Genomic DNA, 72,089 nt, shown 5'->3' with positions numbered 1-72,089 from the left:
CTTTTCAGACCAAGGGGTCCAACGTACCGTTCCTGAATAATATACTCTACTTGACGGTCTCTAACTCTGATTACTACTGGTCCACCATGATGAGCTCAAGAGATTGTGGCTTTCCTTCAAAGCACTGGCATAACTGTGGATAAAATCCCTTTCTCCTTAACACAGGCACAACATAATGAAAGTGCCAAAAGACTTGCTAAATGTTAAAGGAGAATAGTTGGAAAATAAATTCAGTGAGCAAAAAAATGCCAAACCACCGCATGTGCGCACGTGAATATGGAGAACGTGGGTGTGGGTGAGTAGGGTATGCAGGCATGTATTTTCTTAAATAGAACTGAGAGATTCTTCTATAGCTGGCCCGTTGTCTTAATATAGCCCCAGTGCAGCCCAACAGCTGGCCCCATCTCAGCCATCTGTCTTTGTCCCTTTCTTCCCTGCTCCGAACTTATGAGGAAGATGCTTTGTTTTTAGACGCTTCTTTCCTTGAGGTCTTTTATATCTTCCACAACAAAGGCCAGAAAGGCACACTCCCAGGCTTCAGCTACCTTTCAGTTTTTATTACAGGTCTCAGAAGTATAGCCCAATGCATTTCTGAAACCCAATATACCCACTTCTGCTACTAATTAACTGTGTACTCTTGAGCAAATTACTTAATTTCTCTTAAATCTCATTTTTTTCATCTGTTAAATTGGGTTTACAGTATTATCTAGCTCCAAGAGTCGCTGTAAGAATTAAATGATCCTTAGAACAATATATAGCACATAGCAAACAGTAGCTATTATTAATTATTCCTATAATAATTATAGAAATAAAGATATTCCTATAATAATAACTATTATTATTCAAATTATGATATCTTCAAATGACCTATCCTTTTGTATGAGATTTCATACCAATATCATGACATAATAACACAATTAGAATACTCATATGTCTGTGTATCATAGGAATAAGAAAATTATTTCCTGAAATCTAAATTTAATGTATTCTTAGAGTAAATATTACCAGGCTTCTACTACAATTTTCTCACCTTCCTTCTGTGAAGTACCTGATTTTTTTAAATCTTAAATTTTCTACTTTCGTGTTCTTTTTTATAAATTGCTTCATAGTTTTTAAATTTAAAACATCATATACTTACAATAAAAGTAGATAAAACTGATTGTAGATTTCCTTACCCCGACTCTAACCCCCTCCCAGAGTTAAACCAGTGTGGCTGAAGTAGCTTTTTAAAAGTTTCAACGCCCAAGATGCATCAGTTAAGTCAGAATCAGAGTCTCTGGGAATGGGAACAAAGTACTGGGATCTGCTAAAGCTCTGAAGGTTAATTCCAGTATGCAACCAAGTTTGGGAACTCTGCCTTAAACCAGCATTACCTTCCTTTCTTACTTAATACAGAGGAAATTCATCAGGCTCTAATTTAATAGATAAGGTTCTGGGACTTCCCTGGTGGCACAGTGGTTAAGAATCCGCCTGCCAGTGCAGGGCACACAGGTTCGAGCCCTGGTCCGGGAAGACCCCACATGCGGTGGAGCAACTAAGCCCGTGTGCCACAACTACTGAGCTTGCGCTCTAGAGCCCGCAAGCCACAACTACTGAAGCCCGCACGCCTAGAGCCCGTGCTCCACAACAAGAGAAGCCACTGCAATGAGTAGCCCGCGCATCGCAAGTAGAGAAAGCTTGTGTGCGGCAACGAAGACCCAACGCAGCCAAAAATGAAAAATACATATTTATTTCTAAAAATATATAAGGTTCTTTCATCTTTATTGGAGTATAATTGCTTTACAATGTTGTATTAGTTTCTGCTGTACAACAAAGTGAATCAGCTATATGTATACATATATCCCAATATCCCTTCCCTCGTGAACCTCCCTCCCACCTTCCCTATCCAACCACTCTAGGTCATCACAGAGCACCGAGCTGATCACCCTGAATAGATAAGGCTCTAAATTGGCAACTATGTTTTAGTACTCTCTCTTTCTCTCTCTTTGGCCAAATATTATCATTCCCCTGTGTGGTTTTTTTTTTTTTTTTTTCTTTTGTGGTACGCGGGCCTCTCACTGTTGTGGCCTCTCCCGTTGCGGAGCACAGGCTCCAGACGCGCAGGCTCAGCGGCCATGGCTCACGGGCCCAGCCGCTCCGCGGCATGTGGGATCTTCCCAGACCGGGGCACGAACCCTCGTCACCTGCATCGGCAGGTGGGCTCTCAACCACTGCGCCACCAGGGAAGCCCTCCTCTGTGTTTTAATTCCTAATCTATAACATAATATATTGTCATCCTTACCTAACCAAAGACATTCTGACAAATGACATAAAACATATGAGAGGACACTTACAGTTTTAGAATAAAAGGATTTCAGAATCATGTTCCACCCTCCCACACCCAACACACACACACACACACACACACACACACACACACACCCACAGGTAAAGCTTTCCTACAGTAATAACTTGGGGATCCGTTAAGCTTTGTTAAGGTATTCCAGAGAACTTCAAGCCAACTCTGCTCATTGCCCTATCATTTATTAGTCATACTTTTTCTCATATATCACTACTAATAATCTTTAGGGAGACAAAGGTTAATGCATCTTTAAAAAGGTGATATGAGATTCACCTAGGAGAAAAATCTGATATCGAATGAATTTTAAATAACGCTATATCTGTACCAGCGTGGATGCCAGTATAATGAGGCCCTGGCATTAATCTTCAGACTTCGGCTGCCTTCTGCCCTGGAATTCACCATATTTTCCTCACCCTGATTATTTCTCAATAGAAAGTTCTAGGAGAAATGTACAGTAAAAGGGAAGAAACCTCTCCTAATACAGGCAAAGGAGTCACGAGATCTAAGTAATGATTCTGGGTCAGCAAGTTCTTGTGTGTGACCTTAAACAAGTCAATTAACATCTCTTTGTCAAAGGGTTGTATGTAAAGCACCAAGAAATAATATGTAAAGAGTAAAAATACAAAGCATTATAATTATTTATTGATATCCAATGGAGAATATTCAAGAAAGCAGAACTATGATGAAACCAAGTATGTATAAAATATATTTACATAGTAGAAGAGAATTCAGAAGTGTAAAACCAGAGAAAGGTAGACAACAGGGTTTTTCTCTATCCTTCTAAGTAGGGAATTTAATACCTTATATCATTCCCTCAAAATGGGTACGCAATCCAGTCCTTCTGCTAGAATCTCTATTTGGTGTCTGTCAACAGATTGAGATCCACAGAAAAATCAATAACTGTAAATGCACCCCTACAAAGATGCAGAAAGCATCTTTGCAAATATTGCCTGAAATGTCCGCCACCCTCCTGGGTTCTTGATTTGTCCTGGGAATAAAAATGTGGCAGGGACATGAACTTTAAAGGTCTGCTTGATCTTACATTTTGAAACGAAAGAGCAAAAAAGATCCCAACAAAGACAGGACAAGAGAACACAGATCATGAGGTTAGTGTCTAAATTCCAGAGGAAAACCCTCAGAATTGTTGCCTAACACATTCAACTGAACAACAAAAATATATGAAGTACTGTTCACCATCCCTTGCTCTGTTTTTTTCTCTATATATCTCTCCTAACATATTTTGGACCTTCTTCCAGGACCCAGGTAGCAAGGTTAAATTCAGGTATTGTATCCTTGGACCCACAGTATCTTTCCCTCCTTTTCCACTAAACCCAGGCTCTTTTCACGAGTGAGCAATGAGCAGAGTTCAAACAAAAAAGCAAGTGAAGCAACCTGCTGTGGACGCCACCACCCTTAACTGATATTTGTGCTCAGCACCACTTCCTCGATACTGGTGTTTGCTTCCCGATACTGCCTAGTCCATTTCATGGCATATAGTTAAAATGACAAACACTTATACAGTGCTCACCATGTGTTTGGTACTGTTCTAAGCACTTTACATATCAAGAAACTGTGTCACAGAGAGGTTAAGTAACTTGCTCTAGATCACACAGCTAGTAAGCAGGGATTTGGAACCTCAGCCCAGGTTGTGTGGTTTTAGAATCTGTGTTTTTACATTATACTATATACTGCTTCCATAGCAGATTCTCAAAAAACTTTTTTTTTTAAATTAAAATTACCTTTAGGGATTTCCCTGGTGGCGCAGTGGTTAAGAATCTGCCTGCCAATGCAGGGGACACGGGTTCAAGCCCTGGTCCGGGAAGATCCCACCTGCTGCGGAGCAACTAAGCCTGTGCCACAACGACTGAGCCTGTGCTGTAGAGCCCTGAGCCACAACTACTGAGCCTGCATGCTACAACTACTGAAGCTCGCGCGCCTAGAACCCACGCTTTGCAACAAGAGAAGCCACCGCAATGAGAAGCCCGCGCACTGCAACGAAGAGTAGCCCCGCTCGCTGCAAGTAGAGAAAGCCTGCATGCAGCAACGAAGACCCAATGCAGCCAAAAATAAATAAGTTTATATTTTTAAAAATGACCTTTAATATTGCTTTGGGTTTTTTTAAAAATTGAGATATAATTCACATACCATAAAATTCACCCTTTTAAAGTATACCATTCAGTGCTTTTTAGCATTTTCAGAAGGTTGTGCAACCACACTGCTAGACTATTTTAATCCCCCACCCCAAAAAGACAACCCTGTACTGGTAGCAGTCACTCCCCAGTGCCCACCTCCCCGCTCCAAGTCCCTAGGCAATCACTAATCTATTTTCCGTCTTTAAAGGTTCGTCTATTTGGGATATTTCATATAAATTGAATCATACAATTTGTGACCTTCTTTCACTTAGCAAGTTTTCAAGTTTCATCCATTGTATTAGTGAGGGTTCTCTGAGAAACAGAACCAACAGCATATATAGAGAAAGACATACATAAGAGGAGATTTATTATAGGAATTGGCTCACAAGGCTATGGAGGCCAAGACGTCCCACAGTCTGCCATCTGCAAGCTGGGGAACCAGGAAATCTGGGGCTATAATTCAATCCGAGGCTGGAGGCCTGAAAACAGGGGTCCAGGAGTCTGAAGTCCATATTTCTCCTTATGCCAATAACGCATGTCCTAATTACTGCAGCTGTGTAGTATGTTTTAAAATGATTAAGTCTGGAGAATTCCCTGGCGGTCCAGTGGTTAGGATTCAGCGCTTTCACTTCTGAGGACCTGGGTTCAATTCAATCCCTGGTCGAGGAACTAAGATCCCACAAGCCGTGCAGTGTGGCCAAAAAAAAAAAAAAAAAAAAAAAAAATTAAAATTATGAAGTCTGAGTCCTACTACTTTGTTCTCTTTTTGAAGATTGTTTGGGATACCCAAAGTCCCTTGTGTTCCCTCTTATATGAATTTTAGAATCAGCTTGACCATTTCTGAACAAAAAATCTGGAATTTCGGCAGAGACTGCATTGACTGTGTCCATCAACTTGGGAGGACTGCTGTCTTAACAATATTAAGTCTTCCTACTCCTACAGGATGTCTTTCTGCTGATTCAGTTTTTTCATTTCTTTCAATGACATTTTGTAGTTTTCAGTATACAAGTCTCATTTATTGTTAGCATTTGCAGGTCCATGGCCTCTAAAGGTTAAATCAGAATTTGTGTATGGCTTGGTGATAACACAGAATGTTCTGTGTCTGAGAAAATCAGTTCTAAAACAGGTTGCACAGTACATGTCTCCTAGAAGCTGACCAGACATGCCTTATATAAGATAACAGAAGACCACTGCTTATCTTTCTCATATCTGGGTAAGTACACAGACTATAGAGCGCCACATTCTGTAGCTCTCAGTGTCAGAAACCAGTTTCTTTTCTTTGACCTCCTGAGTTGGTCTCAGTTTCTTAGGTTGCCATGAATTGGCGGGACTAGAGACTGTAACAAAAGAGTCACATCTCTAAATTGTTAGCAACATAAATGTTTCTATAAACCTAACCTGCAAAAAAATCTGTTCCCTGGGCACCCAAAATTTGTTTGATTAAGGTTGAAATAAAAGCCACAGAGGTGCAGGCTCCAATATAGCTGTTAAACTCAGGTATGAAGATATGGGGATTTCCATCTAGCACAGAGTTCTATCCCAAGGTTCAGTGAACTTTGTCTGAGAGATTGATCTCACACACTATCTAGCTCTCTATAAGCCCACAACCTGTGGTCTTGCTGATACTATCAAGTTTTTATTGCCCATCTGTTTGTAGATAACCTAAGCTCATACTTTTATTTGTAAGTCAGTTTGCCTCTAGTTCCCAGTGCATTAACTCAGTGAATTAAAAATAATCAATTTTAATATCAGCCCAAGAAAAGGAGACCTAGAAAGATAAAGGTGGTGGTGATGAAGGGGAGGTGCTTTACAGATAATTACAAAATAGCGTTTGGTTAATCTACATTTCTTTTTTCCCCAATCCTAAAAACTTGGAGTGTTCTTCAAAGTTATTTATTTATTTATTTTTGGCCATGCAGCATGTAGGATCTTAGTTCCCTGACCAGGGATTGAATGCGCACCCCTTGCAGTGGAAGCATGGAATTTTAACCACTGGACCGCCAGGGAAGTCCCTTAAGTTATCTTCATTTTTACGATAGCAAGCCATTCAGAATAATCCATGGCTGTTTTAAGAACTTCATACTGCATGTGGAAACTAAGATCCAAGTGAAAAGGTGACTCGCCTAGGGTCAGAAAATAAATCAGAGATCTAATCAGATGTGGGACCTTCTGATCATGAATCCATTATTAGACCATCTTAAGAGTGGAACATGGGTGAGGACAAGAAAGACAGGGCATGAAATCGAGGTCACTTGGTGTTAAGGGAGCTATTTGGGCTTCAAGAAGGGACGCAAACACAGCAGGTTCAACTTTCAGTGTCAAAAAGCCATTCTACTCCCATACCATAAACCACCACTGTATCTCCTGTGCCACTGCAGACACAGCTCCCTGCTAAAGAAACTATAAAAATAGAAACCCTGTCTTCCAGTTCTTATACTGCTTTACAGGTACACTGTGAGATGCAACATGAACTCCACAAATGCATTCTAAACATGTACAACAAGAAGAGCCCTTTGAAGGCAACCAAAAAAGCCCTAACCTCCATAAGTAGCTGATGAGGAAACTGAGGCACAGGATTTAGGTGTCTTCCAACAGCTAATTAGAACTTAAGCTAAGACTAGCCTTGTGTGCCTTGAATGTCCATCTGGTGTTCTTTTACTGTAATTTTTCACCCTTCCAAAGGCTGACTGGACATTTGATCTCTTCTTTAAGTTAAGTTTTGTACAGATGAGGATAAGGAGGAAGATCCTAGCTCTTAGAATTCATAACATGCTTACAGTTTCATAGTTTCTTCTGCCTGCCAGGCCTTTGGGTTGTGTATGTATCTGGATTAACCTCTGGAAATCTACCCCATACGTTTCCAAGGTTTGAGAGACTTTACATTCCAGTTGTATTTTCCTTGCTGGCACTGCAGGGCTTTAAGAATATTCTTGTGAATATTCTGCTTATTTATCCCTCCCCCAAAACTCATTTTTTTTTTTTTTTTCAAAACTCATTTTGATTCATACTAAGATATCAGCCCCAAGGAACACTCAAGGGGTGAGGCATTGGGACCTACCGGGAAAGACCACGGAGGTAGGAGGCAGGGCAGCTTTAGACCAGACTGGTTGGATTTGTGGAAACTGCTTTCAAATCCCGTAGAAAACAAGGCAGTCAAGACAGATTTTCAGCATTCCCTCAGCTCCCCTCCCCCTTCCTTGAACCACAAGCCAAGCTTGTCACTTCTACTCAGATAAACAAATCCTTTCCTGCTGCTGTAGCCTCTAACTAGCCAGAGGCAGCACTGACTTTGGGTCTCAGCTGGAGGGGCATCGTACAGCACGTAGGCAAGGGTCAGCAGGCGACTTCCTTGTCTGGGCTAAGCTAACCCCACCTGACTTAAAAGGGACTTCGGAGAAGTTGATCCTAATGACACAAACTAGGGGTGGCTGGGTCTACAATTGGTCTTGAAAACTGATTATTGTCAGAAAAAAAAATGTTTAAGATCATCTTCTCTAAGCTCCAAATTATCATCTTTGGCAAGTATTTTTCATCATTCAGGTGATAGCATAATATGGATATAACATAAATGGTGTCTCCCAGAGTTGTTCAACCCAACACCCCACACTTATCCAACAAAACAGTACATTTGGTTAAATCATTCAAAACGATGATCAGATGAAAACTAATAATTTTGAAGTCTTCTCCAGGAAGCTAACTGGCTTAACATATGAGTCTTATATATGTATTATTGAGATTTTTCTATGGCTACAACGTACACTTGGAAACACATTTTTTTCTTAAACTTTAGCATCTGCTACAATTTGTTCTTAGTAGAATTCTAACATAGCCTAGAATTATATACATATAATAATTTTAATTTAGATCAATGTTCTAGAAACAGCACCATATTTCTATGTATTTTGTCACCTGACAATTTTAAGAACCACTGTTAACTATACAAAGATGGGGCAGTTTACTATGACGGAAGGTATAAGATGTTAACAGCTGTACAAGAAAAAAACTGAAGCAGATTTCCCTTTCATTTATCATTCTTGCCAGTAATTTAGTCCATGAAAGTATAAAAGTGTAGGTCCAAAAAATTCAATCACTATCTTCAAGTTGCTATGATCATGCAGTTGTCAAGAATTGGTTTTATTGAGGTGGAGTGGTCAAGAGGATGGAGTAAAAGACCCTGAGCTCGCCTCTGCTCACCAGCACACCAAAATTACAACTATTTACAGAGCAACTATAGATGAAAATGACCTGATGACTAGAAGAGAGGATTTTTCACAATCAAAGATACAGAGAAGGAACCACAATGAGATAAGTAGGAGGCGAAGAGAATGAGGAGAATGGTCTAGTCAAGCCCCATACCTGCAGCTGGGTGACCCACAGACTGGAGGTTAATAACAGCTGCAGAGGTTCTCACCAACGAGTGAGGTTCTGAGTCCCACATTGGGCTCCCAAGCCTGGGGTTCCGGCACCAGGAAGTTGAGCCCGTAGAATGCCTGGCTTTGCAGGTCAGTAGGGCTTGCATAGGGCGAGTTGCATAGGGAGAGCTGTCTTGGAAAAAGAGACTCACTCTTAAAGGGCTCACACAAAATCTCACATGCTCCAAGACCCAGTGAAGAGGCAGTAATTTTAAAGGAGCTTGGGTTAAGCTCATGTGCTGATCTTGGAGAGCCTCCCAGAGAGGCAGGAAGCAACTGGGGTTCCCTCTGGGGACATAGATGCTGACAGAAGCCATTTTGGGAACTCATTCTACTACAAGAACACTGGTGCTGGTGAAACCTAGTGGGGCAGGCACGGAGGCCTCCTTTTGTCCACCACTTCTTATAAGCAAGACTCCAGCCTCCATGACCTTCCCTGAGTTCCAAAGGGCAGATTTGAACAGTTGCTAATCTAGGGAGGAGCAGCCACGAAACCACCTGAGGAAAGATTAAAGGGACCAGAGAAGCTCATCAAGATTAGGAGACCAGAGATGAGATTAAGGGAGAGCAGCCCTGCTCACACCCTAATCTTGTCAGAGGCCCCACCTTTGAACCACTGCTGTAAAACCCTTCATCAAATCCTCTGGGGTTGAGACACACAGTTTTTCAAGGCAGAAGCCCAGTGTGTCTCCCTTTGCCTGGCAGAGTATTGAATAATAAAGCTATCCTTTTCTACTTCACCCAACACTCTGTCTCCAGGATTTGATTTGGCACCCGTGTACAGAGAGGCCGAGCTTTCGGTAACACTGGCAAGCACCGTTTTGGAATCGTTCCTCTAGCCTATTAGCACCAGGGGCTTACCTGCCCACCAGCCAGTAGGCACCAGTCCTAGGACCCCACAGGCCAAGAAACCAGCCACATGGGGGGAACCAGCCCTGGGAACCCCCCCAGCTCAAGCCCCACAAGCAGTCACCCAAGGACCCAGTTCCACCCTCCAGTGGGCCAGCATCCTTCACATGAGGCAGGGCCTGAGAGCCACTGGCCGGGGGCAAGCGCCACCTACCAGCACACCTACAGTAGTCAGCTCACCACAACAGAAGGGTCCATGCCGTCCACATAGGGGGTACCCTTAGAGCATACGGCTCTGGTGGCCAGAGGAGAGTGTGATGATGGGCCCTATAGGATGTCTCCTACAGAAGCCACTTCTCCAAGATCGGGATGTATAACCAACCATATATATATATATATATATATATATATATATATATATAGAGAGAGAGAGAGAGAGAGAGAGAGAGAGAGAGAGAGAGAGAGTGAGAGAGAGAGACAGAGAGAGAGAGAGAGAGAATTAGGCAAAATGAGGTGACAGAGGAATACACTCCAAATAAAGGAACAAGGTAAAACCCCAGAAGAAGAATTGAGCTAAGTGGAGATAAGCAACATACCCAATAAAGAGTTTAGGGTAATGATCATAAAGATGCTCAATGAACTAAGGAGAAGAATGGATGAACAGTGAGAAGTTTAACAAACAGAAAATTAAAAGAAGATCCAAAAAGAACTGAAAAATACAATAACAAAAATTAAAAATATACACTAGAAAGAATAATAGGAGATTAAATTATACAGGGAACAGATCAGCGAACTAGAAGACAGACTAGTGGAAATCACCCAAGCCGAACAGAAAAAGGAAAAAATAATTCTTCAAAATGAGGATAATTTAAGAGGCCTTCTGGACAACTTCAAGTGTACTAACATTCACATTTTATGGGTCCCAGAAAGAGAAAAGAGGGTAAGGGGCAGAGAAGTTACTTGAAGAAAAAGAAGCTGAAAACTTCTGTAATATGGAAAAAAAAAGGCATCCAGGTCCAGGAATCACAGAGCATCCTAAACAAAACGAACCCATAGAGTTTCACACCATGATACATTGTAATGAAAATGGTAATACTTAAAGATAAAGAGATAATCTTAAAAGAAGCAAAGGAAAAGCAACTACTATGTACAAGAGAACTCTGATGAGACTATCAGCTAACTTTTCAGCAGAAACTTTGCAGGCCAGATGGGAGTGGCAACATATATTTAAAGTGATGAAAGAAAATAATCTACAACCAAGAATACTCTTCCTGACAAGACTATCATTCAGATCTGAAAAGGAGATAAAGAGGTTTACAGACAAACAAAATCTAAAAGAGTTCAGCACCACTAAACCAGCTTTTCAAGAAATGTTAAAGGGACTTCTCTAAGCAGAACAGAAAAAACCACAACTAGAAATATAAAAATTATGAAAGGAAAATTCTCATTGGTAAAGGCAAATATACAGTAAAGATAGTAGATCAACCACTTACAAACCTAGTAGAAAGCTTAAAAGATGAAATTAGTCAAAGCATCTATATCCACAAAAATAGTTAAGAAATATACAAAACAAAAAGATGTAAAATATGGTGTAAATAACATGCAGTGTGTGTGGGGGGAGGGTGTTAAATGCAGGATTGTTAGAATACATTTGAACTTGAGATCATCAACTTAAATAATCATGTAAATATTTAGGTTGCTCTATTTAAACTTCATGGTAACCACAAATCAAAAATCTAAAATAGATAGACACACACACACAAAAGAAAGAAATCCAAATATAGCACTAAAGATAGTCATCAAATCACAAGGGAAGAGAGCAAATGAAGAAGAAAGGAACAAAAAAGGACAAAAACAATGAACAAAATGGCAAAAAGTACATACCTATCGATAATTACTTTAAATGTAAATGGACTAAATGCTCCAATCAAAGGACAACGAGTGGCTGAATGGATTAAAAAAAAAACAAGACCAATATATATGCTGTCTACGAGAGACTCACTTCAGATCTAGAGACACATACAGACTGAAAGCAAGGGGATGGAAAAAGGAATTCCATGAAAATTAAAACCAAAAGAAAGCTGGGGTAGCAATACTTATATCAGACAAAATAGACTTTAAAACAAAGACTGTAACAAGAGACAAAGAAGGAAATTACATAATGATCAAGAGATCAATCCAACAAGAATATATAACAGTTGTATATATAGATGCACCTAACATAGGAGCACCTAAATGCACAAAGCAAATGTTAACAATCATAAAGGGAGAAGTTGACAATAACACAATAATAGTAGGGGAAATTTAACACCCTGCTTACATCAATGGATAGATCATCCAGACAGAAAATCAATAAGGAAACACTGGCTTAAATGATAGATTGCATCAGATAGATTTTATATATACAGAACATTCCATTCAAAAGCAGAAGAATATACATTCTTTTCAAGTGCATGTGGAACACTCTCCAGGAGAGATCACATGGCAGGATAAAAAACAAGTCTCAATAAATGTTTGAGGATTGAATCATATCAAGCATCTTTTCCAACTACAACAGTATGAGACTAGAAGTCAACTACAAGAAAAAAAAACTGCACAAACCACAACACATGGAGGCTACAAAACATGCTATTAAACAACCAATGGGTCACTGAGGAAATCAAAGAGGAAATCAAAAAATACCTAAGAATAAATTAAAATGGAAACACAATGATCCAAAATCAATGGGAAACAGAAAAAATAGTTCTATGAGGGAAGTTTATAGCAATATAAGCCTACCTCAGGAAACAAGAAAAATCTCAAATAAACATCCTAACCTTGCAACTAATGGAACTGGGAAAGAAAGAACAAACAAAAATCCAAAGTTAGTAGAAGGAAAAAATTATAAAGATCAAAAAAGAGATGAAGTGGGACTTCCCTGTGGTCTGGTGGTTAAGACTCCACTCTTCCACTGCAGAGGGTGTGGGTTTGATCCCTGGTCAGAGAACTAAGATCCCACATGCTGCATGGCATGGCAAAAAAGAAAGAAAGAAAGAAAATAGAGACAAAAAGGGAAAAGAGCAATGAAACTAAGAGCTGGTTCTTTGAAAAAAATAGACAAAATTCATAAACCTTCATCCAGACTCATCAAGAAAAAAAGAGAGGGCCAAAATAAATAAAATAAAAAACGAAAGGGGAGAAGTTACAACCAAAAGCACAGAGATACAAAGGGTCATAAGACGCTATGAACAATTATACACCAATGAAATGTAAAATCTAGAAGAAATGAATAAATTTCTAAAAACATATAGAGTCCCAAGAATGAACCAGGAAGAATTAGAAAATATGAGCAGACCAATTACTGGTAATGAAATTGAATCAGTAATCAAAAAACTCCCAAAAAAAGAAAGTCTAGGATCAGACAGATTTACAGGTGAATTCTACCAAACATTTAATGAAGAATTAACGCTGTCCTTACCAAACTATTCCAAAAAATGAAGATAAAGGAATGTTTCCAAACCCATTCTACAAAGCAGGCATTACCCTAATATCAAAACCAAGCAAAGACACCACAAAAAAAGAAAACCAGAGGCCAGTATCACTAATGAACATAGATGCAAAAATCCTCAACAAAATATTAGCAAACCAAATTTAACAATACGTTAAAAGGATCATATACCATGAACAAGTGGGATTAATCCCAAGGATACAAGGATGGTTCAATATCCTCAAATCAATCAATGTGATACACCACATTAACAAATTGAAGGATAAAAACTATATGATCATCTCAATAGATGCAGAAAAATCTTCCAACAAAACTCAACATCCACTTATGACAAAAACTCTCAACAAAGTATATATAGAGGGAACATACCTCAACATAATAGAGGCCATATATGTAAGTCCACAGCTAACATCTTACTCAAAAGTGAAAAGCTGAAAGCATTTCCTCTAAGATCAGGAACAGGACAAGAATGCCCATCCTCACCACTTTTATTCAACATAGTATTGGAATTCCTGGCCATGGCAATCAAGCAAGAAAAAGAAAAAAAGGAATCCAAATTTAAAAGGAAGAAGTAAAACTCTGTTTGCAGATGATGTAATATTATACAGAAAATCCTAAAGAAACCACCACAAAAACTATCAGAACTAACAAATAAAGTTTAGGATACAAAATTAAAATATAGAAATAAGTTCTGTTTCTGTACACTAACAATGAACTATCAGAAAAATAAATTAAGAAAACAATCCTATTTACAATTGCATCAACAGAATATAACACCTCAGAATAAATCTAGCCAAGGAGGTAAAAGACCTATACTCAGAAAACTATAAGTCACTGATGAAAGAAATTGAAAAGGAAACAAACAGATGAAAATATATACAATGTTCATGGATTGGAAGAATTAACACTATTAAAATGAACATACTCTTCAAGGCAATCTACAGATTCAATGTAATCCCTATCAAAATACCAATAGTATTTTTCACAGAACAAGAACAAATAATTCTAAATTTGTATGGAAGCACAAAAGACCTCAAATAGCCAAAACTATCTTGAGAAAGAACAAAGGTGGAAGTATCACACTCCCTGATTTCCATCTATACTCTAAAGCTACAGTAATCAAAACATATGGTACTGGCACAAACACAATAGGTTACTGGAACAGAATAGAGAGCCCAGAAATGAACCCATGCTTATACAGTCAATTAATCCATGATAAAGGAGGAAAAAATATACAATGGGGAAAAGACTGCCTTTTCAATAAGTGTTGTTGAGAAAACTGGACAGCACTATGCAAAAGAATCAAACTGGACTCCTTTCTTACACCATATACAAAAAAAATTCAAACTGGATTAAAGACTGAACTGTAAGAACTGAAACCATAAATTCCTAGAATAAAACATAGGTAATATATACATTTTGACAAAGAAATATTTTTTGAATATGTCTCCTCAGGCAAGGGAAACAAAAGCAAAAAAGAAAACAAAACAAATGGGGCTACATCAAACTAAAACATTTTTGCACAGTGAAGGAAACTCTTAACAAAATGAAAAGGCCACCTACTAAATTGAAGAAGATATTTGCAAATGATATATCTGACAAGGGCTTAATATCCAAAATATATAAAAAACACACACTCATCAAAAAAAAAATTAACAAATGGGCAGAGAGCCTGAATAGAATTTTTCCAAAGAAGACATACAGGTGGCCAACATACACATGAAAAGATGCTCTTCACTAATCATCATGAAAATGTAAATCAAAACCACAGTGAGATATCAACTCACACCTATCAGAATGGTTATTCTCAAAATAACAACAAATAAACAAGTGTTGGCACAAATGTGGAGAAAAGGGAACCCTAATATACTGTTGATGAGAATGTGAGGTACAGCCGCTATGGAGAAAAGTATGGAGGTTCCTCAAAAAATTAAAACAGAACTAACATACGAGCCAGCAATTACTCTTCAGGATATTTTTCTGAAGAAAAAAATACTAATTCAAAAAGATATATGCTCATTGCCCTATTATTCATTGGTCATATTTTTTCTCCTCTCATATATCACTAATAATAATCTTTAGGGAGACAAAGGGTAATGCATGTAAAAAGAGGTGATATGAATACTGAGTGAAATAAGTCAGACAGAGAAAGACAAATATCCTATGATATCACTTATATGTGGAATCTATGTATATGTGGAATCTGGTACAAATGAACTTATTTACAAAACAGAAATAGAGTCACAGATGTAGAAAACAAACTTATGGTTACCAAGGGGGAAAGGGGAGGAAGGATAAATTGGGAGATTGGGACTGACATATACACAAAACCATATATAAAATAGATAACTAATAAAGACCTACTGAACTCTACTCAATACTCTGTAATGACCTATGTGGGAAAGGAATCTAAAAAAGTGTGGATATATGTATATGTATAACTGATTCACTTTGCTGTATAGCAGAAACTAACACAACATTGTAGATCAATTATACTCCAATAAAAATACTAAAAAAAAGATATATGCATCCCCACATTCATTGCAGCATTATTCATAAGAGAAAATGTATGGAAGTAACCTAACTGTCCATCAATAGATGAATGGATAAAGAATATGTGAGATAGATAGATAGATATACAATGGAATATTACACAGTCATAAAAAAGAATGGTATCTTGCCATTTTTGACATTAATGGACCTAGAGGGCATTATGCTAAATGAAATAAGTCAGACAGAGAAAGACAAATATCGTATGATCTCACTTATATGCGAGATCTAAAAAAACAAAGCAAATGAACAAACACAGCAAAAGAGAAATAGACTCATAGATACAGACAACAAACAGGTGGCAGCCATAGGGGAGGAGGGGGGGACAACCAGTGAAGTAGGTGAGGGAGATTAAGAGGTACAAACTTCTAGTTACAAAATAAATGAGTCACTTGGATGAAATATAGAACCCGGGGAAGGTAGTCAATAACATTGTAATAACTTTGTATGGTAACAGATGGTAACTAGACTTATTGTGTTGATCATTTTGTAATGTAAAGAGATACTGAATTACTATTTTGTCCACCTGGAACTAACAAAGTGCCATAAGCCAATTACTCTTTAATTAAAAAGAAAAAGAATCGGCTGTACTGGCAATTGGCTACATCAAGGCCAAGAACGATTATCATTATAAGTAAGAAAGCATATTAAGTGCAGGGGCAGACAATGCTTAAAAGCTGAGATAGAACCTAGACTGATGAGGGTTAAAGAAAGCATGAGCATCAGGAAATCCTTCTGTTCCCTGAAATCTCTCGCTTAGGAAGGGGCCTTCACGGCGTTATATAGCTGGAGTCTACACCGCCCAGTTCAGCTAGCGTTGTAGGCAGGGGAACGTTGTGGAGAAGGCCACCTGAGCTGAGGGGGGTAAGACTAACTTTAGGAAATGAGGTTGAAGCTAAGGCATGGATAGGAACCCTTTCACTTCATCCCCATCTTCCTTTCCTTATCCAGAGTTGACTGTCTCCTCAGCTAAATTCTAACCTATCTCCTCATGATCATTCTGGTTAGGAAACTGAGAGAAATTATGAGAAATTCCACAATAAAAGACCCAGTTTTTTAATCTGGAAGAATTCCCAAGATTTGCCAGTCTACCTCAACCCTTTATTTTCTAAGACAGAAAGAAAAAAAATAATAAAACAACTAAGCACACTGAAGTAAGTACCTTGTTCTTTGCTCACAAAAAGTACCAGAGCTTAAAACAGATTTCAGATCCTTGGACTCAGGACAGGACTCTTTCCACTTTACACTATGTATATAATATCTCCTTTTTCTTTGTGTACATTTATTCCCTTCTACTTGTACTTTCCCCAGTTAGAAACTGTATCCAAGAAATGATATGCTAATATAGAGCATTGAATACCCAACTTACTTATTCAGTACTTAATCAGTTTGCCTATGATTATCTGTTTCTTTCTAACCAGATAGTAATTTCCTTGAGGGCACACTCAGTTTCTTTACGTCCTTTTATTAGCACAGCCGAGAAGCAGACACAGAGCAGTAGCCTGGTGGGGAGTTAGAAGAGAAAGCATGAAAGCCTTCACGAGAACAAGAAGTTGGGGACTTTGGCTATTTTCTTCCTGGCTGTACCCCTAGCACTTGGTAACAGGGCTTTTTCCGGGTGCTTTTCAGTGTGGGTGTGTTACACATTACAGTAGCTTAATGCCTTTATCACCATAACTACCGATGGCTGCAAGTAAGTAGTGGGAAGAAAGCTTGGTCTGAAATGTAGAACAACTCAGATGGGAAGAGGATTCATATCAGAAGGAGTCCACAATCACAGAAATAACAGGGAAAGATAGGAGACAACATGGGAATGAGGTTGAGGGATTGATAGAAAGGAAAAACAAATGAAGAAAAAGAGAAGACAGAGATGGGATCAATCAAGATGGTGGCGTAGGAGGAAGCGGAGCTCACTTCTCCCCCACGAACACATCAAAAATACATCTACATATGGAAGAATTCTCACTGAAAACTAACTAGAGTCTGGCAGAAAGACTCCTGTACAAACAAGGCTATAGGAAAGATCCACACATAACTGGATAAGAAGGGAAGAGAAGTGATCAGGTTAGGACCTGTGCCCCTGGAAGGCGACTCAGGGGAAAAGGAAGATTACACAGGTGAAGACCCATGTTGGGGAGTGAGCAGTTCAAGCCACATATTGGGCATCCCCCTACACAGGGGAGATGAGCTCCCTTGGCTTGTGGGAAGACCACTGGGGCTAACAGGAGAGCTGTGGGGAGCCTGGACTCACTCATGAGGAGCGCACATGTGCTGGCTTGCCCCTGAGGCAAAGTGGAGAGGACGGAGTGAGGACTACTCCAGTGGCTGCCAGCTTTCCCGAGACAGCCTCGGCATGTGCCCCAGCCCAAGCAGAGAGAACTCTCCAGCCCCACTTACTCTGGGTCTTAGTGTGACACTGGATCTGGGGTGGCCACAGCCAGGAAGAAAGCTCAGCTGTTCAATGCAGAGGTGACCTCGGTGGGGCAGTGATCAGCTGTGAGGGGCAAAAGGGACTTGGACCCACGGCTACTTCTGAGCAGAGCGAGGGAAGCAATTGCAGGCATCTGCACGTGCAGCACATCAGAGACAATTCAGACAAGGGTCCCGGAACAGACGGAGGGGAAAACACACGCTTAAAGGAAACAGAGCCAGCTTGGCCCAACCCTCAGGGCTTCTGCTCCAGCAACTTGGGGTCATACCCCACCACCAATAGGGCAGCGATGGCCACTGAGAAGAGGGGAAGTCCCGCCTCACACCAGCTCCAGCTCCAGCCCCTCCATGTCCAGCCCCACCTCCTACCAAAATGATAGCTGCCAGCACACCCTGAGGAAAGACATGATTGCAGACACAGTAAATCCAGCTCTCCCACCAAAGGCACTGGGCACACATAGTCTGTATAGGGATGCTCCCACACAAGAACACCCCTTCAAGACAACTGTTCATAGAGTCAATACAGTCAGAGAAAGTTAAGCCAAAAAATAATAATAAATGCTGAAAAAATAAATAACAAACAGAAATAAACAATTACCAGGTAAAGAATTCAAAGCATCAGTAATAAGGATGTTAACTAAATTAAGGAAAAGAATAGATGAACACCATGGGAATTTTAACACAGAACTAGAATATATTTTTAAAAACTCAATCAAAAATGATGAACTCAATAACAAATAAAAAACACACTAGAAAGAATGAATAGCAGACTAAGTGATACAGAAGAACACGTACGCAATCTGGAAGATAGAATAATGGAAATCACCCAATCATAACAGCAAAAAGAAAAGCAAATTTTGGGCTTCCCTGATGGCACAGTGGTTGAGAGTCTGCCTGCCGATGCAGGGGACACGGGTTCGTGCCCCGGTCCGGGAAGATCCCACATGCCGTGGAGCGGCTGCACCCGTGAGCCACGGCCGCTGAGCCTGCGCGTCCGGAGCCTGTGCTCCGCAACGGGAGAGGCCACAGCAGTGAGAGGCCCGCGTACCGCAAAAAAAAAAAAAAAAAAAAAAAGAAGAAAGAAAAGCAAATTTTAATAAATGAAATCAATCTAAGAGATCTCTGGGATAACATTAAGTACACCAATATTTTCATTAAAGGGGTTATCAAAGGAGAAGACAGAGGGAAGGGGATCAAAACTCATTTATAATCACTTCAAAAAGAATAAAATACCTTAGGGATAAACCTACCTAAGGAGGCAGAAGAACTGTACTCTGAAAACTATAAGACACTGAAGACGACACAGACAGATGGAGAGATATATCCTGCTCCTGGATTGGAAGAATTAATATTGTTAAAATGACCGTGCTGCCCAAGGCAACCTACACATTCAATGCAGTCTCTATTAAAATGTCAATGGTATTTTTCACAGAACCAGAACAAATACTTAAGAAAGTTGTACGGAAACACAAAAGACTCCAAATAACCAAAACCATCTTGAGAAAGAAGAGCACAGCTAGAGGAATCACTCTCCCTGACTTCAGACTAGACTACAAAGCTACAGTAATCAAAATAGCACAGTACTGGCATAAAACCATACACATAGATCAATAGAACAGAATAGAAAGCAGAAATAAACCCACGCATTTATGGTCGATTAATCTACAACAGAGGAAGCAAGAATATGCAACAGAGAAAAGACAGTCTCTTCAACAAGTGGTGCTGGGAAAACTGGACAGCTACATAAAGCAATGAGATTAGAACATTTCTTTACACCATATACAAGAATAAACTCAAAATGGTTAAAGGACCTAAATGTAAGACCTAAAACCATAAAATTCCTAAAAAAGAACATAGGCAGAACACTCTTTGACATAAATCATAGCAATATTTTCTTGGATCAGTCTCCTAAGGCAAAAGAAATAAAAGCAAAAGTAACCAAATGGGACCTAATTAAACTTAAATGCTTTTGCACAGCAAAGGAAACCACCAACAAAACAAAAAGACAACCTATGGAATAGGAGAAAGTGTTGGCAAATGACACAACCAACAAGGGCTTAATATACAAAATATACAAACAGCTCATCCAATTCAATATTAAAAAAAACCAAACAACCCAATCAAAAAAATGGTCAGAAGACCTGAATAGACATTTTTCCAAAGAAGACATACAGATGGCTAACAGGCAAATGAAAGGTTGCTCAACATCACTAATCAGCAAGGAAATGCAAATCAAAACCACAATGAGATATCATCTCACACCTGTGAGAATAGCTTTAAATAACAAATGTTGTAAGGGATGTAGAGATCAGGGAACTCTCGTACACTAATGGTGAGAATGTAAATTGGTGCAGTTGCTATGGAAAACAGGATGGATGTTCCTCAAAAAATTAAACATAGGATTACCATGACCCAGCAAATCCACCCCTGGGTATATATCCGGAAACATGAAAACACTTATTTGAAAAGATACATGCACACCAATGTTCAAAACAGCATTATTTATAATAGCCAAAATATGGAAGCAACCCGAGTGGCCATCAACAGACAAATGGATAAAAAAGGACATATATACATTATATATGCATATATAATGGAATATTACTCAGCCATAAAAAAGAATGAAATTCTGCCATTTGCAGCAACATGGATGGACCTAGAGAACAGCATGCATAGTAAAATAAGTCAGACAAAGACAAATATTGTATTCACACTTACTTGTGGAATATAAAAAATAAAACAAATGAATGTATATAGCAAAACAGAAGAGACCCACAGATATAGAAAACAAAGTAGTAGTTACCAGTGGGGAGAGGGAAGGGGGAAGGAGCAAGATAGGGGTATGGGATTAAGAGATACAAACTACTTTGTATAAAATACATAAGCAACAAGGATATATTGCACAACACAGGGGATAATAGCCATTATTTTGTAATAACTTTTAACAGAGTAAAATCTATAAAAATACTGAATCACTATGCTGTACACCTGAAACTAATAATATTGTAAATCAACTATACTTCAATAAAAAAGAAAAAGAAGACAAATTAAGAAGGAAACTGAAATTCGGTAAACGAAGAACAGCATTATCAGACTGCACGATTTTTAAGCGTGATTATAGATATTATCTCATCTCATTTAAATATCACAACAACCCCGTGAGGTAATTACGTTCTTCATTATGCATAAGAGATGAGGAATTGAAGCTGACAGCAGGGAGCCCAAGGCGGCACGTCTGAACGACTGTATTGTCCTGTGACAAGTACTGTAATTCCTGTACCTGCTTGTTTCTATATATCTCCCCTTTCCTGATGGCCTCCTCTCCAGTAATACACAGAGACCCCTCATCACTTCGCTTTCTGGCTGCCTCTGTCCTTACCAAAATTGCTGAGGCAAGTTTAGCCTCTCCTTAAAAAAAGACAGAAGCCAAAACCCACGAGATGCTTGTTCCAAAGAAATACAGATTCATTCACCTGGTGATTGCTGTTCACATAAAATAGAAACAGCCACTCGCAACCACCCCATTTTCGGCCGCCTCCCTTTTTTTCTTCCCAAACATCAAAGTCCACCCAGAGCTGCATCACTGCCATCCCCCTCCCACCCTTAGTACCCCCAAACCCTTTTTACTACCGTGTCCTTCCTCCGGTCACTCTGTATTTCAGATGAAACGGGCCCAGCCGGAAAAAAAAAAAAAAAAAAAAAAGACTGTTTTGGGTAGGGCAAGCTGTGCCGTCCTCAGGGAAATGCTTTTCAGTCCCTCCTTCCCACTGTGGGGCGTGGCTGCCAGCAAAGGATGGAGTTTGGGCGGGGTTCCCACAAAGGAAAGTCTGCGGGCACTGAGGTTTCCGGGACTCACCACACACGAACCAGCAGGAAACCTCTGCCGAAACTGTAAAAGCTGGACTTGCCGCTGATCAACTTATTCAATTCCTTCACTATTGATTGCTAGACCGGTATAAAGGAGACGCCTGTCCAGGTGAAATTATAGTCATGATAAAGCGCAACAGCGCCACCTCCTGTGCGACCCAATAACAGCTGCCTTCATTGGTGCTCAGAATGGTCAGGATTTGACTTTAGCTCCAGGGACAATCGCAGCCCCAAGTCTTTACTGGGTGCACCAGATTATATTGACCACTGCTATGACATGAGGCAATAGATATGGGACAAGTGAAAATAAAGATCCCAGGAGTAGGTAATCAATCATTCACAAATGCTTTTTACATAATCTGTGTGCTCGGTTCTCCTCTAGGGATACAGTGATGAACAACTAGTTAGGTTACTGGCCCATGTGGAATTCATGTTAACTTTTTAAAAAACTTATTTATTTATCTATCTATCTATTTATTTATGGCTGCGTTGGGTCTTTGTTGCTGCGCCTGGGCTTTCTCTAGTTGCAGCGAGCAGGGGCTGTTCTTCGTTTCCGTGCGTGAGCTTCTCATTGTAGTGGCTTCTCTTGCTGCGGAGCACGGGCTCTAGGCACACGGGCTCCAGTACTATTTGTGGAATGCGGGCTCAGTAGTTGTGGCCCATGCGCTTAGCTGCTCTGCGGCATGTGGGATCTTTCCAGGTCTCGAACCCGTGTCCCCTGCATTGGCAGGCGGATTCTTAACCATTGTGCCACCAGGGAAGTCCCCCCACATGGATTTTACAATCATAGGAGACACTGAAGAAAATACACAGCTGGGAGAATTCCAAATTAGATACTAACACCTAATACACGTTCTATTCAAGAAATATAGGTCATAGATTGAATAGATGACCAGTCTGCTCAGCATTGTTAACAAACTAAGCAGAAATTGGGCATCATTAGAACAGAAAGAATTTGGGTGCAATGTGACGTGACACATTTAGAGACTGAGGTACTTCAGTTCTCTAGTCTTTGCTATTGACAGTTTTATTTCCTTCAGATCTCTTTTAAAATAGGATGAACTGTACTGAATGCCACTGATAAGAATGGTTGATGGTTAATTCTGTTATGGGAATTTTACCTCAATTTTAAAAAAGAATGCATGAAGTCTCATCACTCAAATTTTCTTCCCATCCTTTATGTCATAATTGATGAATAAAAGACACATGAACTCATCTGAGCTTTATATTATGTAATCTCCTACTCTACTTCCCCAAGAACCCTGATCTCCTTGAAGGCAGAGACCATGGCTTACTCATTTTTGTAATTCCTGCAGCATCCAACATACTGCTAGATACCCATTCTGATACACAGAGTTGTGTTTAAAAATCTAGTTTTTGTAAAGGACCCACTACAGTCACAGAAGTAATAACCTCTAGGACCTAGAAATTTAAAAAAATATATACAGATAGAACAAAGGGGGATTCAAAAGTTTATTCTCTAATTTTAATAAACAATTCAAATAAATTATGAATTTTTAAAATTTCTGAGATAGGGAAAACTCTGGAAATAACTGCACAGACACAGAAACACCTACATACCTGCTAGATAGAGAATCTTAAACAGAAGATGTAAACAGGAGGCATATATGTATCACTGGTCCCACACATATATGCATGAATAAGGTGTCTAGATATCCCTTATTTCTCTTTTCTCTCCAAGTGTTCATTCCCTTATTATTTCAATTATTACCTCTGTCCCTCCTACTCATTTTCAGCAACGCATCAGTCCATCCTTCCCTGCCAGACAGCTGTTTCTGCCTTGTCATTCGTTCAATCAGCATTTACTGAATGCCCATTTTCCGCTCTGCCAATGTTAAGTACTGAACAGCAAGAGGTCACTCTGAAATATATACTGGGGACCTCTTCATTCTGCAGTTTAGTCCATACACACCTCTACCAGATCCTCTAAATTCCTACAACAACACTCGTTCCTGTGTTATTTAGTGTATTCTGTTGGGTTCTACAAATGTGAGGAGGAATTCCAGCTTGAAGACTGGTGGGGTGGACCCTCCTGAAATCTGTTTACGTGAGGCATGGAGAAAGCCCTAGAAAATTGTTAATTATAAGGAAAGAGTCGGAGCGAGAAGGCTTTGCCCAATGACAAGAATAGAATGATGTTCAGCGTTGTGTCTGTCTCTTAAAGTCCTTTGGCCTAGACCCTATAACATAACTGAGCCTCAGGAAAGGCGACCGTAAGTACAACTGGGAGAGTTATTTCACAAAACAGAAAAACAAAACAAAGCCAAAAAACTATGATAGGGCTTCCCTGGTGGCGCAGTGGTTGAGAGTCCGCCTGCCGATGCAGGGGACACGGGTTCGTGCCCCGGTCCGGGAAGATCCCACATGCCGCAGAGCGGCTGGGCCCGTGAGCCATGGCCGCTGAGCCTGCGCGTCTGGAGCCTGTGCTCCGCAACGGGAGAGGCCACAGCAGTGGGAGGCCCGCGTACCGCAAAAAAAAAAAAAAAAAAGAAGAAGGAAGAGGAGCGGAAGAACTAAGCAAAGGAAAAGTGGAGGAAAAAGAAAAGTTCAGAGTCCATCAAGAAAATGACTTCAGTAGTTCTTAATCATCACTAGTACATTTTAACTATAGCAACTTTAGAGTTATCTCAAACTATACTTGTCAAAAATGGTCTCATATCACAGTTTAAACACACTTCTTTTTTTCCTTTTTTTAAAAATGAATTAATTTTATTTATTTATTTTTGGCTGTGTTGGGTCTTCGTTGCTGAGCGTGGGCTCCCTCTAGCTGTGGCGAGCAGGGGCTACCCTTCGTTGCGGTGTGCGGGCTTCTCACTGTGGTGTCTTCTCTTGTTGCAGAGAATGGGCTCTATGTGCGTGGGCTTCAGTAGTTGTGGCACGCGGGCTCAGTAGTTGTGGTGCACAGGCTTAGTTGCTCTGGGGCATGTGGGATCTTCCCAGACCAGGGCTCGAACCCGTGTCCCCTGCATTGGCAGGCAGATTTTTAACCACTGCGCCACCAGGAAAGTTCCTAAACACACTTCTAAACAGACACTAAGTGAGCAAATTGTCCAATCCTCATTCAGCTTCTCCGTTGCCTGTTCCTGTGTGTTGCCACATGCTTGGAACACTCTACATTGGCTGTAACCTCTGCTATCATTTCCCCTACAATTATGTGCAGACACAGATTATGGATATCAGCCAGTGAAATATAGTTCTTTGGTGCCACCCCTAGAAGTGGTCTTGACAGAGGCACTTACAAAAGGATAATGGCATACTAAAGTTGAGAGAGAGCTGGGGAAAATTCTGCAATTACTTCACCCTGACCCCCAGTTGAAAACCACTGATCCACACAACGTTTTTTCTTTCAGCCAGACATGAAAACCCCACTGCTGTGTGAGTGGCTTGAGATTAAAGATGATGAAAACTTTGGATCTGAACCCAGATCTTCTGATTCCCAGACTCTTCCTGTCTCCTCCATTTCCGTGGGCTTGAGCCTCCTACTGAATCTGTGTGACCTGGAACCACAACTTTCTCATTTCCTAAACGGCAACAAAAGCTACTAGCCAGGATTGGTGTGAAGGTTTAAAACAATGCTGAGAACACTGGCACTTAATGTATTTTTCATTTATGCAAGAAACCTTAAAGATTAAAAAGTCCCTAAGTTAATAATACCGTATTTCTTTACTTTTTTTCCATACAATTTTTATCATCTTTAATTTGCCTGACCCAGTTTCTTAAATTTTTGAAGGAGTTAAGGTAGGTTTAGCTTAGGTCTACATGAGTTCACAAGACAAGTTTCAAAGTGGGGAAGGTGCTAAGATCTTGCCCCTTCTTCACTCAGTCTGGCTGAAACCACATCTTTTTTTTTTTTTAATTTCTGAATTTTATTTTATTTTTTTATACAACAGGTTCTTATTAGTTATCTATTTTATACATATTAGTGTATATATGTCAATCCCAATCTCCCAATTTGAAACCATACCTTTGGATAAACTCTGTATATAGCTTTGAAGATTTCCTTTGTCTCCCCCAAAACTCAGCACTGCATGTTGATGGAGGAGAAACCAGTGGGTCTAGATGGATAGATGGTCTGTTGGTGCAAGAATATAGGAAAAGTTGACAACAACATCAATCAACAGAATCTTCTTGACATTCATAGAACAGTCCACCCAACAAGAGCAGAAATATTTGTAAGAGCTCATAGAACATGCTATATGATAGACCATACCATGAGCCATAAAACCAAAATGACTCAACAAAATTTTTTAACGTCTTTATTGGAGTATAATTGCTTTACAATAATGTGTTAGTTTCTGCTATACAACAAAACGAATCAGTTATATATATACATATGTTCCCATATCTCTTCCCTCTTGCATCTCCCTCCCTCCCACCCTCCCGATCCCACCCCTCCAGGCGATGACAAGACACCGAGCTGATCTCCCTGTGCTATGCGGCTGCTTCCCACTAGCTAATCTACCTTACGTTTGGTAGTGTATATATGCCCATGACTCTCTCTCGCTTTGTCACAGCTTACCCTTCCCCCTCCCCATATGCTCAAGTCCATTCTTTAGTAGGTCTGTGTCTTTATTCATGTCTTACCCCTAGGCTCTTCATGACATTTATTTTTTCTTAAATTCCATATATATCTGTTAGCATATGGTATTTGTCTCTCTCTTTCTGACTTACTTCACTCTGTATGACAGACTCTAGGTCTATCCACCTCATTACAAATAGCTCAATTTCGTTTCTTTTTATGGCTGAGGAATATTCCATTGTATATATGTGCCACATCTTCTTTATCCATTCATCCGATGATGGGCACTTAGGTTGTTTCCATCTCCGGGCTATTGTAAATAGAGCTGCAATGAACATTTTGGTACATGACTCTTTTTGAATTATGGTTTTCTCAGGGTATATGCCCAGTAGTGGGATTGCTGGGTCATATGGCAGTTCTATTTGTAGTTTTTTAAGGAACCTCCATACTATTCTCCACAGTGGCTGTATCAATTTACATTCCCACCAACAGTGTAACAGAGTTCCCTTTTCTCCACACCCTCTCCAGCATTTATTGTTTCTAGATTTTTTGATGATGGCCATTCTGACTGGTGTGAGATGATATCTCATTGTAGTTTTGATTTGCATTTCTCTAATGATTAATGATGTTGAGCATTCTTTCATGTGTTTGTTGGCAGTCCGTATATCTTCTTTGGAGAAATGTCTATTTAGGTCTTCTGCCCATTTTTGGACTGGGTTGTTTGTTTTTTTGTTATTAAGCTGCATGAGCTGCTTATAAATTTTGGAGATTAATCCTTTGTCAGTTGCTTCATTTGCAAATATTTTCTCCCATTCTGAGGGTTGTCTTTTGGTGTTGTTTATGGTTTCCTTTGCTGTGCAAAAGCTTTGAAGTTTCATTAGGTCCCATTTGTTTATTTTTGTTTTTATTTCCATTTCTCTAGGAGGTGGGTCAAAAAGGATCTTGCTGTGATTTATGTCATAGAGTGTCCTGTCTATGTTTTCCTCTACCAGTTTGATAGTTTCTGGCCTTACATTTAGGTCTTTAATCTATTTTGAGTTTATTTTTCTGTATGGTGTTAGGAAGTGATCTAATCTCATACTTGGACATGTACCTGACCAGTTTTCCCAGCACCACTTATTGAAGAGGCTGTCCTTTCTCCACTGTATATTCCTGCCTCCTTTATCAAAGATAAGGTGACCATATGTGTGTGGGTTTATCTCTGGGCTTTCTATCCTGTTCCATTGATCTATCTTTCTGTTTTTGTGCCAGTACCATACTGTCTTGATTACTGTAGCTTTGTAGTATAGTCTGAAGTCAGGGAGCCTGATTCCTCCAGCTCCGTTTTTCTTTCTCAAGATTGCTTTAGCTATTCGGGGTCTTTTGTGTTTCCATACAAATTGTGAAATTTTTTGTTCTAGTTCTATGAAAAATGCCAGTGGTAGTTTGATAGGGATTGCATTGAATCTGTAGATTGCTTTGGGTAGTACAGTCATTTTCACAATGTTGATTCTTCCAATCCAAGAACATGGTATATCTCTCCATCTATTTGTATCATCTTTAATTTCTATCTTCAGTGTCTTATAATTTTCTGCATACAGGTCTTTCGTCTCCTTAGGTAGGTTTATTCCTAGGTATTTTATTTTTTTTGTTGCAATGGTAAATGGGAGTGTTTTCGTGATTTCACTTTCAGATTTTTCATCATTAGTGTATAGGAATGCCAGAGATTTCTGTGCATTAATTTTGTATCCTGCTACTTTACCAAATTCACTGATTAGCTCTAGTAGTCTTCTGGTAGCATCTTTAGGATTCTCTATGTAAAGTATCATGTCATCTGCAAACGGTGACAGCTTTACTTCTTTTCCGATTTGGATTCCTTTTATTTTCTTTTCTTCTCTGATTGCTGTGGCTAAAACTTCCAAAGCTATGTTGAATAAGAGTGGTGAGAGTGGGCAACCTTGTCTTGTTCCTGATCTTAGTGGAAATGCTTTCAGTTTTTCACCATTGAGAACGATGTTGGCTGTGGGTTTGTCATATATGGCCTTTATTATGTTGAGGAAAGTTCCCTCTATGCCTACTTTCTAGAGGGTTTTTATCATAAATGGGTGTTGAATTTTGTTGAAAGCTTTCTCTGCATCTATTGAGATGATCATATGGTTTTTCTCCTTCAGTTTGTTAATATGGAGTATCACGTTGATTGATTTGCGTATATTGAAGAATCCTTGCATTCCTGGAATAAACCCCACTTGATCATGGTGTATGATCCATTTAATGTGCTGTTGGATTCTGTTTGCTAGTATTTTGTTGAGGATTTTTGCATCTATGTTCATCAGTGATATTGGCCTATAGTTTTCTTTCCTTGTGACATCCTTGTCTGGTTTTGGTGTCAGGGTGATGGTGGCCTCATAGAATGAGTTTGGGAGTGTTCCTCCCTCTACTATATTTTGGAAGAGTTTGAGAAGGATAGGTGTTAGCTCTTCTCTAAATGTTTGATAGAATTTGCCTGTGAAGCCATCTGATCCTGGGCTTTTGTTTGTTGGAAGATTTTTAATTACAGTTTCAATTTCAGTGCTTGTGATTGGTCTGTTCATATTTTCTGTTTCTTCCTGATTCAGACTTGGCAGGTTGTGCATTTCTAAGAATTTTCCATTTCTTCCAGGTTGTCCATTTTATTGGCACAGAGTTGCTTGTAGTAATCTCTCATGATCTTTTGTATTTCTGCAGTGTCACTTGTTACTTCTCCTTTTTCATTTGTAATTTTATTGATTTGAGTCTTCTCCCTTTTTATCTTGATAAGTCTGGCTAATGGTTTATCAATTTTGTTTATCTTCTCAAAGAACCAGCTTTTAGTTTTATTGATCTTTGCTGTCATTTCCTTTGTTTCTTTTTCATTTATTTCTGATCTGATTTTTATTATTTCTTTCCTTCTGCTAACTTTGGGGGTTTTTTGTTCCTCTTCCTCTAATTGCTTTAGGTGCAAGGTTAGGTCGTTTATTCGAGATGTTTCCTGTTTCTTAAGGTAGGCTTGTATTGCTATAAACTTCCCTCTTAGAACTGCTTTTGCTGCATCCCATAGGTTTTGGGTCGTCGTGTCTCCATTGTCATTTGTTTCTAGGTATTTTTTTATTTCCTCTTTGATTTCTTCAGTAATCACTTCGTATTAAGTAGTGTATTGTTTAGCCTCCATGTGTTGGTATTTTTTTTACAGATCTTTTCCTGTAATTGATATCTTGTCTCATAGCGTTGTGGTCAGAAAGGATACTTGATACAACTTCGATTTTCTTAAATTTACCAAGGCTTGATCTGTGACCCAAGGTATGATCTATCCTGGAGAATGTTCCATGAGCACTTGAGAAAAATGTGTATTCTGTTGTTTTTGGATGGAATTTCCTATAAATATCAATTAAGTCCACCTTTTTTAATGTATCATTTAAAGCTTGTGTTTCCTTATTTATTTTCATTTTGGATGATCTGTCCATTGGTGAAAGTGGGGTGTTAAAGTCCCCTACTATGAATGTGTTACTGTCGATTTCCCCTTTTACGGCTGTTAGTATTTGCCTTATGTATTGAGGTGCTCCTATGTTGGGTGCGTAAATATTTACAATTGTTATATCTTCTTCTTGGATCGATCCCTTGATCATTATGTAGTGTCCTTCTTTGTCTCTTCTAATAGTCTTTATTTTAAAGTCTATTTTGTCTGATATGAGAATTGCTACTCCAGCTTTCTTTTGGTTTTCATTTGCATGAAATATCTTTTTCCATCCCCTTACTTTCAGTCTGTATGTGTCTCTAGGTCTGAAGTGGGTCTCTTGTAGACAGCAAATATATGGGTCTTGTTTTTGTGTCCATTCAGCCAATCTGTGTCTTTTGGTGGGAGCATTTAGTCCCTTTACATTTAAAGTAATTATTGATATGTATGTTCCTATTCTCATTTTCTTAATTGTTTTGGGTTCGTTATTGTAGGTCTTTTCCTTCTCTTGTGTTTCTTGCCTAGAGAAGTTCCTTCAGCAGTTGTTGTAGAGCTGGTTTGGTGGTGCTGAACTCTCTCAGCTTTTGCTTGTCTGTAAAGGTTTTAATTTCTCCATCAAATCTGAATGAGATCCTTGCTGGGTAGAGTAATCTTGGTTGCAGGTTTTTCTCCTTCATCACTTTAAATATGTCCTGCCAGTCCCTTCTGGCTTGCAGAGTTTCTGCTGAAAGATCAGCTGTTAACCTTATGGGGATTCCCTTGTGTGTTATTTGTTGTTTTTCCCTTGCTGCTTTTAATATGTTTTCTTTGTATTTAATTTTTGACAGTCTGATTAATATGTGTGTTGGCGTATTTCTCCTTGGATTTATCCTGTATGGGACTCTCTGTGCTTCCTGGACTTGATTAACTATTTCCTTTCCCATATTAGGGAAGTTTTCAACTATAATCTCTTCAAATATTTTCACAGCCCCTTTCTTTTTCTCTTCTTCTTCTGGAACCCCTATAATTCGAATGTTGGTGCGTTTAATGTTGTCCCAGAGGTCTCTGAGACAGTTCTTTTCATTCTTTTTTCTTTATTCTGCTCTGCAGTAGTTATTTCCACTATTTTATCTTCCAGTTCACTTATCCGTTCTTCTGCCTCAGTTATTCTGCTATTGATTCCATCTAGAGTATTATTCATTTCATTTATTGTGCTGTTCATCATTGTTTGGTTCATCTTTAGTTCTTCTAGGTCCTTGTTAAATGTTTCTTGCATTTTGTCTATTCTATTTCCAAGATTTTGGATCATCTTTACTATCATTATCCTGAATTCTTTTTCAGGTAGACTGCCTATTTCCTCTTCATTTGTTAGGTCTGGTGGGTTTTTATCTTGCTCCTTCATCTGCTGTGTGTTTTTCTGTCTTCTCATTTTGCTTATCTTACTGTGTTTGGTGTCTCCTTTTTGCAGGCTGCAGGTTTGTAGTTCCCTTTGTTTTTGGTGTCTGTCCCCAGTGGCTAAGGTTGGTTCAGTGGGTTGTGTAGGCTTCCTGGTGGAGGGGACTAGTGCCTGTGTTCTCGTGGGTGAGGGTGGATCTTGTCTTTCTGTTGGGCAGGTCCACGTCTGGTGGTGTGTTTTGGGGTGTTTGTGGACTTATTATGATTTTAGGCAGCCTCTCTGCTAATGGGTGGGGTTGTGCTCCTGTCTTGCTAGTTGTTTGGCATAGGATGTTCAGCACTGTAGCTTGCTGGTCGTTGAGTGAAGCTGTGTCATAGTGTTGAGATGGAGATCTCTGGGAGATTTTCGCCACTTGATATTATGTGGAGCTGGGAGGTCTTTTGTGGACCAGTGTCCTGAAGTTGGCTCTCCCACCTCAGAGGCACTGCACTGACTCCTGGTTGCAGCACCAAGAGCCTTTCATCCACACGGCTCAGAATAAAAGGGAGAAAAAGTAGAAAGAAAGAATTAGTAGAAGTAGAAAGAAAGAAAGAAAGGAGGGAGGGAAGGAGGGAGGGAGAGAGGGAGGAAGGAAGGAAGGAAGGAGGAAAGGAAGGAAAAAAGAAAGAAGATAAAGTAAAATAAAATAAAGTAAGATAAAATATAATAAAGTTATTAAAATAAAAAAATAATTACTAAGAGAAAATAAAAATGGACGGATAGAGCCCTAGTACAAATGGTGGAAGCAAAGATATACAGACAAAATCTCACATAGAAACATACACACTCACAGAAAGAGGAAAAGGGGGAAAAAATCATAAGTCTTGCTCTCAAAGTCCACCTCCTCAATTTGTGATGATTCGTTGTCTAAAGGAGGGAAGGAAGGAAAGAACGAAGATAAAGTAAAAGAAAATAAAGTTATTAAAATAAAAAGTAATTATTAAGAAAAAAAAACAATGGACGGATAGAACCCTTGGACAAATGGTGGAAGCAAAGCTATACAGACAAAATCTCACACAGAAGCATACACATACACACTGAGAAAAAAGGGAAAAGGGGGGAAAATCATAAATGTTGCTCTCAAAGTCCACCTCCTCAATTTGGGATGATTCGTTATCTATTCAGGTATTCCACAGATGCAGGTACATCAAGTTGATTGTGGAGCTTTAATCCGCTGCTTCTGAGGCTGCTGGGAGAGATTTCCCTTTCTCTTCTTTGCTCTCACAGCTCCCAGAGGCTCTGCTTTGGATTTGGCCCCGCCTCTGCGTGTAGGTCGCCAGAGGGCGTCTGTTCTTCGCTCAGAGAGGATGGGGTTAAAGGAGCCGCTGATTCGGGGGCTCTGGCTCACTCAGGCCGGGGGGGGGGGGGGAGGAGGGAGGGGCACAGAGGGTGGGGCGGGCCTGCGGCGGCAGAGGCCAGTGTGACGTTGCAGCAGCCTGAGCCACACCGTGCGTTCTCCCGGGGAAGTTGTCCCTGGATCCCGGGACCCTGGCAGTGGCGGGCTGCACAGGCTCCCCGGAAGGGGGGTGTGGATAGTAACCTGTGCTCGCACACAGGCTTCTTCGTGGCGGCAGCAGCAGCCTTAGCATCTCATGCCCGTCTCTGGGGTCCACGCTTTTAGCCGCGGCCCACGCCCGTCTCTGGAGCTCCTTTAAGCAGTGCTCTTAATCCCCTCTCCTCGCGCAGCAGGAAACAAAGAGGGAAGAAAAAGTCTCTTGCCTCTTCGGCAGGTCCAGACTTTTCCCCGGACTCCCTCCCGGCCAGACGTGGCGTACTAACCCCGCAGGCTGTGTTCACGCCGTCAACCCCAGTCCTCTCCCGGCGCTCCGACCGAAGCCCAAGCCTCAGCTCCCAGCCCCGCCCGCCCCGGCGGGCGAGCAAACAAGCCTCTCGGGCTGGTGAGTGCCAGTCAGCACCAATCCTCTGTGCAGGAATCTCTCCGCTTTGCCCCCCGCACCCCCGCTACTGTGCTCTACTCGGTGGCACCGAAGCTTTCCCCCTCCGCCACCCAGGCTCCGCCCGTGTAGGGGCCTCCTAGTGTGTGGAAACCTTTCCTCCTTCACTGCTCCCTCCCACTGGTGCAAGTCCAGTCCCTATCCTTTTGTCTGTTTATTCTTTTTTCTTTTGCCCTACCCAGGTACGTGGGGGGGTTTCTTGCCTTTTGGGAGGTCTGAGGTCTTCTGCCAGCGTTCAGTAGGTATTCTGTAGGAGTTGTTCCACGTGTAGATGTATTTCCGGTGTATCTGTGGGGAGGAAGGTGATCTCCGTGTCTTACTCTTCTGCCATCTTCCCGGAAGCTCTCAACAAATTTTAAGGAAGTAAAATTACTCAGCACGTTCTCTGACAACAAGGGAATAAAATTAGAAATTAACATCAGAAAGAGAACAGAAAAATCAGTAAACACTTGGAAATTAAGCACCACACTTCTAAATGGGTGAATGAGAAAGTCTCAAGAGAAATTTAGAAATACACTAAACTGTATGAAAATGTAAATACAACATTTTAAATTTGTGGGACACAAGTAAAGTACTGCTGAGAGGGACATTTATAGCATTAAAATGCTTATCTTAAAATAGGAGAAAAGTCTCAAGTCAATAATCTAAGCCCCCATCTTAAAAAAACCAGAAACTGAAGAGCAAAATAAACCCAAAGGAAATAATAACGTGCAGAAATCAATGAAATAAAAAGAGAAGTCCTAGCCAACCAGCAGAATGAGGCAAGGAGAGGAAATAAAAGGCACACAGACTGGAAAAAAAGGATAAAACTGTCCCTATATTCAGATAATATGATAAAAATCCTGTTTTGTAACTACGGAAAATCCCAATTTACCAAAAAAAAAAAAAAAAAAAAATTCCTAGAACTGATAAATGGATTCAGTGAATTTATAGAATACATGGTCAACATATAAAAACTATTGTATTTCTATATTTTAGGATTTACAGTAATCAAGACAATGTGTTGTTGGCAGAGGGACAAGCTAGACCAATGGAACAGAATAGAGACCCCATAAGTAAACCTACATGAGCAGGGCCAACTGGATTTTGGCAAAGGCATAAGTAGTGCAGCCAAGGAACGATAGTCTTTTCAAGAAATGGTGCTGGGATAATCGGATATTCGTAGGCAAAAAAATGAACCTCAACCTGTACCTCACATCCTATACAAAAGTTATCTCAGAGGAAAACATAGAAGAAAATCTTCAAGACCTAGGCTAGGTGAAAAGTTCTTAGACATGACACCAAAAGCACAATTCATAGAGGAAAAATAATAAATTGGACTTTATCGAAATCAAAACCTTTTGCTCTAACAAAAGATACCGTTAAGAGGGTGAAAAGACGAGCCACTAACTGGAAGAAAAATATTTACAAACCACATATTTGACAAAGGACTCATATCTAAATTATAAAACATAAAGAACTGTTTTCTTTTTTTAATAAATTTTCCCACCAAGGGAGAAAAATAGACTTTATTTACAAGTAATAACATTTAGAAAAGATCCATCCCTGGCCCTTAAAACTCTTCCCAGCACTTCAAATTCAGCGTGTTCCCGCAAGGTCAATGCCCAGTCCCGGACTTCAAGAGCAAGGGCCCTGTTTGGCCCAGCCACCAGGACAAAGAAGCAGGGACCAGGGTCTGTTCCTCCAACGGTCCCTTCTAGATCCTGAGGCTGAAAAGATTGGCTGAGCCAAAGGACTCAGCCACTACATAGCCAGCTTAAAAAAAAAAAAAAAAAAAAATTGTAAAAGACATGAATAGACGTTTCACCAGAGAATATACACACAACAGATGAGCACGTGAAAATATATTCAACATTATTAGCCACTAGGGAAATGCAAATTAAAATCACAATAAATATCACCACACACATTATTTACAGAAGAGCTAAATTTTAAAAAGTGACAATACCAAATGCAGATAAAAACTCTCATACATGGCTGCTATGAATGTAAAATGATACAGCCACTGTATTAGATTGCTAGGGCTGCCACAAAAACACACCACAGACTGGATGGTTTAAACAATTTATTTTCTCAGAGTACTGGAGCTGGAAGTCCAAGACCAAGGTGCTGGCTGGTTTGGTTTCTCCTGAGGCATCTCGGCTTGCAGATAGCTGCCCTATTGCCTGCCCCTTCACATGGTCATCCTTCAGCACATGCGAGCCCCTGGTGTCTCTTCCTGGTCTTATAAGGGCACCAATCCTATGGAATTGAGCCCCACCCTAATGGCCTCATTAACCTATCTCCAGATATGTTTATATTCTGAGGCACTGGGAGTTAGGGATTCAACGTAAGAATTTGGAACACAATTCAGCCCCTAACAACCATTCTAGCAAATAGTTTAGGAACTCCTTAAATAAAATACACACACACGCATGCAATTCCCCATGTGTTTATTGCTCGGTAAATTCTGTTCCCGTGGTACCATGTCAATGTAGCAGGTATAGGAGTCACTCAGAACTCCACAGGTGAAATACTCCATGAATGAAACGGTGAAAAGATCAGTGCATGAAAGGATGATACTATGGCAGTAACAAAGTAGCAATTTCTCATTTCTCACATGCTTCCACTCTATACCCTTCTTAACGGAATACTGCCCAAACTACAGGGGCTGGGGGAAATATTACATTATCAGCGTGGTTTCAATTCCATTACAGCTTCCCATCCCCATTCTGAGTATCTGGGTGGCTCTGGAACTAGTTTATCAGTTAAAATGAAATGTTTTCACCCTGAGAAAGTCACAAAGCTGATGAAGTCTTTACCACTGCCACTGACAAGATCACCTAATTTTCAGAGATTTCTATCAGCACCTGCTTCCTTTCTAGACTTTTCCTATTAAACCAGACATTCATGCCATAATATATACAATTATTCCTCTAAAGTCAAGAGACTTTTTTCCTCTTTTCAGCTGAAACCAAGTACGAGCTCTTGGATTTAATGTGTCAGTTCTAAGATTCAAAGAACTTTATTACTTCAAAATCTCGAAGTATTAGTCTTTATAACACATTTCTTCAATCCACTAAGGGCAAAAGTATTTTCGAAAATTGCCTCTGTGCAATAAACGCAGGAATCCCGATAATGCTGATTGCAACTGATATATTTGTGACGTGAAAACACCCAGCATCACTTGGCACATAGCAGGCCCTATCATTTTGAGTTGCATAGGGCTACTTTCCCAATAGGTGCTGTTGCAAATATGCAAAACTCCAGAGCTTCAAATGAATACCGATCACAGCTAATGTGTAATCACGGGATGACAGGCTCTAGTTAATCTCTATAGCTGTGCTCCCACCCAGGGACTGTGTGTCTCTTGGTAAAGTAATTCAAGTCCCTGATTTTGTGCTGTAAAAGAACCTACTTCAGGCCCATCCTCATATCACATCCAATTTGTATTTTCTCCTGTAGCTCCAACCAGTGTGTTTTAGGGTTGTAATTATATACACTACCAAAGTTAAGACTTTTTTCCCCTAACTCTTTGCACTCATTGCTACATTTTTTTCTCTAGAAATAGAATAGCTGTAACCCTGATGGATGGCGGTATTTAGAGGTAAGGGTGTTGGAATGACAAAGTGTTTATAATTGCAATGTTGAAAAACCTTCAATACCCAATAATAGAAGACTGACAAAGGTATGGAGAACTATGCAATGCAAAGTTATGGAGCCAGTACAAGGGATAAGAGGACTCTACATACACTGATGACGGAACAAGAGGAAAGATATTAGGTGGAAAAGAATCTCAGGGCCCAAATGTATATGGTATATTTTTAAAAAAACATTTAAAAAAGTATGTTGGAAATACTCCATAATAGTAAAATTGCTTTAAAATGAGCAGAGAAAAGGGGAAAGTTAGAAAAGAGAGCAAACAGCCGGGCAGTAAAGTTACCTACAGAATTATAACAACAGATGTATAAGTCTCATTAGAGACAATTAAGACCCCGTCTCCCCGAATTCACATTAGTTGGTCAGACACACACATGCACACAGACTCACGCACAAAACATATCTGAAACAGATATATGTTTTTAAAACATGCTAACCGGTTGCCTTGAGGGAACCAGGACTGAGATGGGAGACTTATTTCATAAAACACTTTTTAATATCTTTGAACATTTTTGCCTTGCGCATATTACCAATTTTGATTTTTTTTTAAACTTGCAAAGCAATACAAGGTTCTTGAACAATCCACTTTCTCCAGCTTGTGATTTCTCAAACAAGCCACGTATGCTCCCTGCTTAGAGTCTTTGCATCTGCTCCCTCTGCCTGGAATGTTCTTCTCTCCAGATAGTCAAATGGTTATCCATCCCTCACCACAGGACTCCATCTATATATCCTCTTATCTTATAGGAAAGACACCCCCCTTTAAAATAAACATACCTCCCACAATTATGCCAATCTCTGCCCCTTACCATGTTTTATTTTTCTTTATAACATATATTGCCATCTGATATTAAATTTCACATTTGTTTACATATTTGTTGATTCTCTATATTCACTCACTAAAACGCAAACTCCGCGGGACTCGGGTCCTTTGTGGGTTTGTGCCACTCGAACAGTGCTTTGTGCAAGCCTAGGCTCAAGTATGTACTTGATTTAGGGAATAAATAATTTGAAAGGTACAGTGGATCTGAGAAGTTAACTCAACAGAATTGACATACACTGTAGTGTCTCTCAACCTAGGGGCACCATCTACTACCTGGGGAAAGAAATTTGAAGTGCGGTTGCAAAGAGGCCCCCTTCCTCTTTTCTGAAAGACACATATATATAAGCACGACATAGCAGTTGGTGCTGAAAACCTCTGTGGTTAGAAGTTCAAGGATATTAGAACTACTAACCCCTTCATTAATCTAAAGGAAGCCGTTGACCAAAATGTCATCAACCATCTCAACGAGGATTAGTCAAGAGCTAAGAGCACCAAACCAAACATGCCTACTGCTGAACTCAGATGTGAACTTGTTCATTCCAAAAATAACCCCATTTCCTATGCTCTCAGCTCATATGCCTACATTTATTAAAGAGCACTATTCCACCTATACATCTGGCTTTGAGCTTACTATTCAGCGAACGAAGTGACGAAAAAAGACCAAAAAAGACAAAACAACTCCAGCTGAGATAGGAAAACATACTTCAGCTATACATCTTTTCCTTTCAAGGGTAAAAATTTTATTTTTGAGGAATTTCATACTGCACATTTTCAAAGAGAGTCACATAGGAAAGCAAAATGTTATCCTCCCCTCATCCTCAAAATAAATAAGGGCATAAAATTTCTTTTTAACTCACGACACTTGGAAGTTTAGCACCAGCATCCAAAATGAACAAAAAAGGAAAAAAAAAAGCATTTACTACATATTTTAGATTTCTTTGGTTGGAGGGGGGGTTCTCCCCATGTGGTATTAATATTTCTTCTTTCAATTCATATTACCAAAACAGTAAAAACCAGGAAAAAAATATAAACCTAGTGGCTGCTGAAACCGGGGAGGGTGCTCTCTTGTTCTGTGCAGGCATTCCCAGGATCTCAGCTGCTGGAAAAACTGGCTGACACTCTCCTCGTGTAGCTGTTTGCTTCGTAAAGAATAGTAGCGAGCATTCTAATGTCCACGTTTTGGTTATTAGTCTTCCACTTTATTGCTTGGACGTTTCTTTGGTGTTGGTAGGGTTGCGGTCTGCTTTTTGCTTTATTTTTTGAATGGTCATTAATTCTTCAGGTCACCTGGAAAAAATTCAAATCAAACTTATGAAGAGTGACAAGATGATCAAGAGTTAAAGAATAAAAAGGCAAAAATTATGTTTTTTATGTAGTTCAAAAAATCAATTTTCGAAAGCTCTAAACAAAATCTTACACCATGTATCTTTCATAGATTTGTAAACTGAAACATTAATTTAATGGAAAATTTTTAATAAAACATTTTTACAAACCAGAACAGTCAGTACATAATAGTAAAAATTCTAGAAAAGAAAATTATCATCATGAAGCCTTTTCAAATAAATGGTACTATAGCATTGATAATTCTTCATACTCATTTTAGTGGCCATACAATATCTCCTAATATGGATATACCACAGTATTTAACCACTTCTCCAACATTAGATTGTAAATAGTAGAAATTTTTTCCCCCTATATTTTGGATTATTTCCTTAGGAACAATACCTAAAAATAATGTCACCAAGTAAAAGTTTATGGCCAAATGATTAACATATAATTCCGTCAGTTAATGCAAGCAAGTGTGAATACAGAATTTATTTCTATAATAAACTATCCATACTACCCAGAGATAAAACAGAATATTCTCAGCATAGCAATTGTCTACCTAGTGAAAGGATAATTGAAATCCCAAACCTCTGCATATAAAAGCAGATGGCATTTAAAAAGTAGAAACTTAAAATGATCTCAAAATTTTATGAAATCTGAACAATTTTTGGAAAAATAACACTGCTGCTATTAGCTTTACAACCTTTCAACTAAAAGCGAAGTCCTTATTTATGTAATGAAAAGGGCAACAACCAAGAAATACTAAAAACTTAAACTTTCAGGATTTATTAGATGAAAAACCCAGAATGAAACCAACTATGGCTTATAAATTCTTGTAAGACTCGCTGAGCCAGTCTTTCTAGTATATTTCCACCTGTATAAATACAATGTCCAGGATCTTTAACAAGAAGACAGAAAAAAAGCAGGAAGCAACAATGAAGAAAAACAAGCTTTTTTTTTTCTTTTGGCTGCGTTGGGTCTTTGTTGCTGCACACGGACTTTCTCTAGTTGCGGCGAGGGGGGGCTACTCTTCGTTGCGGTGTGCGGGCTCTAGGCACACGGGCTCAGTAGTTGTGGCTCGCGGGCTCTAGAGTGCAGGCTCAGTAGTGGTGGTGCACGGGCTTAGTTGCTCCGCGGCATGTGGGATCTTCCCAGACCAGGGCTCGAACCCGTGTCCCCTGCATTGGCAGGCGGGTTCTTAACCACGGCGCCACCAGGGAAGCCCAAAACAAGCTCACTTTTATGGAGAGGTTACTCTTTGCCGCGTCCTGCTTAGGCACTCATACGTGTTATCTCGCTAAGTCTTTGCAGCAACCCTAGCGGGGAATATAGTCAGTATCATTTCACCAGCAGCCGACAGTACCGCTGCAGAGGATAAATAAACTGCTCCAGATCATTAGGCAAATGACTACTGGCTCCTGCACTGGATATATAAAGCCACTGGCTCTCACGTACTACACATACTGCCTCAAAATAAATAATGTGGGTTATCAAAGGGAAAAGGGAAGAAAAAAACCACATTCTTGTTTATTCTACAGATCACAGTCCTCTGTTATTAAAATGAGGCCTTGTCAGGCACTTTAAAATTATCAAATTGGCCACGAGGTGTCACAAAAGTAAAACTTTCTAAAGTTTTCTGAGGTGGTGATAATAGTTAACAACTGTCTATCTAGAAAAATGAATTTGACTCTCATTAACTCTGTCTGCGTATTTGCGTCCCCAATGCCTAGCAAAATAAGATCAGCCTCAGAGATATTTTTACCACCAAAGCTGCTCTTTCTCCAGAATCCTGATGGAGATCAGAAACTTGGCCCAGATGAATTACACAACTAGTTGAGACTGATCTGTGCTACTGTTGAGAAATCAGTGCTACTTAAAGAGAATATCAGCTCCTGGGCCGGCCACCCGAGCTCCTACCTGCTGATGGTGATGGTGCCTGGGGAGCCGGATGTTACTCGACACTGCTCTGCTCGGGGGCTGGAGCAGGGTTCTCAGATGGTGCTTCACCTGCCTTGGTCTGAAAACACAACAAAACCACAAACCAGAAATTAACTGATTCATACGGCAGTGGAAAGTTCAAGACTGAAAGGTCTCACAAGTCGGGATCTGTGAAGGTAAATCACTGTGCAAAATCTTAACTACTCTTATTAAAGTATGAGGAAAAAATCAGAACCGCAGAAGAATGGCCTCCAAATGGCAACTAAACACCACCACTCTCCGTAGTAAAAAGCCATTAAAAATATACAGTTGCTTCCAACACGTGCTGAGAAGCAGGTTCCTCTCTCTAAACGCTGTCTTTTGTTTGGAAAGCTCTAAACGTTTTAGCTAGAATGTTAACTGGTTGAATTCAAATATTTGGTTTGTGATATGTGCAGGGCATTCTCTCTCCCTCTCTCTCTCTCTCTCTCTATATATATATATATTTACACACACACACACACACACATATAAATGAACAATGTTATACACAAAAATATATGATACATATTATACGTATTTTAAGTCTCGGTTTTCAGGCTATAAAACCACTCTTAGAAGGGAATACTAAAGCTCGACATAATCAGGATCATCTGGCAGCATCCCCTCCGGCTGGCTGGACTCACCTCTTTGCCATCTTGTGCAGGAGCATTAGGAGGACGGGGGCGACGCCGATAGTTATAGGGGCGCCGGTATCCACGGCGAGCAGGTGGCTGGTTTGGACCATTGGCCGCTTCTTGATTCTCTTTATCTTCAGCCTCTCCAACCGCTGGGGCAGGTCGTGGACGAGGAGGGCCCCTAGAGCAGAGAACACAGGAGAAAAGAGAACAGATGCCCTCAAGAACATCAGGTTTTATGTATTTGGCTGCACTACGCAGCTTGTGGGATCTCAGCTCCCCAACCAGGGACTGAACCTGGGCCCTCAGCAGTGAGAGGGCGGAGTCCTAACCACTGGACCGCCAGGGAATTCCCAGGTTTTATTTTTAAAGATTAAAAAGTCAAGGGATCAAGACTTACTGCTAGAATTATGCACAGGCCAGTGGAACAAAGGTGTGGTAAAAAGCCCCATCTTTCTGTCATCTTCCCCCTTCACCTGAACACTGTGAACAAACATATACCGAACATACACTATGATTCTACCAGGCACTTTGACAGGCACTGAGGATGGAAAAATTAAAAAAGAAAAGCGCTCCCGTATCTGCCCTCCATGGACAGCATGCAGTGGAGTCTAAGGGGATTCGACATGGGAAACAAACGAACATCGCTCACCGTGTGCCAAAGCCTGTGCTGGTGTGTTTTCACGTTAATTATCTAATTTAATTTCAGGGCTAATTCTGTGAGTTTAAGATTTACAGTAAGAAAACCAAGACGTTTAAAGAGGGTAAGTATTTGGTTGAACCATAAAGGATTGCTGCTTTTATAGGTCAAAAAAGGTCAAATGCAACTTTGATCACACAGCTAGAGATTGACAGAGCTGGGGTTCACATACATTACTGTCTTTTTTCTGTTTTCCTGAAGACGTTTCTATGAAGCCTCTTTTATTTCCAAAGTCCTTTGCAATGAATCATTAGAATGACTATGTCTAACACTGAAATGAATCTTGGGAGAAAAGACGCAGAGTGGTACAAGTCCTTCCCCAAATAATATACTTACTCGCCTCTCAATAAACCCATATTGCCACACTTCAGGGTGGTATGAACGTCATTCAGGAATGAAGCTCCTCAAGGAGAGGGTAAAGGAACAGGAAGGCTTAAAAAGCTTAAAAAGAATCTTAGGGAGTCTAGCCCAATCCAGTCTTCACAAGGGATAAAGCAGAAATAAAATAACACTCCTGCACTAATCTTTTTTTTTTAATAAATTTATTTATTTTATGTATTTATTTTTGGCTGTGTTGGGTCTTCATTGCTGTACGTGGGTTTTCTCTAGTTGCTGAGAGCGGGGGCTACCCTTCGTTGTGGTGCGCAGGCTTCTCATTGCGGTGGCTTCTCCTGCTGCAGAGCACAGGCTCTAGGCACACAGGCTTCAGTAGCTGTGGCTCGTGGGCTCCTGTAGCTGGGGCTCGCAGGCTCTAGAGAGCGGGCTCAGTAGTTGTGGCACACAGGTTTAGTTGCTCCGTGGCATGTGGGATCTTCCCAGACCAGGGCTCGAACCCGTGTCCCCTGCACTGGCAGGCGGATTCTTAACCACTGCGCCACCGGGGAAGTCCCTCCTTCACTAACCTTAACAATGTTGGTAGTAGTACTAATCGATTAATTTATTGAGGGCTTACTATACCAGGCATCATACTGATTACCTGAAACGCCTTAGTACATCTAACCCTATTGACAGCGGTAGAATATCCCTTACTGTCCACTGCGTAAGCTGGCAACTAAGTCTAAGAGGAGTCCTGAAACTTGCCGGAGGAGATACAGCTACACAGGGGCTGCTAATCGTAGGGTGGGGATTTAAACACAGACGATATGATCTGTAGGCTGATTTAACCCCCGCATTAGACTGCCCCGGTTATCAGAATATTCAGTGTCCCAAACACTCGCTGGCAGCCAACTCTCCCTCCATTCATAGCACCACCACCGAATGAATGACCCATCAATTCATTTCCGCGTATCTCGTTAAATATAATAAAAATCCAGTATGACTTTACATCACGGGAAAGTTCTCAGAAGCAAATGCTGCTCTGGTACAGGGATAACTAAAAATCCTAATCATTAAGCAGGGGGAATGCCACACAGCCGTGTGAAAACATGGATCGCAGAGCCCCTCCCACAACTTGGACATACGGTCCAAACAGCCACATCTTCTCATTACATACTAAATCCACAAAACAGACCTGCAACGTCCTCTTCCATCCTACCGTGGCTCACAAGTCCTGCAATCGGTCATTAGCTCTTAGAAAACGTTACCTACCTACGGTACCTTGCGCGGTAAGTCGGATTTCGATGAACTGGTCCCTGAAGTTGTGCTCCCTCTGGGACTCCATCCTTCATCTCTCCAATCTCACCCCCCTAGGAGGAGGCATGGAGAGCCAAACATGAGTGTCAGGCTACAGGATATGAGACACGGCACACAGTTGCCTTCAGACATTTTTTTAAAAGGAGAAAATAAAAGGCTTCATTACGGAGCTGGGAACTCTCAATTCTAACAGTGAACTATGTACTGATTAGATCTGTGTGAATGACAGGAAAGAAAGAAAGACTCATTCCCACTAGACAGTCTTTTGCCTTATCCCAGTACACCTAAATTTATTTTACAATATTAAAAATTCTGAAGTGTTCCATTCACCTCTTGAAAGAAAACCTCTACTGCAAAAGGAAATGGAATGATGTACTACACTGGGGCAAAGAGAATCTTTTCAAACTCAGACCCACTCATTCTACAAACTGGGTATCCCTTCAATACGGTAATGGTTTCTACATTCAAAGGTTCCACCACACCTTCACCTCTGATTTCTTCCTTTCACAATTTTTTCCTTTCATCTGTTTGCATTATTTATTGAAGTGTAGCATTAAAAAAATAAAATATCCTTCCTTGAGAAATTTATTTTAAGCTGGGGAAATAATATATTGCAGAACTTCCAGGGGAAGAAAGAGCTAAAAACAAACAAAAAAACCCACCAACAATCTCTGAAATTCTTTATAATACAGCCACATCTCAATCTCTTTTTCTTTTTCCCCTCAAAAGTAATATCCCTTCCTTCTCCGTATTTCACTAAGAAAAGAGAAGCAATTAGAGAAGAATCTCCACATTCTTTCACCATCAAATCTACCAACCTACTGCATTTGCTTTTTCTTCTCTCATTAGACTGATTAACTGGTCCACGCTCAGAGCCAAAGCCAGCCCCTCTTTCTGGCCTGCTAGGGCACTTGAACTCTCAATCCCCCACCCCCTTCTCTCCTCCATCATTTCCTTCCAGGCATATAAACATGCTGAAATAGCACCCATCTTCTCCAACTTTTTTCCTTAAATAATCACAAACTTACAGGACAGCTGGAAGTATAGACTCTAATCCTCAGACTCCATTTTCTTGAGTTTCACCAGTAATGTTCTTTACAGCAAAGGGACTCATTTGGAACCATGCCTTGAATCTAGTTGTCTCTTTATCTGAACAGTTCTTCAATCTTCACTTGGGTTTCACAACCGTGACACTTTTAAAGTTTACAGGAGCAGTCATTTTGTAAAATATCCCTCAGTTGGGGCTGTCTGGTGTCTTCTCATGATGTAGCTTATGCACCTTTGGAAGGGAAGCCACGAAAGTGGCACTGGATTCTTCTCACTGCATCCTGCCAGACGGCATATGGTTTCAACCTGTACCGTTACTGACAGTGTTCACTTTAAGAAGCAGTACGGCTCCTCCATGGTAAGTTTACTCTATCCCCCTTTGTAATTTATGAGGATTCTGTGAAGAAGTACTTTCAAAGTCTGTAAATATTTCACTCCTTATCAAGTTCAATATATTTATTTGTCTATATCTGTAAAGACTCATGGTCTTCTATGCTATTCAGTGAGTTATAACCTGTTACTATCATTAGTGGCCAATGGGAACCCTTCCCAGCTGGCTCATGGCCTACTGGACGCGTCTCCAGCATTCTCTGAGCGCTTCCTTGGTTTCTGGCTCAGCAAGACGTTCCAGGCTCATATTGTACTCTCTGTGGCCTGGCTCCGAAATCAGCCGTTTCTCCAGAGGGGCTTCTTTTTATTGGAGAATGGTATTTATAAATGAAAAACCGGGAGCCAGGCGTGCTCAGTGCTATTAACATGTCATTGACCTCAGGCCATTTTAGTAGGCAGAAATAAGGAACACACACGCACACACAAATACATAGGCACACACACACACTGTAAGTTACACATGCGTAAATGTGTGTATGTATGTGTGTGTGTGCGTGCTGTGTGTGTGGCATATTTGATCTGCCCAAGAGAAGATCTCCAAATGACCTGTGTTTCCGCGCAAACCTGGCCTTTCTTCACAAAGCTACCCTTTACTCCTCACAGCACACGTTCACTCCATCATCACATGTTGCCCCTTCCATGCTGAAAACATTTCCTAAATCTGACCACTCCTCACACCTCCACTGCTAGCACTCTAATCCATGCCCCCCTGATCCCCTCTCCATGGGGGAAGTATGTTAGCTGGTCTCCTTACTTCTGCTGCTGCCAACCGTGGTCTAGCCCCCTTAAATTGTCCAGTGATTCCTCATATACGTTTCTTCCCTATTTAGATCCCTTAACTGGCTTTTCATCACAGTTGGGGTAGGTCAATAGTTCTTATCTTGGTCTACCCAGCATACGTGACCTGCCCTAAGATAGCACCTTAATCTCACCTCACCCCTCTCTTCACTCACACCATCCCAAACACATGAGCCTCCCTTACTTCTCTGAACAAGCAAAGCTGCTGTTTCCTCAGGAACTCTGATACATACACACACACACACACACACACACACACACGGAAATAGCAACGAACACGTATAAAGGATAAGCCTTTACTGGAATGATAGAATGGGAAGAGACTGGACAGACAGACTGAGTTTAAACCAAGCTCTACCACTTCTTGCCCATGTAACCTTAGGTAAAAGTTGCTAATTCTTTCAACTACTCAAATCCCTTCATTTGTAACAACAACAACAAAAATCTGGATACCACTGCCAACTCCATAAAGCTGTAGGGAAAACTAAGAACTGATTTCAAACATCTGTCCCTTGGTGGATGCCAAACAATGTTGCTCCTTTTCCTCTGTCATATAATTCTTTTCTCACAGACTACAAACAGCTGATTTAGCTCAGTAACCAATTTGACTTATTTTTCAAATATCTAGAATTATTATCTTAAAAAAAATGGAAGTCCTCTGGACACTGATATATCATGCTATATTACGTCCTCGGTACAGAAGGGAAATACTATTGGCCTGCATATTTTCATTTTTTTTCCTGTTGTGTCCAATAAATTTCACAGTTTTGTATATACAATAGTATAAATTGTTGGCAAAGACTTTTCCACTTGACCTCAACAATATTTACCATCTCAGCGATCTCTCTATAGCTTTAAGCCATTACATGGACAACCTGGAAGTAGCCTAAGCTATACAGAAGAAAGTTTTACGAATTTTCGTTTGGTGCTGTTGGTTGGCTTAAGCCGACTTCTGTCACTGAACGTTAAACATGGTATGTATTAGAAGGGTTCTAAGGAAAGACTGTTGAAGACTTCATGTTAGCTATTAAATGGGTAAGACTTTCAACCCAAGTTAAGAGAACTAAATGTGGTTACCAGAACATGCACATTTTCAAAATTAGTTTTCAACTTGCTCTTCTGTATCGCACCAAAGAACCCCTTTGCTCTGAACCTCCCATTCCTAAGGTGAAATATACTTTATTTCAAACGATCTAGAAAATAATCATCATAATCTCAAGAAAGTATGATACACACGTATATGCTAATACTAAGAAGGATTATTTCAGGAAGGTACTACTAATGCCCTAAAAATAAATGTGTATTACAATCTCCCTGACTCTTCCTGTCCTCATTTCCTAGAGGCCCAGGGTGCTGCCCTCTAAAGAAACCTACTATGCCTCATGTACCCAATCTCTCCATATACGTAAGGCTACTTGTTATTTTTAGCACATTTGTCAGGGACAGCTGTTAAAGAGTAGAAGGGGAAAAATAACAAGAAGCCATGTAGAAAGAACACAGTCATGCATGATAGGAAGGGAAAAGGGCAGCAAAGAACAGACTGAACATAATGTTCAGTCAAAACACTTAGTAAAAAAACAAAAACCAAGGATACTAAGGGAAGAAGTTGTAGCTGGTAGTAACAAAAATGATGTCCTATCCCGAGATTACCAAGTTTCCTGGGAACTGCAAAGCTGTTAAAAGGCTTATTAATTACAGGTCAAGTTCATGATAGTTGTATCAATATTTTGCAGTAAAAAGGAGAACCAATTGAGAATCAACAATCTCCACTCTGTGTTAGGTTTTCTTAATAATCAACACTATTTCATCTAAATTAAGGACTTTATATAGACATTCTCCGTCCTGAGGCACCACACTAAGGTCTTTACCTTTGATTTAATCATCACAACCCTGCAGTGAGGCAATTATCTCCATTCAATGGATGGCCACGTTAACCTCAAAAGCTCACAGACGAGGTTAAGATTCAAATCCAGGCCCGCCTGGCTTCAGGGTTCAGTGCTTACACGTACCAGCTGTCTCTACTCTACGTCTCTCATTCTTCCATACACTAGAACTGTGCCCTGTCCACCCAGCGTCCCCGATTATAGGCACGGCCCAGGTGGTCGTGCTTGTAGAAGTGTGACTGGAATGACTGCTCTGAGAAGGCCGCCTAGTCCGCTTTGGAAGCATCGGGAAGCCAAAAGCTAGGTTTGATTTCCGGCCACTGGTGCTGGAGGAGGAGGTGGAGGCGGAGGCGGAGGCGGAGGCCGGACAGAGGGGTGAGGACCGCTGAAGAGGAGCCCCCGGTGCAAGTTTACCTGCATTCCGTTGGGTTGGGGAAAGACCCGGGAGCGGCGGTCAGAGGTCTGTCCCACGTGGTAAGGCGGGAAGCGCCGAGGGTACTGGGGACGGTACTGGGGGCGGTACTGGGGGCGGCGCCGCTGACTCAGGGCCCCAGCGAGCTGCCCGTCAGCGACTGAGGCGCCAAATCCTTCGCTGCCGCTCCCTTCCTCCTCCTCCCCAGCGCACTAGCGAGGCAAGGAAACAGAGATTCAGAAGACGCTCCGGCAAGGTGAGACCCCAGGAGTAACATGTAGGGTGGATGTCCACGGAAGAGAACAATCTCTCCCCCAGAGGAACAATCCCCTCTATTAGACGGACAAAAATGCATTTAACCCAGATTATCAGGTGATTACCTGGGATAAACCACATTTAGATTCCAGGAGATCTGCGCACATAAAATACCAAGAAGCAGAAAGGCAAGTGCAATCAATCTCTAACGAATTTAGCTCGCATCTAGTTAGAACTGGTGTATATCAGTTGACCAGACACCCAAAAAACATATACAAGTTTAGAATATTTAGCTCCACCAAATGCGTCTCCCTCAACATTGGCCATCCACTGGGGCAAAGGCGAGAAAAATATGTTTTGTGGTGTCATCAACAGGTTGGTCCAAAGTGGTTTGCTTCCTGGAGCAGTTCTCAAAGTAGGGATGGCGGGGGCGGGGGGTCTCTGAAACCCTTCTCAGGGGGTTATTGAGATCAAACTATTCTCATAATGCTGGTAAGATGCCATCTGTCTTTTTCCCCTCTCATTCTCTCATGAGTTGGGGGGGGTGGGGAGGGGAATCACCCAGAAACTACAGTGACACGTGGCCTCTTGGCAGCCCCAACGCAGGAGCTGTGAGAATCCAGCTGTCTTCTATTAAACCGGAGATCAGTGATTTACCAAAAAAATCACATAAAGCAACACCACTCTTCTCAGTTAAAAAATATAGTTTTCATGAAAAAAATGTTATTTATGTTTACAAGTAATGAGCTTATTTTAAATAAACTAAATCTTTTAAATTTCTGTTTTACTTTCTAATACAATAAATATTAATAGGTATAAACACACGTAAACAAAAACTCTGGGATCCCATATTTAAGCATATAAATGGGTCCAAAACCCAAAAGAGAACCACTGACTTATGGCATGATTCTCTTTATATGTTTAGGAATAAAGTTTTAATTGCACTTTAATAGACAGTAGTAAGTAATAAATACTGTTTCTGAATATAATAAACCTTATTAACAAAGGGAAGTACTGACTCATTTTATATTTTTTCCTGTATTTAAACTACCGTATCACATACTAATATTTTATATCAAAAAGAAAAATAATAAGCAAACAGCTAAACATCCCTCAAAGAATTTTTTATTTCAAATCCTACTTTACAGGGGGATTGCTATGCCAAAGGTAGTCTTAAGGGAAGCAACTACAATTTTTGAAAATGAACAAATTTAAAATGAACAAAATAAAATGACTGACATTGGGGTTGAGGATAGTTAAGATTTAGAGCCCTCCAGAACAAAGCTCACATGGGCAACTCAATTCCCAAAGAGGAAAAGCTTCAACTATGGCCTCAACTAGTCTAATTTCAGAAAAACCAAGCCATTCTACACTTTTTAAAGCCTGTATCAGGTACAATCCCCAATTATGTAAAGACATAGTAGCATAGAAAATGTTCACCAAAATAGTAAGGAAGGTTTCTCTTTAGGTTCTCTGTATCTCTTGAGTCTTCTATAGCCAGATCTTTTGTTAAGAGTTCTACAAAATAAGAACAATGGCACCACCATTGCCAAACATACTCAATAAGCTGTTAGGACTTAAAGACAGCACAACAGAAAACCATCATTGATGTTTACTTTCAGAATTTTGATAATTTTATTTCTAAATATCTTTCACATGTGTGACTTCAGAATTTCCAGCTGAGGAGAAAAGCCTTCAAAGGAGAAGTTTTCACTAAAGGTTTTCGCCCACTCTTACTTCTGAATTAACCTAGAAATCAAAGTAATTACAACTAGAACTCCGTGAATCTGGTGAACTTGAAAGAGTAAATGCTATGGTAGCTCATTTCTGCCACCCCCTACACAGCTTACTTTTAAAAATCACACAGGATAAGCAAAACATGGGTAAGAGAAATATAGAAATAGAAAAACAAGATGTCATAAGGAATCTGATAAAAATCAGTTTGGGCTGCGTGTGAAGATGACAGAATGAAGAGAGGAAGCATTTAGGTAAGCAGAAAGATATTAATCTATCAAAGTGTAGAGAGAAAGCATTCTCAATCTGCAAATCCTTTCTTCTGGTGCGATTTTTCAAAAGTTTTCCTTGGATGTTATACATAGCCGCAACCCTGTGCTCACAAAGCATCTTGTGATGCTAAACCTTCTTCTTATCCTTGAAACAGACTTACTGTTCGGATTTTATTCCATAGTACCAATCCCAGGTACTAACTCTAGAAACATCAGAAAATGACTCACATCTAACAGGATCCTCATGACCACAAACTGGACGGGAGTCTTTCTGGGTGCCTTGAGAATACTTTAAACTGAGCCTCCTAAGAAAACTCCAGCCGGACTTGGTTGTAAGCCCTTCCACCTGGATTGGTACCAATCTAAAGAACTAAAAATCCAGAGAATTATTTATTGCTTCTTTACTTTGAAATGATGGGAAATGCTACGCTAAATAAAACAGCTACGTAACTGAGGCAAATTACTTGATATATCTGTGGCCAGCACTGTTCATCACTTATTCCTGAGCCGTTCCCCATTCCTCCTTGCCAACCAAAGGCTGACTTTCTTAGATGTTAACAAGGGAGGAACAACAGATTCAAGCCGGTCACGGGAATCCCGGTCCCCTTTCCCAGTGAATGCCGCATGACGCGGCTCTGGCTGGTAAAAGAGCCAAAGCAAGAGAAAACCTTTTTGACAACCTTGGCACAGCGACCTTCATTAAGCCTTCTTGGTACAAGATAATTAAATGACTCTTCCTGGCAGCCAAATACATACAAACTGATACAACTGCTGAATGGCAAGTTTCCCGTAAGACCAGTAGCTATAGATAAATTCTGGACATGAAAAATTTCCCATCTCCCCCGCGCCGCCAAAAAAAAAACCAGTGTGTCTCCAGGAGAAGATACAGCATTTATGTGCTCCAAGTATACACACTTGAGTTTAGATGTGTGCATTTCTTCAATCACTGATTAGAGAGAGAGACAACGTACATTACGGGGCGGTCCACGGCGTCTGCCGTAGTAGCCGCGTCTGTAGCGGCGCCGATCTGCAGCGTATCGGCTCCCTTCCACAGGAACGCCGTCTGGGCCAGTCACGTTGGCTGCTTCTGCACCCTGAGAAAGGGAAGAAGCAAAGACGGCCTCGGAGTTAAAAAGAAGCCAAAAGCACGGCCTTAGATAGCCAGAGGGTTGAACACTGGCAGAACGTACCAGAGAGTCCTTTGGTGACCTAAAATACACACCCATGTTTTAATAAGGTGAGCAAGGTGCTTGACGTCCTGATTTAAATGTATACAGCTTGACACCTGAAAGTAACACAACACTGCTAATCAACTATACTCTAATATAAAATAAAAAGTTAAAGAAATAATAATAATAAATGGATACAGCTTGTCTGCTTCCACAACCTTTGCCTTCTTGCTTGATTCAAGAGCAGTATGTATCTGTTTAAGGAACACAGAGGGGTAAATATGATGCGACTGTAACAAAGGAATGCTAGACCAGGAGGAATATTCCTCACTGGAAAATAACTGAGATAATGTCCTCTTCCTAGAAAACGTTGAAACCTACGTTACTCTGCGAGGTACTAAGAGAATGCACTTGTGGGCTCACACAGCTCTGTCCAGCACTGAGCTACTGAGAGGGAAACTTCTCCCAGCTTGGCGGCAGCAGGAATGAAGGGTCCTTGACTTAGCGTCCGCTTACATACGCAGTGTCCACAAATGTAGTCCCTCTCTAAACCTTCTTCTCATCCTTGAAACAGACTTAGCGTTCGGATTCTCATATGGACAAATGGATAAAGTAATGCTTCAAAAGTATAAAAAGTTCGGACAAAGGAGATTCAGAAGAGCACATTTCCCACTCTACATCAATTTGTATAACCTCAAATTCTGAAAATATACAGAGGTAAAATTAACCTGGCAAAACAAAATTTTAAGAGTTGGGTGAGACCTTAGAGATTGTTACAGGCCAGCATTTGCAGGTAGATAATTTGAAACTCCAAGAGGTTTGCAAGATACCCTGGGGATCACACTGGTAAAGAAATCATTTAAATTTCTACATTAGGTGGAATAAAGTTGTTTTTCTTTCAAAACAGAAAACAGTTTGAGAGCTGCGAAGAATATGGGCTATGGAATGAATGGTGTGTATGTGAAGAGAGCACTCATTTGGGAGTGAAGCAGTCACTCGCTCAGCTTGTAATTCAGCTGCCACGATCAGCCTCCATGGCAGCAGTACCATATGTGGCTTTAACATGTTTTTATTCTTATCCTATATTGTTTGGCTGATACCTAGAATATGCTGTTGATTAAAAACAAAGCATAGAGGACATTACTAATATTGGAATTAAGTAGATAACAGCATAAAAAAAATCTGTAGATGCACATCAAGATGATCCATTAGCTTCCTGGGCTGTTCTCCATCTGAAGATGGTTGCTACACAGTCTCTCGGGATGCCTCTGGCTTTCCAAAACCCAAGCCAAAGGGAAAACATAATGATCATATTTGATTTGAATCTTCTTTTATTGAGATTAAAACATTCTTTACTGTGTATTATTTGTGAAGTGCTTACAAATCACAGCCTAAAAACTTTACTCTTAGAAAAAGATACCTTGTTTTTTGCTTCTTGTGTTTTTTGGTTTCCTATTATGCCCACGTTAACTTTTAAGAAAGAAATGTTATTTTAAAAACCTTAAAAAGAGATATCTTTTGCCCCAAAGCAGCTTTTATCTATTTTTAATACTATATAACAGTTTAATTTTAAACTACACTTGAATATACATTTGGTACCAAAATAAAAGATGTCATTTTATACCTTGAGAAATTAGCTTTTCCTTCCATGATTAAATAGGGTTAATCGTTTATTAAAATAGAAATTAAAATGTTCTTTTGTACTACATCAAACAAGGTACATAATGACAAATTCATAAAGGGCTGAGAGACCATTTACTATGCAAGCGAGTTGTGCCAGCACCCTGGATACCCAGTCACAATTCCTCTCACCTTCTCTCCTTCAACCACATCAAACTCCACAGTTTCTCCATCTCCTACACTGCGCAGATATTTCCGTGGGTTATTCTTCTTGATGGCAGTCTGTCAAGAGAACAGAACATTTTAAATGAAGTACGTGCCAAAACTGGCCACAGGTTTCGTTGCTCTCAAGTTTACTGGCTACACTGAAGAAACTGCTGATCTAACATTACTCTTAAAAATTACTCTCCCAACTAACCTGGATCTCCAAAACAACACCACAACCAAAACAAAAAACTATAAAACTATGTTCCACATTACTGTCTTAACTCATGTTAGCCTTCAAAATTCATCTTGGTAGGTGGGTTAAACATAATGCACAGCTGCAGCCTGATGACCTAGTCGTGATGCTGGATAGATGAGTTCCCTCACTCTGCTAAGTGTCTTAGATTCAGACTATATCTCCATCAGTGCAGGGGGCTGGTGGGGGGATGCCTTCATGAAATCTTATATACACACATAAACACAAAAATACGGAGACACAGATTAAAACATGGAGACACAAGAGAAACTGCTAACCTCGAAGAAATTTTAAAAATGCCAAGGGGATAAATATTTCTGACAGAATATATGAAATTACCTCAAGAACAAAACATTGCTGATCACCTTCTCCCCTCCCATTTTACGGATGAGGAAACCAACTGGAGGTTGATAAGGGATTTATCTGAAGTTATAAAAATACAGCCCGGGGGAAGAAGGTGGGGGAAGAGGAGGGGAGATGGGGGACATTTATACCCCCTGTATTGTAACTCTATGATATTTATTCAAATTTTTCTCATCACACCATTAGTATGTCAACTTATCCCTACACACTCCCTGATAATACATTAAAAGTTAATGAAGATGTTATCCTGCATTGAACATCTGCACCTAAATATCTGCTATGACTAGGCCTCTCTCCTTCAGTCAGTGGCGGGAAGAGAATAATTCCTACAACGAATTCCCCATTTCTTTAGCTGGTATCTCTAAATAGTTAAAGGGGCTCTGAGTTTCTATGGAACTAGGTCAACCTTATTTTATAAAGCGATTAGGCATGTGTAATCCAGCCCTTCCCTTACTCTGAGTAGGAGGGAGAAAAAAAAAAAAAAAAAAAAATGAGCCAATAGGGCAGAGACCTCACCCAGAGAGGAAAAAGGCAGTTCAGGACAGGATATACTCGCAGGCCTTGAACCCTCAGCCAGTCCAAAAACAGCCCCTCCCTGCCGGCTCGTTCCCCTTTTCCTGTTAAACTGGGCAAGCCTCAACACACTGAGGTGACTCACCGCCCAACTTCACAGGGGGCTGGAATCAGGTCAGTGAAGCTGGCCGTGGGCACAGAAACTTGTGAGGTCCTTTTACTCCAGCAGTCACCAAAGGCAGCGTTCTTACCCCAAAAGGTCTATTAACCTCTAGGTGTTATAAGCAACACTCCCCTTCGGTCTGTTATGACTTTAAAAGTCATTGTGTCTGAACCAAATAATCTACTCCAGTTACCCAGGAGCTACTGAAATATAACTGATAGAAACCACAACCAGAGAGCTTTTTCTTAGCTATCACTCTCGCCAGTCTCCAAACCCCACCCCATTACGCACACGATCCTGAACAGAAGGAAACAAAAACACAGAAAACCAGATGCTTGACAGAGCCCTGGAGGTGAACGTGCTGGTATTGGTACCTGCCTCTGTACTTCTCTGTTGTTATACACTGAGAACTGTACACATACGCGAGACAATTCACTGAACACTAAATATACAAAAAGAACAGTAAGCGCACATAATGCTTCTTTTAACCTATTTTGCCAAGCAAGTCCAGGATACACACCAACAGAATAATATCCTAGGCTAAGAATGTAAAGAAGACTGAGCTTTCTGTACAGAGAGGCCCATGTTTTCCATCGTTTACCCATTTTCTACATTTCCTTTGAATCTAGGGAGCTGCGGGCCTTTCTGACCCGGGCCTAAGCCAAGCGTGTCTCGTTCTCACAGGAGAGAGGACTATGCTGGGAGTTGGGAGTTTCCTAATGTCTTAGATACACACACCCTAACCATCTGCTTCCCTGTGCTATTTACTCCAAGTTCAAGCTGCTCTGATGGCGGAGCTTGAACCAATACACAGCCAGGCAAGAGGAAGATGGAGTCCAGCCCAACACAAGGAGGAACCACAGTCAGGGAGCAGAGGATGTTAACATGGAAACAGAAGGGCTTTAGCTAAAGACTCAAAGGCATTAAAAATTAGAAAGTGGTCTGATTATTACTTCATTAGACTGCAAAAATAAAAACTGTCTGAAAACAGTTACTATGATGGGACAGAAGAGCTTATGTGCAAATCTTAAAATGTAGAACTGGGTTCTCTTGCCAAAATAAAGTCCCAGAAAGAGTTTCGAGTAGCACAATAATGTGTAAAACTTCACTTTGGGAAAGGGATAATAGCACATTACAGACGCCCCTCTCCGCACAGAGCAAATGTCACATTTATCATCACTCTTACCTGATGTACGAATACATCTTCTTTGGTATCATTTCTGTTGGAAGACAAAAAGCTCACGATTAAAGGGACAAGGTATGCCGAAAAACTTAAAAGAACGGTTTAGATCCTAAGACCTCAAAACACAGCATAAATGTTTGTTCCTCCTCTAAACTCAATTCAGATGCCTCAAATCAATCCTCCTTAAAAACTTCTAAACCCAAAAACTATCCACCTCACTCCTCCATACGACAACAGTGCTTGGACCCAAGCATACAGATTCAACCTACAGAAACATCCCTTTCCTCTCATCTCTCTCTAAATCACATGGTGTGTAACCAGAGCCCTAGATTTCCCTCCCAGCAAAAGCAAAGCAAGACAGCTAAAAGGACAGGGCACAGCTGTGAACTAGGCTCTCCTTACACTGAAACCTAAAACACCCCCCCGCCCCAAACTGCCACCACCCACCAAAACATACAAGGAAGAAACTGGAGGAATTTTTTTTAAAAGGGAGGCCTGGGAGGGGGGGATAGAGAAAATGATGGTATCGTATAAAAACATCAGAATACCCCCATAGCTTACAGCTGTGTTCTCATTCCTATATGGTTAGAAGCTACTATGGTTTAAAGAAAACACTACGGTTTCTACCAGACTTGGACCAGACCTGGGTTGCAGATCCAGCTCAATTACTCACTAGTTGTGCGACCTTAGGAAAGTTGCATAACCAGTCTAAGACTCCACCTCTCCATCTGTGAAACTGTGGACACCGACTCAGTTATCCTGAGGCCCTTCCCATTTCTCAATTTATCCTCCCCACCGCCACCTTTTTTTTGTTTTAATGACTAGATTGTATAAGTACTTATCAATGTTTTAGAAAGGTATTTTAATTAATGTTTAATGATCAGTAGCTTAGAAATGAGAATATTTACGGTGCTCAGAAATCTGAAAACTTACACAAGCCATTCATAAAGTATGGGAAAAGACACCAACAGCAGGTGCCACAGCACGAGGAGATATTTAAAACATGTAGAGGTACACACACATACCGATTTATAAATCCATATCCATTTCTGACGTTGAACCATTTGACAGTGCCAAGGACTTTGGTGGCTAAAATAGGATCAAACAGATAAATTAGTATCTGACCTACAAAAAGATAAAGCTCATACCACTAAGGTCTTGATAGCATTATTTAAAGCCTAAACATACCCGAGGAAACCATTAAAAGCTTAACTCCAAAGTATACTGGGAGAAGAAAATGGAGCAAGTGAAGCTATCACAGGGAAATACTTTTCAGAAAGACTAAACCTTTCTTCCTCATGAAACTTTTCAATAAAGTCCTAAGATAAGGAGTGGTCGTAAGTCTATACAATTCTGCCATAATTAAAACTGAGAAACACTGCTTAAAGAGAAACGAAACCAAAACATGCTCTTTAGAGCTTTACAACTGAAAAATTTTCTAAGTGCAAAAGAAGGGTCACAACGAAAACAACTGTAGACACATGAACAAGGTAAGTACCGACCACCTAACACATCACTTTCATCACACTTTGAAATAGTCGGCAAACTACATAGTGAAATAGTAGCTCCCTGTTAATACCTCATCTACAGGGACCTGAAGAAACTTGTCTGGGTGCCAGACGGGGGCCTAGCAAAGAAGCCAAGAGTAATAATAGAACTGAGGCCGGCTCAGCCCAGTTCTGTACTTACCACCCTGAGACATGATGTAACAGGCCTCTTCAAACCAGTGATGAATTTGGGATTCTGTTTCATTGTTTACCCTACTCTCTCCACTTAGTAGGAATCAAACCCTCAGCACTTTCTTATCACCTCCTCCCCTTTAACTTGATTATTGTCTCTACTTTCCCTCATGAGTAGGACCATTTCTGTAGAATGCCAGATCTTAACAGAACTCAAGAGAAGGAATGTAAACAAATAGTATGGTCATAGGATTTATACTTTGTAGATTCATATTTGTTTCAGCCATTTATTATTTTAGATGACTCCCCTGAATCAACTGTGAATACGAAATCCAGTACCTCTAGAAATGCCTAAGCCTAAATTCAGGAAAGGCGTAAAGCAATTATCAAGACTCAGTGAAACAGATAATGGGACAATAGAGTACCTTTAAAAAAGAAAAAAGCTTAGTAGAAAATAAAAGTAACAATTAACATTAATCCATGCTACCTTTCTATGTGATATAGAGTGTTTCATTTCCAAGGATAAACAATAAAGATTTGGCTTTCAAATTCAAGACTAAAACAGTAATTAGGACTTACTTTGCTGTGGGCAGGGTTAGTTCTGAGTTTTGCTAGATTGATATGCTTGGGGAAGTATTTTAGCTCTCTTTGTAAAAAAAAAAAAGAAAAACAAAAAACTCTTTATGTCTTCAAAGTCATTCAGCCCACCATTTGCTGAGGAATCTCCGGCTCTTAGCTAAGTAAGGAAGATCTCTCTAATGAAGAGATTAAACTATTAAAATCTTCAGTTTTAGGCCATTTAAATTAGAGCAGCAGGGCAAAGAGGAAAAAAACATTCTATGCTTTGGATCCAAATGTACACAGATGACTGGTTTTGATAAATCATATGCTTTTAAATCGCACATTATTTCAAATGATACGCTTTTTGTGTCTCCCTTCATTTGCCCCAAAATTAATGACCTAGAAAAATATAAGGAAAATATAAAGTTAGGAACTCTTTTTGATTCATTTTCATATAGTTAATGTCTATAGGTACTGTCAAAGGCATTATCTTGATTAGAAAAGCAACACTAAGAGCGAGAAAGATGAAAGTGATTTTCAAGTATAACTTCAATCCAGGCTGCAGGTTATTTTTACTCCCACTGTAGTTTTTAAAAATTTCCTAATTCCACAAATATTTCTAATGACTTCATAAGGCCAAACACATCCATGCACTCTTCTTGCTTTAAAACCATAAACTCACTTTATATACACAGAATGGGAGGTGGGAACGGAGGAAGACCATCAGGCTTCATTTAGGGGGGAAAGTTTTCCCTCAGTCCTGTCAACTACTTTCCCTGGCCTGTGGCTATGCACTGCAGTTTAGAACCATTTGTAAAAACTAGAATGTGAGAGTCCCAAACCAGAATTCCATTTCAGTCAGCACTGTGCCTGGCACATTTTAGGCACCATGTGCTTGCTTGGCTGAAGAAAGGAGATGGCAGAACACACTGGACAGAGACAGTATTGAAATGTCATGCAGAAGGCTGTCCTTGCTTTTGAGAGTTGGAATGACAGTGGAAAGATCCAAGACCTCCAGACTCATCATCACCAGGGATGTACCTTAAGAGCAGTTGGTGGCTGAGGAAATTGATTGATCTGTTTCCTTCATCTTTAAAAATATCTGCTTCAGTTTAAAATTCAGGAGTTTAGTTAGATCCAGAAAGGTACAAGGATCAAGCGAAAAACTGAAAAATTTCCTTTATGTGAAAATCAATCAAATTAAGAATATATACTAACACTGCTTTGGATAAGCCAAGGTTGTCTCTCTGACATTTTGCATGGAAGTGTTCCAAGACACACTTGTTGCTAACAGTATCACAATATGACACGGACTGGACTGAAGCAACTTTTAGCCCAGGGAAATGAGGGCTATTTTGTTTCTCAACCTGCACATGTTACATTTAGCACTTTGTCTGACAGTAACGAGTAAAATTCTGCCCTGTGGGGAGGAGGAAAAACAAAAAAAACATGAAAACAGGCCTCTCAAGGCTGGAAACATGGAATCTTATTAAACTTTCTTCACGTTATTCCCCCAATTTTCTTCCTAGAAAACTGGGCAGGCAAGGCTCAGAGAGATCAAATACGCCCCATCCAAAATAATGAAAATTTATCGGAAGCATCCTACACCATCTCTCACCTTCCCCGTTTAAAAAAAAAGAGGGAGTGATAGAGCACACATCCTCTGTGAGCCTGTTTTAAGGCCTCCTACAGGGCGTTACTTAAGGAGAGATGGCTGAAATACGCGACAAAACCAACAACGCCCACCGCCATCCTTTGTGATGCTCTGCGCCCCCCACCCGACCTGAACACATCATCCGAGCTCCCTTCCTAAGTTACGAGTCCCAAGATAACGTTGTTGTGAACTAACGTCATACCCTTACTTCCGACGAAGTTTTTTCAGCTGCTGCACCAAAGGCTTTCCCACAATCCAGGAAGAGAGAGTGATTGGTAAACACTTCAGTGGTTCACGGCAGCAGCGGGCACAGAGAGGGCGGAGGACACAGGACTAAGACCCAAGTTTCCCGGAGAGGATTGCAACACCTCTCCGCCGGCAAGTGGCCGACAGAAGCATGGCCTCGTTCCCGCGCCCCCGTGGGAAGGGCGTCAGGGACAGACACCTGAGCCTTCCCAGCAAGAAGCCTTTCCACTTTTCCCTCCCCCGTCTCCTCTGAGCGCCTTCCTCTCCCCGAAGGAAATGCTCTCCTCACCCAGATCCTATGCGAGGACGCCAAAGTCCCCGTCCCACGTGGGTGCCTGTCCCATCCCTACATCCACATCCATCCCAACCCCGTGTCCTCTCTCCCGACTGCCGCTCCTTTCCCCTTTGCACCGACGGATGCTTCGCCAGGGGATGCGACAGGGCCCGCCTAGGGGACCCGAGTTAAGAACCCGATCTCCGGGCCCAGGACCAGGAGGAACGCGCTCGGGCGGCCGGGAGCGCAGGGCGCAGCGCGCTCGCTCGGCAGCGCCTGCGGGACCCGTGGCCACCGGCGCCGGGGACCCGACGTCCCCAGGGACCTCGTGCTGTCAGCGATCCCGCCTCCGCCCCGGGCAGCCCCCACCCTCCCGGGCCTGACTCACCGAGAACTTTCTTCTCCGCGTCTTCACTGCCCGCGGCGGCCGAAGAGGCGGGGGCCGCGGTGCCCGGGTCCGCGGGGGCCGCGTCCACGCCGGGGTTGCCTGCGACCAGGGCGGCGGGCGCTGGGGCCGGGGCCTGGGGCGCGCCGCCGCCGCCCGCCGGGCTCTTCGGCGCGGGGTCCTGGGGGGCCGCGGCGGCCGCCTCCGCCGGAGCCTGCGGGAGGGTGGTAGTGGTGGTGGTGGTGGCCTCGCCCGCCTCGCTCATGCCGCCTCCTCCGCTCTCCCTGGGGCGCCTCGCTGGCGGTTGGTCGGCGGTTAGCGCGGCTGGAGGTCGCGGCGGCCGGGGCTCGCTCTCCGGGAGGCCGGTGCGGATCTCGAGGCGCTGGCGGCGGAGGCGGCTCGAGCTGTCGGGCTGCGCGTTAGCTCTGGGGCTCCTCGTTGGATCTTACTGCCCCAAAAATGGCCCCGCACAAGTTTTTCTAGGCGGCGCACGGGCCGGGGAGGGAAGAGGGTGGGGAGAGTTGGCTCCGGAGTTGGGCATCGACTTCATTAGCATTTAAAGGCGCCCGCTGCCCTTTCCGCCCGCCTAGCGGCGCGGGAGGAAGCGCCGGGGCCGAGGGGCCGGGGAAAGGAAGGCAAGGGTGGATCTGAGCTTTGGCAGGCTGCTCTGGAGTCTTCTGCGGAGCACGCGCTGCCGTCCCTTTGTTGGAGCGGGGCAGCGGGGCTCTCCCTCCTCGCCACATCTTCCAGGAGGGGCAAACTAGGGCACCCAAATGACGGGGCCCTTCTCTCTCCCAAACGCTCGTTCTTAAATCCTTTCTAGTTACCCATTCAACATTTATGAAGCACCAGAAACCGTTTCTGATACAGTTATGAGGAGCTGGAATACTACAATCTTAAGGCTATTTGGCTACTTCCTCCTGAAAGATAAGTTACGGGTGATTTCGTCTATGAGCCACAGGTGAGGAAACTGAAGTCCAAACCTCTGAGAATTAATGTCAATATCAGTTTACGGCAATGTAACCGGCAGCAAGTAACGAGCTGTAAATATGCATATAAGAATACTAGGGGGAAAAATGAATAAATCCACATCCCACCTTCTGCTCTAATTACCTCTGCCAGCTGGTGAAAACTTAAGCAATTGAGCACTCCGAGCCTCAGAAAGGAGAGCTACCGAGAAACAGATCACCCAATAAACGGTATCCTGAGTTTGAAGCGCCCACTGGCCTTTAGAGAATGGACTGGATTATGCTAAACACCGGCCAGAGGGACTGTGCCCTGTACTCAAGAAGTATTGGGATACAGGGCTGTTAAGTGTTCTTCACCGCCAGGGTCCAGACAGACCTAGGTATACACTCTAGCGCCGCTCTTAGTTAACGGAGTCAAATTGGACTAGGTGTTCAACGTCCCAGCGTCAGTTTCCTCCTTTATGAGAGTTTCTCCAAGGTACCACAGCAGAAGGGATTATCATATGTAACTCCAATGTCTGATCCAACAAAAGCTCCTTGTTTTCATTCCCTATTCGCCTAAACCATTTACCCCCTTTTTTTCCCCCTGTAATTATGTGTTCTGTGGCTACATCAGGAGGGTATCTACCAAGTGTATTTCCTCACTGTATCTACACTGGTTACCACTGTATCCATCACAGAGCTAGAACACAGTAAATGTTTCCAACACTTTCCAAACTCACTTACTTGTCAACAATTCATTATCAATAATTATAAAACTATCCTGCCTTATTACTTTCTTACTCCATCCATGAAAAATAAAACCTAAAAAAAATTTTTTAGGAAAAAACAGCAAAATATGGAATATCTGACTTTTCCATGTAACTCATCTATATTTTTAAAATTACAACGAGGTAAATGTTAGATTCATATTTTAGTTTGACTTCAATATGGACCATACAGTGAAAATTATGTAGGTATGTAAAAAAAATTTTTTTGATTTAAAAATGCTGGTCCAGTTCTAAGTGTGATTAAATCATGTCTTAATTTTAAAGTGTAGTCTTAATTATGATTAAATAATATGCATGATTTATTCTGGTGAGGACTGGCCATTGACTTTCTTATCTAACAAAATGGTTATCATTGCTATGCAGAACTGGATTGCAGGGGAAAAAATGAGAGGGCTTGAACTCTTCAAACTCCAATCTAATAGCCAAGCCCTTAAAAAAATATATGTATAAATCCCACTACTGGGCATATACCCTGAGAAAACCATAATTCAAAGAGAGTCATGTACCACAATGTTCATTGCAGCTCTATTTACAATAGCCAGGACATGGAAGCAACCTAACTGTCCATCGACAGATGACTGCTGGATAAAGAAGGTGTGGCACATATATACAATGGAATATTCCTCAGCCATAACAAGAAACAAAATTGAGTTATTTGTAGTGAGGTGGATGGACCTAGACTCTGTCATACAGAGTGAAGTAAGTCAGAAAGAGAAAAACAAATACCGTATGCTAACACATATATATGGAATCTAAAAAAAAAATGGTTCTGAAGAATCTAGGGGCAGGACAGGAATAAAGACACAGACGTAGAGAATGGACTTGAGGGCACGGAGAGGGGGAAGGGTAAGCTGGGACAAAGTGAGAGAGTGACATGGACATATATACACTACCAAACATAGAATAGCTAGTGGGAAGCAGCCACATAGCACAGGGAGATCAGCTCAGTGCTTTGTGACCACCTTGAGGGGTGGGATAGGGAGAGTGGGAGGCAGACGCCAGAGGGAGGAGATGTGGGGATATATGTATATGTATAGCTGATTCACTTTGTTATAAAGCAGAAACTAACACACCATTGTAAAGCAATTATACTCCAATAAAGATGTTTTATATATATTTATATATATATATATATATATATCTCCACCCTTGGAAAATAATTCATAAGTAACAGGTGTGGTCTCCAACCTCTGGAAGGCCCTAAAATAATTACAGATGCATCCTGGGTTTTCCTAGATTTTTGTGCTGGAATGGCTCCCAAAACTAGTCATCATTTTCATCCAAAAAAAAAAAAAAAAGCAGTGAGCAGCTGGGAGTTCTTGGTACTGTGCTAAATAAACCTAGAGAGAATTAACTAGACCAAACATGATCTATGTTGTTTTAATAATCATAATCAAAACACAACTTTGATACAGATGCACACGAAGTCTTCCATCCCTTCGCTCACTCATTAACTCATGCGCTCACTCATTAGCACATATTTACTAAACTACACACTATGTGTGTCAAAGTGCTACATTATGAGTATCCGATGTTGATCAAAATGAAGCTTCTGCTAAGGTTTTTTCCCTGTGAAATCATTTTTTTTCACATCATTTACACTGAAGGAAAGCATCATGTCTTAAATGTGAGATTAGGTGGAACAACAATGAAAAAGAATCATAATCTAATTGTTGACAGCTATCATTTTTAAGCTATGACTGGTTTGGTCATGGAAACAAAAGGCACTCTGTTCCTAGTATGAAAGAAGTTAGAGCTTCCGCAACTGTTGGAAGGGCTGTGGGAGAGCCAGTCAGAGAGCAACACTGAGGATCTGAGTCCAGCCCCACCAGTGCGGTACTTCTCAAGAGCTTTCCTGAAACCACCAGAGTCACGGGGTCCCTGGGAATCTCCCAACTATTCAGGGCTAGAGCCAGGTTTCATGAGACTTAAAGTTTACACGATTTAGAGAGCTGACTTTGAGAATAAATAAAAGTATGAAAACAAAATTGCTAGCCACTTCCAGACTCTTAGAAAGAGCCCATGTAAGAAAGGAGCCCCAAAGTTTAAACTTCATTAGCTTCACCTTGAGTCCACCCGCACCAGCTATCCAAGTCGGCAATGAAGATGCTGGAGTTCCTCAAGAAGTTTATCTGGAAGCAGCTTTGAACCTCCATCTGCCCATGCATCTTCCTGTAACTGACTGGGAAAAAAATGCCGTTCTCTTCTGCCTTCTAAATCTCGAACTGTTGACTCCCATTGATAGTTTCCAACCTGGAACCATACAGGAAAGGAGATTCTGGGAAATGTAGTGCCTGCCTTTGAGGGGGCTTAAGGATGATGCTGAGTTGACAAGAAACTACCCAGCGTATCACCCTAAGGAAGACAGTGTAATTAATTGACTAAAGAGATTAAGGAGGGTTTAAACCATTCAAGAGACTAAAGCTTAAGTATGGAAGCATTGCTATATGAGCATATCTAAAACTGGAAAACAGCGAAATATTAATCTACATCTGGTTGATTCTAAAACAACACAGAATTTGGAATTTAAAAAGTAGAGGAATGAGAGATCAAAGGTTTGTCATGGTCTCAAGCAATGTTCATGGGAGAAGGTACCCTGACAAGTCTCTGTCATTCACTAATAATGCATTCAATGCATATTGATTAGTCACATTAGGTACCAAGAATATCATACAAATCGAGACCAGACTGGCCCTGTATTCAAGGAGCTTATGGTCTAGACCAGCACTGTCCAAATGAAATATAATTTGAGCCCCAAATATGATCCACATGTGTAATTTTAAAATCTCTGGCAGCCACAGCACATAAAAATAAACAGATGAAATTAATTTTAATACATTTTACTTAACCCAATATATCCAAAATACATATTATCATTTCAACATTTAATCAATATGAAAATTATTAACGATATATTTTACATTCTTTTTTTCTCTTTTGGTATCACCTTTAAACTCTGGCGTGTATTTTAAACTTATAGCATGTCTCAATTTGGACTTGCCACATTTAAAGTGCTCAATGTGGCTAGTAGCTACCGTATTGCCACTAGAAGAGTTATACAAGTGTTCTAGACAACTAGAAGTTTAGCCTGAATAATTCTCCAGAAGCCCATCGTGGAAAACGTCCTGGCCCTTCAATCTGGACGATGCATCAGTCTGTGGTAACCCATCAGGGTAATGCTACCTATAACACGCTTGAGCTTCCTCATGATGTATAATACCCAAAGAATTTACATGAACTATAATTCTGAAGAGCTGTAGAGTATGTATTGATAAAGTTAATTTACAGTATCCATTCCATGTCATCACTGCCTTTGCAAATATACACTCTCCTTCTTTAACTTTAATATATATTGGTACCAAAGTGAAGATATATTGTGGGCTTTCTTCATTTTCATTAAGAGAACTAACAGTAGGTGTAAGATTGTGACTTAACTCTCTCCTATGGGGAACTGGATTTAGGATTTGGAAAATGTTGCACTTCTAGATCTGAGATTATTGAGAGAGGAGAAGCAATTACTGAGAACTTTAAAAAGCAAGTTTAAAAAATCTGATTATTTCAGCATATGCTGATTTTATATAAAAATTCCAGCTTCTAAAAGACTTTGTTCATAAATTTTAGAAGTTCTCATCACAATAAAAGAATTGTAACTTTGTATGGTGACAGATGTAACTAGACTTATTGTGGTGATTCTTTTACAATGTATACAAATATTGAATCATTATATCATACACGTGGAACTAACATAATGTTGTATGTCAATTATACTTTAATTAAAAAAGAAGCTAGTCGGGCTTCCCTGGTGGCGCAGTGGTTGAGAGTCTGCCTGCCGATTCAGGGGATGCGGGTTCGTTCCCCGGTCCGGGAGGATCCCACATGCCACGGAGGGCTGGGCCCGTGAGCCATGGCCACTGGGCCTGCGCGTCCGGAGCCTGTGCTCCGCAACGGGAGAGGCCACAACAGTGAGAGGCCCGCGTACCGCAAAAAAAAAAAAAAAAACCTAGTCAAAAAATAAAAGACTTTGTTGCATTGGTTTTGCTTTCGTTGGTTTTTCCTGAACTACTTAGCTAATGTTTCTCTAAAGACTAGCAAATTGGTGTACTCTTGGTTGAAGAACTTGAAAAGATTTTCTGATAGATAAATAAGAACTGGAAAGAAATCTTAGAAATTACCCATTTCAACACCACTCATTTTACAAATGAGACTCAGAGAGATTAACCAACTTTCTCAAACTCATTCATCTATTTAATGGCAAAGCTAGAACCCGAACCTGAGTCTCCTTCCACTCAATCCAGTGCTCTTTCTACTGTATATATAACTGGCTGAAAAAATCCTCCTGGTCTGGCACTAAGTCTAGTGGTGTTTCAACTCTCCTCTTTGATTAAGTACATAATAATTGGAATCTGGTAAAATGTAAGAAACATGCAGAGAAATCTGTAAGCACTCTGAACTCACTTCAGAAATGGACTGAACTGAGCAGGCTCTCTGGATACTGGAAGATGTTCATATCTTCCCAATTAGGAGCCCTGGGTAGGAAAACAAGCAGCTGTGTGCAATTTTATTTTATAGCATTTTGGAGCTAACTCTCTGAAACGATGAATAAAATATATTCTCCTCTTCCTGAAAAAGCTTCCTTCTGTCTCTTTCTGCAGGTTACTTCTTTTTTTTTTTCCTGTTTTAAGCTGCTTTCTCTATTTGTTTTCATCTTCTTCATTACCTCCCTATATGTCCTCACTTGTTTAGGAATTAAATCTCATGGGATATCTAGTCTAAATTCTTGTCTAGAAAAATCTAATGTCTTATGTTTCTTGGTGGATATGATAATTCTGGGAAATAAGTCTTCAACCAGCAAAGGAAAAAAGGAAAAGCTGCCCAAAGGTCTCTTTTTCAATTTTGACTCTTCAACATTCTTTCCCCTCTCCTCTTTAATCTGAAATCTTCCTCTTAGTCAGACTTCCATTTTCCCTCTATTAGCATCCCTAACTGCTCACTATAATGATCCATTTAGTACTAATTTTTTGGAGACATCTGTTTAGTTTGATTTTGATACTCCCCCCAACATGGGAACTTTAGGGTAGAAACTGAGAAAGAAAATTTGGAAGGGTAAGGAAGAAACTAGCTCCTAATAAGACTGCAAGAGAGAAGGATAAGTCAAGTCCCATCAGAGTTTTGACTTCTGTATGACAAGCATAATATTGAAGGGGAAAAAAATGTGTATATGTATGTGTATATATATATATATATATGCAAAAAATTACCATAAACTAGCAATATTTGCTAGCGTAGTTCTGAGTGTGTACTTATTTTGATATTATGAACTAAATATAAACAGAGTAATATCTACCTCTTCCAAGTACTTAGATCTCTAGAAATCTTACTGCACTCTGAGGAAATTTTTCTAGTCCTCTTTCTTTTATTCTGCCTTTGCTGAATCCCTTGCGTCCATCACTATTGGCCTTGATCTTCTAATACATATAGGATGCTGGAGAGCAGAGTGTGAGCAAAAAGAAGTATAATAGTAGGACACCTGTGTCCTTACTAAGTTGTACTGTGCTGCAATTTGTAATTACAGATAAGCCTGTTGCAAATTTCCAGAAACACATCCACCTAATACTGTTTTGGATTAAGCCATGAAATACATTTTCAAAAATAGTTTTAGTAAAATCGTCTTTCCTTTATTTGTGTTCTTGCTTAGGCAATTTAGAGTAATTTTCAACATCTTGACTCTCAAGCCAGTTTTTTCTTCTCTTTGGCTTATTATGCCATTTCAGGTGAAAAGGAGTAATAAATAAAATGGTTTCATTGATAAAGATGGAGCAATTTTAGAGTTTTTAAAGATGAAAGCAGAACTTTTAGAGTTTAAGCTCTACCACAGTAGGAGTCCCTACAGCGAGAGCTTACATGGATGGAAAATGAAAAAATCTAGGAGTTGTAAAATATCAACGGAGAAATTTAAATTTGGATATAGGCTAATTTTTAAAAACCAGATTGCAAGAATCAAGTGGAATGGTTTTGTTTGTTTATTGAGAAGGTTACTTTATTTTGGTGGTGGTTAGGGGTGATGATTTTTTTTGTGTATGTGTTACTATTATTATTTTGCCACTGTAAAAAAAAAAAAAAAACAGCTAAGCTAAAATCCTGTCTTCAGGATGACGGACCATATAAAGAAGTATTTTACAGTAAAGACATATATTACACTGTTTCCCTGTGGCTACTCCTATTCTCCTGTATCTCAATTTCATGAGTTTCTATACAGATTCAAGGTCCATAATCTATAACTATAATAAAATGAAATATTGTCCTAAAGCTAAATTATGGAACCTGACATTTAAAAAGACCTGAAAGGTGTGTCAGGGCCTAAGAAAATAGAAGAATGCCATTTTCTTTGAATTTCACTAATGTATAATAATGCTACCCAGCTATTTCTTTATCTTTAACAAGAGTAAACTAAAAGAACCCACGTTAAGTTGTACCAAGAAGGATGTCAGTTTAATAACATCTGACAGTGAGGTGGTGAGAAATTCAGTCATTTGAAAAATGACTTTGAAGCAGCCCTGACTGGAAAGGTTCTAAAGTCAATCTTTGCAGGCAGGAGGTTGTTTGGGGTTTGGATGTAGTCATGACTTACTGTGAAAAGCCCAGAGGGATGGCTTTTTATTTTTTTAATAATTTTTATTGGAGTATAGTTGAGTTACAATGTTGTGTTAGTTTCAGGTGTGGAGAAAAGTGAATCAGTTACACATGTACATATATCCACTCTTTTTTAGGTTCTTTTTCCATTATAGGTCGTTATAGAGTATTGAGTAGAGTTCCCTGTGCTATACAGTAGGTCCTTATTAGTTATCTATTTTATATATAGTAGTGTGCATATGTCAATCCCAATCTTCCAATTTATCCCTCCCCCCGCTTCCCACCTGGTAACCATAAATTTGTTTTCTATATCTGTGACTCCATTCCTGTTTTGTAAATAAGTTCATTTGTACCATTTTTTTTAGATTCCACATATAAATGACATCATATGATATGTCTTTCTCTGTCTGACTACTTCACTCAGTATGACAATCTCTAGGTCCATCCATGTTACTGCAAATGGCATTATTTCGTTGTTTTTTTTTTTTTTTTTTTTTGCGGTACGCGGGCCTCTCACTGTTGTGGCCTCTCCCATTGCGGAGCACAGGCTCCAGACGCGCAGGCCCAGAGGCCATGGCTCACGGGCCTAGCTGCTCCGCGGCATGTGGGATCTTCCTGGACTGGGGCACGAACCCGTGTCCCATGCATCAGCAGGCAGATTCTCAACCACTGCACCACCAGGGAAGCCCTATTTCATTCTTTTTTATGGCTGAGTAATATTCCATGGTATATATGCACCACATCTTCTTTATCCACTCCTCTGTCGATGGACATTTAGGTTGCTTCCAAGTCTTGGCTATTGTAAATAGTGCTGCAATGAACATTGGGGTGCATGTATCTTTTCAAATTATGGTTTTCTCCAGATATATGCCCAGAGTGGGATTGCTGGATCATATGGTAGTTCTAAATTTAGTTTTTTAGGGAACTTCCATACTACTCTCCATAATGGTTGTACAATTTTACATTCCCACCAACAGTGCAGGACAGTTCCCTTTTCTCCACACCAGAGAGATGGTCTTAATTGGTATTTTAGTACCTGGACTTGACAGGAGCAGGAGTCTACTCTGGAGGGTGACACTCACTTCAGTTCATCACTCAACTCTTCTTTATAGCTGAGGAAGATTTACTATGGCTGTTCAACAGGTATAACTGGGCACACTTTAGCCTTAGTTTCTGATCTCAATGTATTCTGGTCCCTCAAGACTAGTTGATACTTTCCTGACCTCTTTTATGGCTGAAACTCTTAATCAAGCTGTACATACCTACAGAAATAGGCCATAGTGGTGTTTGAAATAGAAGTCTGTCAAGAAAGTGCTGGATTGGGATTACTGATGCCTTTTCCTCCAGATGGGGACCAAACTAATATTGAGAGCAAGTTCTGTAATCAGAGGATTCCCTGATTCCTCAAACAAAACAGGAAAAAAGAGACAAAAATATCTCCTAGGTAAAGACTTCTTATTCTCTTCGCTTGACCCTTTCCAGTTGCCATTATTATAATTTCATTTGTCCTTAACTCTAGTTCAGTTCACGTTTGAATCCATCAGATTCTAAGATCTTTCTTTCATTTGTTGTTTTCTATAGTACTGAGGGTGGCACAGCTACCTGAATACTAATAGGAGGCATCATTTATCTGGTATCTCTTATGGTCTAGGTACTAAACAGGGGCCTCACTGTTATTATTTCTAACCCTTACCCCAGCTCTGCAAGATTAGTATCATGACCCTAATACTACAGATGAAGAAACCAAAACTTAGAGTGGTTATGTGACTTTTCTAAGGTCATAGAGCTGGTAGATCACAGAACAGAGATTCAAACTTAGGTCTTTCAAGGTCCAAAGTCAGGACCATCTCCTCAACTCTACCCTGATGCTTCCTCCCACCCTTATCCATACACAGTATGTGAGGCTACCAGCTCTATAAAGTTATCTACCATTTATTCAGAGAGTTAAGTTTGCTTGAAAATTATAGAGGAAGTCTTATCACTATTTGCTTACCTTTATCCTCCCAAGCCCCTCCATTTCTATCAAACTCAAAGGCTTAGACGCATGGAAGCAAAGTGAGGAAGAGGAAAGGAGAGAGACGAGTAAAATAAATGGTGAGGCTATGGCTGTTTTCTGTCTTTTTATACACTAGTTTTCTTTTTTTAGTCTATTTTTTCTTGTTTCCATCTTACATGCTAGAATTTATCTCAATTTCCCCTTTTCTATAGTACCCCAACACCATTTAAATTTCCAGTTTGACTTATGCAAATTAAGTTGCATTTATTTACATCGCAATAAAAGAATTAGGAAGAATTCTGAACAACTGGGTTTGTTTCTGGGATTTTCTTTTGCCTTATTCCAAAAAGAAAGCCAAGAATTTGGCTGTTAGGTCTTATAGGACCAAAGGCAGAAGCTCACCCAAGACCTCTCTATCATGAACATCCAAACTGACTAAAGATAATGTTCTAGAGTGTCCCAAATGGTAAGGGCAGAAGAGCTACTGTCTTTGTCAGGAGATATGCAAAAGCAGAAGCCAAGACAAGA

General features: G+C 40.6%; 1 protein-coding gene across 2 annotated transcripts; it reads right to left on the bottom strand.

Moving 5' to 3' along the window:
• Positions 1–41,161: 41,161 nt before the first annotated feature.
• Positions 41,162–66,078, bottom strand: YBX3 (Y-box binding protein 3). 2 transcript variants are annotated; one of them, XM_065887148.1, is made up of 10 exons: positions 66,058–66,078; positions 61,201–61,609; positions 57,424–57,487; positions 56,402–56,435; positions 53,909–53,998; positions 51,899–52,021; positions 48,669–48,878; positions 44,092–44,189; positions 41,814–41,985; positions 41,162–41,227 (listed from the first exon to the last, which is right to left on the bottom strand). In XM_065887148.1, the coding sequence occupies exons 2-10, from the start codon at positions 61,460–61,462 to the stop codon at positions 41,162–41,164; spliced, it is 1,119 nt and encodes a 372-aa protein (XP_065743220.1). In that variant the 5' UTR covers positions 61,463–61,609; positions 66,058–66,078. The 2 variants fall into 2 exon arrangements, with proteins under 2 accessions (XP_065743220.1, XP_065743219.1); XM_065887147.1 differs by lacking the exons at positions 48,669–48,878; positions 66,058–66,078 and having other exon boundaries at positions 61,201–61,462.
• Positions 66,079–72,089: the final 6,011 nt, after the last annotated feature.

This window comes from Phocoena phocoena, chromosome 11, assembly GCF_963924675.1.
Source record: "Phocoena phocoena chromosome 11, mPhoPho1.1, whole genome shotgun sequence".
Lineage (NCBI taxonomy): Eukaryota > Metazoa > Chordata > Mammalia > Artiodactyla > Phocoenidae > Phocoena > Phocoena phocoena.
This window is presented reverse-complemented; position numbering and strand designations above follow the sequence as displayed.

Excerpts from the sequence above, each read along its gene's own strand:
- YBX3 (XM_065887148.1), bottom strand. The coding sequence starts at position 61,462 with ATGAGCGAGGCGGGCGAGGCCACCACCACCACCACTACCACCCTCCCG. Across the intron at positions 44,190-48,668 it reads CCCAACCCAACGGAATGCAG|GGGGGTGAGATTGGAGAGAT; the intron begins GTAAACTTGCAC and ends GCCTCCTCCTAG. Across the intron at positions 41,228-41,813 it reads CTGCACAAGATGGCAAAGAG|ACCAAGGCAGGTGAAGCACC; the intron begins GTGAGTCCAGCC and ends TTGTGTTTTCAG.